The sequence below is a fragment of the Raphanus sativus genome, chromosome 9 (assembly GCF_000801105.2).
Source record: "Raphanus sativus cultivar WK10039 chromosome 9, ASM80110v3, whole genome shotgun sequence".
In the NCBI taxonomy this organism is placed as follows: domain Eukaryota; kingdom Viridiplantae; phylum Streptophyta; class Magnoliopsida; order Brassicales; family Brassicaceae; genus Raphanus; species Raphanus sativus.
Genome location: NC_079519.1, coordinates 30,687,092 through 30,745,634, shown reverse-complemented (window position 1 = coordinate 30,745,634; position 58,543 = coordinate 30,687,092). Strand labels below are relative to the sequence as shown.

Below are 58,543 nucleotides of genomic sequence, written 5' to 3'. Positions count from 1 at the left end.
GTGTAACTAAACATAGTTTTTAACGAACAACCCAAAACAGGTCACAGAGTATAATAGTTCTTAACAGATCCCAAAGCAAATTTGGGTATGCATCCGCGCGGTTCTAAAGCCAGTTCCCCTTTGTTTTCTTTCTTAAAAGGGAAACCTGTTTTATAATGCTGTGTGAATTTTGGTTGACAGAAGTGACTAGAGAGTTGAGAAACTGAGCGACCATCAAGTAAGATCGTAACAATAGGAAATTTCTCTGTGGTTATGGAGAGATCTGAACCGTACGAATCCTCAGTTTTTGAAGCTTCTGGTTACAAAATGGTTAGTTTCTTCTCACTAATCTTTACTTCATAAATATGGTTATTCTTGATGAAAATGCATGTTGTGACAAAACCAGGCGTTGATGCATGTTGTTAAAAAAGAAGAAGAATATAAAACATTGTTCTCTGTATGAACCATACACAGGAGGTTGATTTTGTACGTGACTGGTAACAAAGAAGATGGAGGAAACAATCATGTATCACTTTACGTGAGGATTGAAGACACAGAATCTCTTCCCACTGGCTGGGAGGTCGATGTTGATCTCAAACTCTTTGTGTTTAATGCTAGACAGCGCAAGTACTTGACTATCACTGGTATTTATTCTCATTATGTGTATTTTTTTATATTAACTATAGTTTGTACATAGATCACATAGTTTCAAATTGTTCAAAAATTTTGTTTTGTTAAGATTAATCTAAAACTGTTATGCCCCTGATCTCAGATCTGGCCGAATTTTTTCTATATTGGTCAAAGAATAGAATCGATTACCACTTGAATACATTTTATTAATGTTATTATGCATGCATGATTACTCTGTGTGCGCGGCCAATGTTGGTTTTATGTTTACATTTTGGGTTGCAGATCAAGCGGCGAAACGATACAACCAAGAAAACAGAGAGTGGGGATTTGGACAGTTGATTCCTCTTTCAACATTCCGCAACCCGAATCAAGGTTTCATCGTGCAAAACACTGTTTCTTTTGGTGCTGAGATCTTCGTCATCAAACCCGTCGAACAACAAGAGAGAGTCAGATTTTATCAAACCCTCCGGACAACGTTTTCAGTTGGAGAATACTCCATTTCTCCTCCTTGGAAGATAGGATCTATTACTCTTCCGAATTTCTTGTTGGAGACCGATTCTGGTTAGTCATTCATTTGATGTTACATATGTAGCACCTCGAAAGTCCTGATTAAAAATGATGATTATTTTTGGCTCTTATTTTGGTAACTAACTAACTATGTATATCCTAGACTGGTGTTTAGTTTGAATTCAGAGTCCACAAAGTGTAGATGGTCAATTATGAGCGGAAGTAATTTGTTTTTGTTAATGTATATTTAATCAGGCGATTAGGGTTTAACCCGAAAGGAGAGGGAGAAGGAAGATCCCATGCAATCCCTATCTTCCTATACGCTCAAGGCTTTAAGCCAAACGCAGTCGAGACGAGCACCTGGGGAGCGGTTAATCTGCGACTGAGGCATCAGCTAGGCTCAAACCCCAAAAGAGCATCTTGTAAGAGGGAAAAAAACACACATTCATATTTTAGGACAATGTAAATGTAACATTATGTCTCGACCTTAGTCACTATCTAAAACGCATGCAATTTGGTGTCGCAGCTGCAGCTTGGTACCCGATTCAACCAGGTCATCGCGAGGGAGTAAGCAATATAATCTTGCGTAAAGATCTACAAGATGGATACTTGGTGAGAGATTCCATTGTCTTTGAAGCCGAGATGGTTAGAGTTTCAGTTACCAACATCGTCCCCGTCTGAGAATCTCTATTTGTTTAGTATCTAAACTTGTTACTTTGTTGATGCTCGTTATCTCATAGTTCTTCCGCGTGATCAATAAAATGTCTCTCCGACACCACCTCCATGACTGTGGCATATAATAAAGTAGTTGCTTTATATATAAGTAGATGATTCAACAACAATATAAACGGCCTCATCAACGACCTCTATCTCTTTTCGTTGGATCCCTCGGGATAAAAACAAAATTGCTGATTGTTTGGCAAAACAAGCTCTGGCTTCAGAAGCTTTTGTAATGAACCCTTTCCCTGTCGAGAGTTTGATTTAAATGCAAAAAAAAAACAATATGAAACTGATAGAGAATCTACGAGTTAAATAACTTATATCAAAGAACCAAGACGAGCAATCGCCACACATGGCGTTAGGTCACGTGATAGAATCACTATTCCTGAATTTTCCCGCGGTATTTTCCCGACAAGAACGCGACGATGACGAGTATATTGTTTATATCACCGTTTCCTATCAAATTCCATTACTAATCCAAATTAAAGTAAATGATAACATCTTTGTTCTAAAAATGTATTATTATAGTTACGACTGTTCTATACAGGTTTGTTCTGTTTTACAACAAAATGCATCTTGTACTAAAATATTATTTATTGATAATGCTTAAGATTTCATTAGTACTAAAATTCAACCTGCAGAAGTACTGTGGTTACCATATTTTCGGTGTGAAGAGAGATAATCGATGGATCAGGTCCAGTATGTCCAAATTTGTCTGGTTTTGCTTCTATCCTTTGCTCTTCGTATCTGAAACTCCATCAAAAACGCAAGATTCTAGTAACACCAAAAAAATATCGAAAGACACTTGAAAACCAAGTCAGATGCGTTAAAAACGCAATACATCAAAAAAATGGACCATAGGTTATACAGCTCACACCTAGCTTTGCTCACTCTTCACTCCTGCAAACTGATTATTCTGATTGATCAATGTCATTAAACAACTCTCTAATCCTCTGGACCATTTTTTTTTGGTTAAAACATTTACCACTATTTAATTGAATTGCATGTGACTACAGCTTCAATCTGGCGATCTTTGTGGGCTTTTCTCATGATATCAACTGCACTTGCAGTAGCCTCTTAAATATAAAACAAAACAAAATAAATAATTTTAAAACATTGCATTCTATTATTACATTGCATAGAAAGCTAAAGACAAAACAGAGAGAAACATACTAAACAGAGAGAAAAGATAAGAGGACACAATGAGACGTCAACCACGTCAACGTCACTCGCCACCGCAGTCTCACTCATCTCCGTCGTCGTCGTCATCTTCATCGGAGTTTGAATTCAACATCTCAATCTCGCCGCGAAAAGCTTTTTCTTCGCTTTGTCCAGCAGATGAGCTCTTCTACAAAGGTCAGCTTCTTCCTCTCCAGCTTTCACCTCGTCTCTCTCTCGTCCGTACACTCTGTTCTTCTTCTACTTCCTCTTCTTCTTCCTCTTCCTCCACCGCACGTGACTCCACCGAATCTTCCTCCTCCACTGACTCCTCCACCTCCTCTTTTCCTCTCCTCCACGCTCCGCCGCTAGATTGCTGTGACTCTTCGCGCACTAGCTCTTTCACCGATGAAGAAGACATCTTCTCTAAAGAGACAAAGAAGAGTGGTTTCTCGCTCTCTAGACTTTCCTCTGTTTTCAAGAAAGATCCCAAAACGGTCTCCTCCGCCTCTCCTCCTCCTCCGTCTTCGTCAGTTAAGAGAATGAGCTCAACGGCTAAAGAGGTGATTCGAAAATACATGAAAAAGGTCAAACCTTTATACGACAAGTTATCTCAGAAACAGAGCACCACCGCCACAGCTTTGAAAACAGAGTCCTCCCACAAAGACTTGAAAACAGAGTCGTCTTTCTCAGGGAACCTAATGAAATACACGAAACGAGGAAGATGCGCGGCGAGCTGTCCGTCGTCGATGAGGTCATCTCCGAGTCACTCCGGCGTGCTGACACGTGGTGGGTTTCCTAGTTGTGGTAGCAGCAGCAGCAGCAACAGTGTGTCTTCTTCAATGGAAGAGCTGCAGAGTGCTATTCAAGGAGCTATTGCTCATTGCAAGAACTCAATGTTGCAGAAGAGTTTGGTTAGTAGTCATGAGATCTAGCATTATATCTTGGAATCAAAATCCATTATATGTTCATGTCTTTCTAGTCATTTTGAAATTTGAGGCTACTCTCTTATCTTATAATTGCCATGTGTGATCCAAACATCCGATATAATTAACGATGTTATGGTTATTTTTATTTGATACTGGTGTTATATAAGTAGAACTATCAATTATGTTTTGATTAACTTAAACTCAGAATAAGACATTGTAGTTGGTGGGTCATTTCAAGATCCATCTTGATTTCAATTCCTTTTCAAATTATAGTGTTATTAGTTTAGTGGATCAAAAACAAACCTATATATATATATATATGATAAGTTTATATATATAAATATATACTCATTATGTATCATTTTAATAGGTGTTTAAAGTTTTTGTACAAATATTAAAAAAATTAAAAATTTATACAGTTTCTCTCGATAAATAAAAATATCATTATATAAAACAAACTCAACTAACAAAAAAATATAATATTTTGTAAATGATCACAAATTTCGGATAACATTAAATTTTATCTTGATTAATGAAAATACCACTTATTATGAAATAAAATAAAAATCCATAAACACTACTTAAAATAATATGAATGGAGTATTTGTTAATATGAGTTATCATGGCCGAGGTCTAACTATTCCTCAGGGAAACACTACCAACGATTAGTCCGGCCTCGAGTTTTCTGAAATATAAAGTACTCGATTAGTCCGGCCTCGGATAACATTAAATTTTATCTTGATTAATGAAAAATACCACTTATTATGAAGTAAAATAAAAATCCATAAACACTATTTAAAATGATATGAATGGAGTATTTGTTAATATGAGTTATCATGACCGAGGTCTAACTATTCCTCAGGGAAATACTACCAACGATTAGTCCGGCCTCCAGTTTTTCTGAAATAGAAAGTACTACTATGTACCCCCCCCCCCCCCCCCCCGGGGGTGCTTGCACGGATCAACCTACTGTTCTAGATGCTTTGGTTTTAATATAATTTTCAATCAAAAAGTTATTACTGTAAAATAATATATGAAGTAGCACATAGTGGTAGAGATGTTTACAACGAGACAAAGCGGTTAAAAGTAGGGATACAGCAATGATCGACATTACTATAAAATAGATACATTGTTTATAGTATATATTTCAAAAAATAAAAAACAACGTATGCACCAAGTTTATTATCCATTAACTTTAGTCAATGATTTCGTACAGAATAATAAATATTTAATTTGACATAATATAAATTTGGATATAATGAATCTAATAAGTTTAATGTTTTATTTTAGTTATAGTTTTAGATAACAATTTTTGACATTTCTTGGTTAATTACCTAACCTTTTTTTTTAAAAAAACACACTTAAAAAAACCTACATTGGTTCTTTGGATAGTTTATTGAATTTATAAGACTAAAAATATCATTAGTTATAAAATATCATTTTAAAAATATTTTAGTGAGTTAACACGTCATTCACCACTTAAATGGTCAAAAATAATTTTCAGCTTCGAAGATCAATGTCCTAATTTATGCTGTAGATGCTAAATGGCTATGTTGTCAAAATATGTTAAATTAATGGCCCTATTTTTCTAAGAACTATAAATAAATAATTACTTAACTTTCTAACTGTTAAGATTTTGCATTACCTTTGTGGTTAATCGTCTTCAACCTTCGCCAAGTTTTTGTGGAGCAGATCTGTCCAAAATTTTCTTTGATCCCTCGTATATTCATCTTGAATTAGCTTTTATTTCTTTTACAAATCTACAGTAAACAAAAATAATTTCAAAACTAAATAATACAATTTTTATGCTATATTGTTACCTGCAAATTCTAGAAGCCCTGTAACAAAATCCTAAAGATTCTCAAAATCTCTCCATTTACCAGTATTAATCTCTTCCGATGTAATTTAAACTCGACCACCAATCCAACTGTTGTTTTGAAAAAGGTTGATAGACGAATGTATTCCACTGCTCAATTTAAAAATGTGTACATCATGTACTTTTAAGTAGTAATCCGGATGATGAATGATAAAAAATAGAAATAGTATAACAAAAGAAAGTATATATGAAAGAGACTGTCAAGATCAAAATTGAAAATTTAGGAGAGATGAAAGGATATGTTGTTTTGCATGTTTGATATCAGAGAAAATAGAAGAAACGGAAAAAAAAACAGAAAGTAAATTTGTAAATAAAAAATTATATAAAAGAAGAAATCAGTTATAAATCGTGGTGAGGGTTGATAAAAAGAAATCGTGGTCAGTTACGTTTACATGTGAATGTAATATTTTGAGAAAAAAAAATTAGAAAGAAATAGCTGAAAATTAGGAATCTAAATGTTTTTTTTAGTTGATTATTTTTTATTTTTTTAAAGCATTTTCCACTTGTCAAAATTTTATCCGATAAACAACTTGCGCTTTAGTATATAGAGGATGACTCCATCTTCATCTGACCAATTAGCAGTAATTTTGTTCACAATAAGAATCAAAACAAAAATCGATAGGTTTAGGCATTGTCTATCATTGTCTGAAATCAACCTTTACCACTAGATTACCAACATTTGGTTATGACAAAGTTATCTGCAGACTATACATAATGTTATTGTACAAACTTCTTGTTAGCTAAAAACTGCATCCACCAAACATAATTTTCCTTTTGTTTTTGAACTTGTGGTATCTTGGATATGATTAAAGTTTTTTTTGTAAGAAAATGGATATGATTAAGTTATATAGACGCTGTGAAATAATTGAAGGAAACAAGGAAACGACGGTGGAATTTATATTTTATAATAATTGAGGAATTTGAAGACTGAGTACTTATCAGTACTCTTCTTCTATATGGTTCAGTTCTTCGTACCTTATCGTCTCCCTCTCTCTCTCTGGTTATTGTCGGTGTTATCAGATAAATGATAAATTAATATGCCTTCCCTATTATAATATCTTATTTAATTCGATGTCTATATCCAAACATCATATCTACATATATCTAACTATTATTGTGAATTTGTGATGTTGGGTGGAGAACGACACTCTAAATATTATATTTATAACTATACAATGTTACGAGTTGAAACAAATGTCTGATGACATTAGTATGCCAAAAATATATTGTAGTCGTTTGTTCTAAGAATGGTTTAGATATGACATGAATCACATGATGTAACCCCCCCCCCCCCTAAAAGTTACTGAAAGTAATATACATTAACTTATTGGGTGACCAACAACGTACTTCTTCTTATGTTTTTTTGTATTATCAAAACCTCTTCTTATGTTTTATTTACGAAAGTAACCATTACCTTGATTGATTGATTGAAAATATATGAAGTTCTACAAAGCGATGGCTGATCGTAACATGTACTTATGAATCTTCCTGCGTACAAAAAAAAAAAAGGATAGAAAAAAAAAAAAAAAAAAAGAGGATGTGAAATTTTCATCTTTATTTTATAATAGGATCTTCTAATGTACAAACGAGCGCCAGGACCTTTTCTATCTTTAGTTTTTTTTTTGAGAAACCTTTTCTATCTTTAGTTTATCATGAGATTTTACAATTTTAAAATGAGGAAAAGAACTAAGCATAGAAACCGCTGTTACAAATGGTACGTGACACAAAATCAAGCTATATACAATGGTAAACTGATCTTAAAGTGGTCTAATTAGCCTCCCCATAAATAAATGTTTAAATGATTAAGAATCTGGGTATTGATTAAGAATCTACTAGAATGGGAAAAAATCATGTAAAATTATCTAATAGTTATGTAATGAACTTGCTAATTTGAGCGACATGATCAGAAGAATACACATGTTTCAATAGATTTTGTTAGGGTGTTTTAGAAATATATTATGATGGTAGTACAATTAATCGTATACGTGGAGTAGAAGCTCAAAAACATTAATCACATAAGCATGTGTTTGGCTCTAAGTGGACGACGAATCCATGTGCTTCTTTGCATTGTGAATCGCTGGTACGTAATAAAGATTCTAATGTGGTCCAAGTCAAATCTATTAAACAATGCAAGCTAGTAAAATATTTACTTCAACTCGTTTTAATCATAGCCAATAATATCTTCATTTAATATGATGGGGGCTCTTCATGTTTTTCTTGACCATTTTGATGCTTACATAAAAATACAAGCACAGTGAAATTCAATTATTATGGGGACCTATTCACCATTGTTATCATTTTTTCTTTGTATATATGTGTAAATTATAATTTTTAGATCTAATTGTTCGTGTTAAATAATCTGATGTAGTTTGAATTAATATAAAGATAGTGTGATTGATGACTAGTCGGAACGATCGGTAAATAACACTAGTAAAAGGTGGGTTGGAAATTTGTCTTTGCGTTGCATGAACAGGGACATGCGTTTATTAAGATCTTTGGTAGCATCGCTATCGTCTCCCTCACCCCTATCAATGACAATATTAATACTTGCAGCGTCGCAGAAATTAAAGAGGAGAGAGCTAATTAGGTGAACGATCAGACTAGATATTTTTCTGTCACAAAATATCCGTCATTTTTTTCACAAAAATATCCGTCATTTTTTTCACAAAAATATCCGTCATTTTTCTAAATGACAAGATTTTTTAAAAATAAAAGTTATAAAACACGATATTTTACTCTAAGTAACACCGCTATGCAAAAGCATTGTATTTCAATCAAAGGTTGCATGATCTAGTTAAATAGTTAGGGTCAATATTTAACTATAGAAACATGAAAATCAAAAAGATTTGAAAAGATTAAGAATAATTCAGAAAGATCGAGAAAATCTATCAATTAGGAACACCAATTGAAAGAATTTTGATGTTCGGTCGTGATTGGTCTTTTAATGAAACTAATTTGTCATCTTTAATACGCATTCAAACTCGAAACCCAAATGTTTTTCTATGACCGCTGTTAGACCTCTTTCATGGACTTTTGTCATATCTTAAGCAAGTGGGTTTGATCAAAAAAAAAGAAAAAAAAAAGCAAGTGGGTATTATTTCTCTGCAGAAAATATAGTTATTTTCTTAATGTTTGTGAAGCCAGACAACCTGAACTTTTCCTCCAGCCCACAATTTTTTGTGATGTTTTTTTAATCAATATTCTTATTGTGGCTATAGAGACCATTTTTCCACAGGTTTGGAAACTACTCTTCACTCTCCCTACATACGAGTGTATTACATAAAACGACCAAGAACATTTTATAAAGCATTTTTGTTATTTTTGTTCACTTTAAAGTAGACCTAGAAGACAACTATTATTTCTCTGTTTATGTTCCATTTCTAGCAAATATTACCTAGAACTTTTGGATATTATCGGATGCTTGTCCAACAACTAAACTAATGTGATTACGGATTTTGCAAAACAACTTTACAGCATTTACAAATGGCAAGCCATCCGGTACAAATCTGAGATTATAGCATCATAGGCGATGAAAGTAAAAGGCTTGTTAGGCCATTCAATATGCTGACATGATTTGCTGGCTAGGTCTAAAATATAGAGATATTAGGTCGGATTTCTCTACGAGCGTTCTATTACTGAATCACCTCTTAATTAGGACTAGAAATAAACCTTTAAATCAGAGATAGATTCAATATATGTAAAGTTCAACTTGCATATAGAAGATGCAACCTACCTAAAACATCTACTTATTGTAGCTAACGCTGGTTAAAGTTAAGCATATAGGAGTTTAGCTTAACCCTAACGAATCACTTCTTTATGATCATCTCTCGTAACCCAACCAATATTGCAGCGATCTCTTTTGATTTGGCTAAGGAGTGTCTAACACTACATGATGATAGGATATCCAAACATCCGAAGACTACAGCTATTCAATCAAGAAGTCAATAACTACATATTAATTTATACAAGTTTTTAGACCTAATCAAATACCAAGTAAATAAGTAAACCAAGTATACACAAATCGTTACACACTTTACCAAACAGAGAAGGAGATAGATTCATCCAATATCTATAAATTTATTTTTTGTCAGATTCATCCAATATTTAAGACCACAAAATTTGATTTTTGCTAAAAAGGAAAGAACAGAGTTACAGAAAGGTGGGCTTGGGCTAGTTAGGGCAGGCCATGCTGGACCAATGCCAATTGCGTCTGTAATTGTTAAGAATAACATAAAGGTGTCTAGATTCAATGTATCGAATGAGAAACAAAGAGTTAGGAATCGGCTTTAAATGCGGAGATGTACGGTACAAGAAATAAACCCTAAAAGCCGTCTATATTCATTCATAATCCCAAACACTCGGGGATTCTCTTCCCACAACCGAAACTCTTGTCTCTCTCTCAGCTCTTCTGTATTAATATCCGATTCTCTCTTCCTTTTAAAAAATATCACAATTCCTTTTTTTCTAAACTCCTCCTAGGCTAGCTTCTTCTTCTTCCTCCTAAAAGGCTAAAAGAGACCGAATACATCAAAGATGGTTTTGTGGGTGTTCGGATATGGATCTTTGATATGGAACCCAGGTTTCGATTTTGATGAGAAAGTCATTGGCTATATCAAAGACTACAAACGTGTCTTCGATCTCGGTATGTTTCCAGTATAACATTTATCCACACTTCTTGATTTTTTTCACCTCTTGAATTTTCACAAAGTTACATTCAATCTTACTTAGAAAGTTTCCTTTTATACAGCGTGCATTGATCATAGAGGCACGCCTGAACATCCTGCAAGAACTTGCACGTTGGAGCAATCCACGGGAGCAAAATGCGTAAGAAAAACATACTTTATATCTTTCTTATAGAAAAAAAGCAAAAGATTCGTAACTCTGTTGTTGATATCGTTTATATTTGGACAGTGGGGTGCAGCTTATTGTGTTCGTGGAGGACCAGAGAAGGAGAAGCTAGCGATGGAGGTACACGGATTACTCCTTTATTGATTTTACATGGAGTTTTTTTTTTTCTTTTGTTGGATCTGATTATTGTTTTTTTTTTTTGCAGTATTTGGAAGGAAGAGAATGCGAATACGACTCAAAAACCCTTGTTGAGTTTTACTCGGTAAGAGCACTCTCACTGTTAATAATTCAAAAATTTATATAAAAGTGTTTAGCAATTTCAAAAATTAAAGATAGGTGCTCATAGTTTTCTCAGATTTCAAGATGCCTAATTATTTTTATACTACTATTCTTATTTAAATAATTTGAGAACTAAGGTTTAGATATCATATTATACATTGAGATGCTCTAAATATTTGCCAAATTTATACAGTTTTTTTAATTAGTTTCTATCCATTGGATGCAGGAAACTGACACCACCAAACCAATCTTGACCGGAGTTATAGTGTATGTTCGGATTTTATATCTCTCTTTTGTCTCTTAATGTTTCTAAATTGGAAGATTCAATGTTAAAGCCTGTTTGTTGTCATCTCTTTTGTGTAGATTCACGTCAACCCCAGACAAAGTATCAAACAAATACTACCTGGGCCCTGCTCCATTGGAGGAGATGGCGGTGCAAATCGCTACAGCTTCTGGACCTTGTGGAAACAACCGGGAGTATCTTTTCAAGCTGGAGAAAGCAATGCACGACATAGGTGAGAAAGAGCCCTTCTCAATGAGTCAATGACTTTTATAATGGAATGATATTGATGTTTGATGAATATTTGTGAAACAGAGCACGAGGATGAGTATGTGATTGAACTGGCAAATGAGGTTAGGAAACATCTCGACTTAACAAAGGAAGTTAAGGCATTGTTGAACCCTGTTGTTTCTCCTGTTTCCATCAAACCTCAGTCTCAAGCTCATGTTTCCACTCTCCAACGGGTCTTTGCATCATGAGAGATAAGCAAAGTCATTGAGCCAACTAACACGTTGATGAATAATTTTTACTGATGCGACTCTTATGGTTGCACTTCTATTTTTCTTTTGTTCCCCATTTTAACTTCAAAAGTTTGAATTCAGAATACAGACCTTTAGATATTTTACTCTGTCGCCAGTGGGCATTTATAGCACCATGATATTTAATTGTTGAGAATAACTCGAATCTTTTGCCTCTTCATCACAAAGCCCAAATACATGCCAATCTTTTTTTGAACGCGGTAAAAATACCAAGTAGAACCAAATAGTTGAAACTTGAAACCAATGCCAAAAACCACTAAGCGCTAGTTAGACGCGCTCTATATGAGATTATTGATTAGATAGGTGCCTAAGCCAATTTTTCGAATGCTTAGATCAAAATTTAAAAAAATCGTTCCAAAGAAGATCATTTCGTTAAGAAGTTTGATTTGCCAACTAGGCGAGTGCGTAAGATTTTTAGAATTCTGGTCGAAACATGTAGGAAAAAAATTACTTGAGTCGATGAGATCAGTGATAGGAAGATGGTTGGTTGCTTTGTGAAAGCCAATCATAATCATAGTTGAAGCTGAAGCATAGCTGACGATAGCTGGAACATTACCATGCTATTATGCTAATATTGTCACTTCTCCTTTGCCCTGAAGGCCACAATTGTTTGGAGTCCATGCTAATACATTTTTGAATTATAATTTAGTATTTTACCTTTTTAAATGAATCATGCAAAAACTGAAAGAACTTGTATATATCATAGCTATATCCAAAAAGTATGATCGCATTTAGATTTATGAATCAGTTTGTTGTCAAAAAAAAAAATCATAGCTATATATAAGAGACTTGTGTTGTTCTTTGTTTTTTTTTGTTTGTTAACAATCATAACTTGGCGCGGACAAACCCAAATTTGTGTTAACTAACTCCTATTAAAAAAAAAAGAAATTAAGAAGAACATATCCAAAAATGAAGAAACTAAAAAAAACAATCGAACTTATTGTTCTGATACGAAAACTAAATTGGCCCCAAAAAACAGAGAATTCAATCCAATAAAACATCTCTCAAAACAAACATGACCATAAGTTGCAGGAGTCATCGCCGGCGGTCAGGTAATAAAATAGTACTCCCTCGGTTCCTAAATAATTGATGTTATGGATGATGGCACAAAAGTTAAAGAATGTATTTTTATCTTAAAAAGTAGCATTGAAAAGAAAAATTAAAACTAATCCAACCAATCATCAAAAAGATTATAAAACTCTATTGGTCACACAGCTTTCAATAAAGCTATAACTAATATAAAAATATTAAAACATCATCTATTTTGAAACATCCAAAACTCTCAAAAACATCATTTAATTTAGAACGGAGGAAGTAGTAAACAACTCACCGGGACAAAAACTCGACACGTGTCAAAATCAAAGACGTTTATGGGATAACGCTTATCGTGCTCACTTCCCCACCTGATTGCCCCTCTCTCTCATCAGCGGACTCCTCATTTTATTAAATCCGCTTAATATTATTGTTGTGTCTGTCTGCCCTTTTTTCACAATTTCACAACATTCAGGGCCAAAGTCAAATACTTTCCTCTCTCTCTCTCTCTTCTTCTTCTTCTTCTTCTTCTGTTGTCTATGTGAAGAAGAAGAGAGCTGTTCTGTAAGAAAGATTATGGACGGAGGTGGCGCGTACAACCCACGCACGGTGGAGGAGGTTTTCAGAGATTTCAAGGGTCGTAGGAGTGGCATGATTAAAGCTTTAACCACTGGTAAGAGTAATTGGTTTCAATCTAACACTTCTTCTTCTTCTTCTTCCATTTGTCATAAAAAAAAAAACTCAACTTTAAGGTTTTATCCTTTTCGCAGATGTTCAGGAGTTTTACCGACTTTGTGATCCCGGTGAGTGATGAGTTTGACGAAAGTCACTCTCTTTATTGTGTTTTTTCAATTGTCTTCTTTGGTGTCTCTGTTTTCGAGCTGAGTGTTGAGGTGATACATTAATAGTTTCCTTCTCTGTTTTTGTGAATCTGTTTTGAGTAAAGTTTAGATTTTTATTTGACTTTTTTTGAATAAAAAAATGTTCATTTTAGTGTTAATCTTTCTGCGAATTCACGATTGGCTATAGCAGCATTGTGCTTTTGATATTAGTTTTGAAACGTTCTTTGATTCACATTTGAGTTTGTTTCTGTGTGTTCTAAGGTGTTGGTTGGTGCTCTTTCTATTAAAAAGTGTTCTTTTTCTTTTTTTTTCTTTATTAAAAAGTTGGTTATATCTACCGACTTTTTAATGTTATTTTGCTAAATTTGCGCTCATTTTTCTCGTCTTGTGATTGTTAGAAAAGGAGAACCTGTGCCTCTATGGGCAACCAAATGAGCGCTGGGAAGTGAATCTACCAGCTGAAGAGGTTCCCCCGGAGCTCCCAGAGCCTGTCTTGGGCATCAACTTTGCCCGGGACGGGATGCAGGAAAAGGACTGGCTGTCCCTTGTTGCTGTCCACAGCGATGCATGGCTTCTTGCTGTTGCTTTCTTTTTCGGAGCCAGGTTTGGATTTGACAAAGCTGATAGGTATGTATATATGTATCTCCTTAAGCCACAACTATAAAAAAATCTTTTTTTTTTTTTAGTCTTATCTACTTTTGCATATATGATTTGATGTTATTCCACCTTTTGTTGGCTGCAGGAAAAGGCTTTTCAATATGATGAATGACCTCCCTTCAATATTTGAGGTTGTGGCTGGCACTGCTAAGAAACAATCAAAGGAGAAGTCTTCTGTTTCCAACAATAGCAGCAACAGATCCAAATCAAACTCCAAGGTAACTGAGTCGGCAAATCTGTTTATAATGAGTAAGCTGTGTCTCATTTGTTTTCTTTTTCAAATTACAGCGAGGATCAGAACAGAGGCCCAAGCTCACAAAGCCTGAGGAGCCTGAAGATGAAGAGGAGGAAGAGGAAGGTGTGGAAGAAGAGGAGGATGAGGATGAGGATGATGAGCAAGGGGAAACACAGTGTGGGGCATGTGGTGAGAGCTATGCAGCTGATGAGTTCTGGATCTGCTGTGATCTCTGTGAGAACTGGTTCCATGGGAAGTGTGTGAAGATAACACCAGCCAGAGCCGAGCACATCAAGCAGTATAAGTGCCCATCTTGCAGCAACAAGAGAGCTCGGTCCTAAAAATTCAATTCTGTGTATTTGCTTTGCATATGATGATGTAACATGCCTTACTCTTTGGTTAGATCAGATTTGTTGGTTTAAGTCAAGACATTCATGTGAGACTTGGTTATCTTAGGCACAAGTTATTAGCCTCTTCTTTTCTCCTTTCTTAGGAAAGACAATTAATTAGTTATCACTTTGTTACAAAATGTTTGTTGGGGGAAGCATCTATGTGTTTAGTGTTTGATCCTTGTTCTTGTCTTATGTTGTTTATTAGAGAATAAAACATTTAAAACTCAATCAAAGTGTTCGGTTCTGCTTCCTAATTAGCATCTAGCGATTTTTTCAATATTGTTCGGTTTTCTTGAATATAAACTTCTTGAATATTGTTCGGTTCTGTTTCTTAATTAGCGTCTAGCGATTTTTCGAATATTGTTCGGTTCTGTTGAATATAGACTTTTTGAATATTGTTCGGTTCTGTTTCCTAATTAGTGTCTAGCGATTTTTTTAATATTGTTCGGTTTTTTTGAATATAGATTTCTTGAATATTGTTTGGTTATGTTTCCTAATTAGCGTCTAGTGATTTCTTGAATATTTGATTTTTTAACACAAGAACTAAAAACTGAGTCTATGAATGGTTCATAACATTACAGCATTACTGCTTCTTTACAGCCAGGCGCTTCAAAAACTCATAGGTTGTGATCATTGTTGTTGCAGACATAGACATTGAGACCCACCTTGGTCCTAAACCTCTGTAACAAGCCCCAAAGCCTCCTTCCCTCAACAAGCTCTTCACCGTCTGCATCACTGTCATTGCTCGTCTCCTCCCATTCTCTTCAGCGTCCAAGACCTGTAACCTTGTCTTGATTGTGTCTACAGGCATAGTTATCAAAGCCGAGCAACCACTTGCTGTCGCTGCACTCAGCGCTTGAACCACCACTGAGCCACCACCGTCTTGACGCTTGAGTTTAGACCAAATCGATCTTTGAGCTAAAGAGTAAGACGCCCACCAGACAGCATTTGAAGGTGCATAAGTCAAGATAGAGAGACCAAACCCTCTGTATAACCCTCTCGGTCCATCAGTGCAAAGAATCTTCCTAAAAGCATCAAACCCATTAGCGTATCTGCAAGAAGAGCTCAACGACACGTCACCTTGAACCATAAGCCGTTGGCTCACGACATCAACCGGCGTCCAGACAACCTGAGCAGCCACGGCAGAGGTCAAACCGGCTGCACCGTTGGCAACAGCCATAGATGTCGTGTCAGACAAACCTAACCTAACGGCGGCGTGACTGACACTACTCTTGGTGATCTCTAGAGCCGTCATGTAGAGTGCACGAGCCGGGATGGTTCCGAGCAGAGACGTTCCAAAGCCCCTGTAGAAACCTCTTAGACCCTCGAGTCTAGCAATGGCGAGAGAGATGCTGGCGCAGGAGACACGGGTCGGAGAGACTTGCTGCCTTGTTTTGAGGACGAGGATAGGGTGAAGAGCTGTGGATACACCGGAGAAGAGAGCAGCGCCGAGGAAGAAGAATCTTTGTTTATCGAGCATTTGCCAGTCTATATCTTTTGGCATATGTACCTGAGAAGAAGAAGAAGAGGATGTTGCTTCTCTTTTCTCCTCTTTTATCAACGCACCTAAACTCATTGTTGAGCTAAATCTTTCCTTAAATAGATCAAAAACGCTCAAAAGCGACCTAAAGAGGTTTACCTAGTCAACTATATATAGTAAGTGAAGATCACTGTAAAAGTTAAGGACGAGAAAGAGAGATGAGTTATCTAAAACATGGATATATAAATCAGTAGAAGAAGAGAATCTCTGTGGATTCATTAGATTATAAAACTATGAACTCGATAGAGAATATATTATTTATAAAAATGGAGGGAGCCAAAACAATGGGTTGTGTTTTGGATAAACACACGACTCGATTAGTGACGGACTCAAAAAGGCTGCGAGACAGAGAGAGAGAGAGGGTCATGGGTTTGGAAATGATTAGGAGACGTGGCTAATGTTTATTGGTTAGTGTTAGAGAAACTTGCCGCTTTTTTTTAAGGTTGCCTGAGAGGAGTTGGCTTCTGTCGGAACCGCCCACATGTTTTCATCATCCTATGGGTTAACATTTTTCTTTACTCTCTTTTTTTTTCTCCTGATACGACAGAGTCACATTTATTTTCTTGGTTGCCAGTTTTTTTTCTGCCAACTAAGATTATTTTATTAAAAGTCTAAAGATCGATACAAACATACAAAAAACATTACTAAAGTCCAAAGGCCCAACCGAAAAGACCTCAACAAAGAAATCCGGGTCCAAACAAAGCCACCCGACAAACACGGATCAAGTTGTGAAACGAGCAAAACACGTTTCATTCCTCAACAACGAGGAGATCACACGCGTCGTCCAATCGATCACCTCCACCGCTTCTTAAGATTCGCCGGAAACTGACCGGCGTTTTCCAAAGTCAAGTGAAACTTCCATATCTCCACCACCGGAGATTCATCCACGGAGAGCCTCCATAAACGGAGCCGAGAACTCCTCTGAAACTTCAAATCATCCCGTCGGGATTGAAATCCCCCAATTACACCTTTCGTCTTCCTCGCCGTAGCATCACCAAATGGAAAGCTTCATCGCCTGTCGAGATCTCATCCAAAACTAACCACGCCGTCAAACTGAAGATAAAGGCGTTCCCCAGTCACACCTTCCTATCCACACCAGAGCCGAAACGAGAAAGTAGTCAAAAGCCGGCAACGGGGAGCTAAGAAAGCCTCCACCCCCCCGGAGTCATAAGCCGGAGACGACGGTGCTGCGGAAACCATCTCTTCCCGGAGTCAACAAACTTCTAGTGAACCGAGAGCAAATCGATATCTCTCCCTCACTAAAAGGACATGCACGAACAGCAACAAAATAAAACAAAAGAAAAAAAAAACAAAGTCGGACCGGCGGTGGCTGTGGAAGCCCAGCCGCCGGCCGAGATCACAAACGCACGGTTCTTGGTTGCCAGTTCAAGTTGTGTTTCTCAATTTAATTTCCGAGAAATAATATTTTTACAATATACATGATTTTAAAACCAAAATGGTAAAAGGGTGATCATCAAAGTGATGAAAGAAAAAAGTTACTAGGTATTTTTTTCTTTTTACTTTTCCAATGTCAATCATTCCTTTGTTGCAAAAATTCAATATGACAACATGAAGATCAAAACAAAAGTTTGATAAAACTATTAAACGTGAGAGATAAGAAACCTAATCTTCTGAGTTGGTTACTTGATAAGTGGAGTTTCACCTCATCCGCCCATTCCAAGCTCTAAAGAACACTTTAGGCCAAAGAAACGGATGACCCTGTCTGCGTCTTCTTCTACACTCTCTTTCAGGATCCTCAGACAAGTTCGAGTTCGAGTCCTCGAGTTTGCTTGTTGTTTTGGTGAACAAAGCGATGAAGAACCCTTCTTTGTCCTCCTCTGGATCCATCCTGAGTAAATGCTCAGCTGCAACAAGACAAAAAAAGCCCAAACATGATCATCAAACTTGTTTTTAGAAACCAAAAAACGGTAAAGGGTGGTGATGAATGATACTTACATCCTGCTAATACAGGGAGACCACGACGTTGCCACTGAGGGAAAGGAGTAGCGAGTTCGAAGCCCAAGGATGAAGCTAAAGGCAAAACAGATGAGACAACATCTTCGTTTTCTATCTGGTGGATGGAGCATGTGCTGTATACTACTCTCTCAACCTGTGGAACTATACAAAGTGCATAGGCATATGAGGATGAGTACTCTACTAATTCAAAACATACATGAGATGAGAAGTATGTAAAAAAACTTACAGGAGAGTGCATGAGCAAGAGCTTTCTTCTGGAAAACAGCGAGCTTGTGGAGTCTCATGGAGTCATAATTCTTGTTATCTACATAGAAAAAGTGTTGAGAAGGGAGAACCACACATATACGCAGGCACAAGAATGAGTTTAAAACCTGCTGAATGAGAAGGGAGAAGATGGTCCAAACGATCTGTAATGGTTCCAGAGCCAGAGCAAGAAGGATCCAATAATATAGCCCGAACCTGAGTTAATCAGCCACATGCAAGTATTAAGTGATCCTAAAAATAGATAGCCAAGCCACAGACTAAGTAAATGCCTTTACCTTTGCAAAAGAAGGATCTTCCGGATTTAGTCCCAGAAAATCACCATGAAAGACTTCAATATCTACACAGCTTGGGGTTAAGAAAAGCAAATCATGTATACACACACTTGAGTCCATGTATATTCAAGTTACTTGGAACACAATTATCAAACCAAAAGCTGAAAGGGTTTTATGTAAAAGAAGGTAAGAGAAGGATACTGGTAGCACCAGACAGCTTAATAGTCTGTTCCAAACGCTTTACACGTTCTTCATTTAGCTCACACGCTATGATCTTTCCTTGTCCTTTCATAAGAGCAGCAAGATTAATAGTTTTGTTTCCTGGAGCTGAACATGCATCAATAACCTCCCAACTTGGTTCTGGCTGCAGTGCGGCTGCTACCATTGCACTTCCCTTTCCCTATCATATCATTCCAAGTAGTAAATGTCAGTAAATTAAACATAAAAAAAAATAAACAGAATTTACAAAGATCATTCATCGTTTTACCTGCAAAAATATACGTCCGTTCTTAACCAAATGATGAGCATGCAAATGGCTGCCAGGTGGCATCACCAACAGGTCAGGAACTGTCTCATCTTTCTCCACCTATTTTCACATTGAACAAACAGAAAAAAAGTGAGAAAAATGGAATCATAGAAAGGACTGTTCAACACTTATACAAGATCCCAACTTCACTATAACTAGTTAGTGTAATACCTTATACAGTTTCACCAGCTCCTGCACTGCTGAATCTACATCCATCTTGAGTGTATTTACACGAACATACCTTGGTTTCAAAGGACCTGCACCCAATTCATGAAAAATCAAGAGACAGAACAGCCAACAAGTTTATGCTTTAGGGTATATCTATTATTACCATTAACTTGAGAAAGACCTAACAGCTCATCAACAGTCTCAACTTTCTTCCTCACTAAAAGCGTGGCTAGACTTGAAACTAGAGCATCTTTTCGTTTCATGAGAAACTTCTCAGCATCGCCAATCAATGGAGGCTCCTGGATTCATTAGAAAGCTCACTTGAGCAAAAGAAAAAAAAAACATAGCTAGAGACAGTAGAGAGAAGCTCACAAAAGCTATTACCTTTCCGAAAAGGATGTCATAGCAAATAATATAGACCAATGGCTCTTGTCTCTACAAAACCAAAAAAAAAAAAAAAAAACCAAACTTTAGCATTGTGGGTAAGTGAAAGGAGTAAACTTTTATATCAATTACGATGAACCCAAAAAAGAATCAAACTTTAGCAATGAAAGTAGGTTAAAGCATCGAACTTTATAGAAATTACGATGAAACCCATTACCTTCCATTTGCTATTCAACACGTCAGCGATCTCAAGAACTTCTTTTATTACAGTAAGATCTGCAGACAAGACAAGACATGTCAGTTAGTTACTGTCTGAATATCAGAAAGAGAGGAAGAAGGAGTTGAGATTTACGTTTGAGCGTCTCGCAGACGAGAGCGAAGGTGCCGCGTTTGTTGCGGACGGAAGGTTTGAAGACGAGCGATTTTATGGAAGCGACGGCTCGACGCTCGGCGTCTCCTCTGAGGACGGTGCCGAGGACCTTGGCTGCTTCCCTTGACGCGTACAGAGATGATCTCTCGGCGCTGGAGAACTTCTGCTTAGCTGCAGCAGGAGGTTGGCGCGTGGCTTTTTTCGGCGCCGCGTTTGGTTTGCGACGCGCCATGGGAAACCTCTCTCTCAGTAGCGGAAGTAAAACCCTTTTGGTATGAAACCTTTCTCCAGCTCAATTAGCTCTTAAAAGTTAAAACCCACACCGCCACTTCCCGGTTTAAGAAAACCGGACTAAATGTTATGTACACCGCGAAGGTTTTTAATAACTTTCTCCTCAGCTTGTTGTAATACCCTAATGATAGGTGGCGATGGAGATGGCGATTCACGAAACAAAAGTGATTCACCCACGACAAACAAGGAGGAAGAGGCCCGCGGAGAGGTTCAGAGAACGGAAGTTGATGGGCCGAGGCAAACAAATGGCGTGGAATCGGTGGAGACACTAGCAGTTGTGGAATCGTACTCCTCCGTTCTTGTGGAGGGATCTGCAAGCCCGAACCTGAACCCTCAGTTCGTGGTTAAGGATGGTGTAGCGGAATTGGAAGTCCCGGTAGAGCTGTTGGAGAACACAGAGCCTCTGTGGAAAAGCTGTGTAGTGGGTTACTTCATGAATGACGCTCAGCACATTGATTCGGTTTTTAATAACTTTCTCCTCAGGTTGTATAAATTGCAGTATATATTATTTTTAAAAAATAAAAAATAAATAGTATTTTAATAAGAATACTTTTAAAAATATGAAATACTATTTAGCAAAATAATTGATTGGTAACATTTTTGACGTATAAATTGTAGTATGTATTAAATACACAATTAATAAAAATATTCAGATGAAAATAAAATATATTAATTTAAAAATTAAATTAAGATATTCAAATATATATATATGTATGTTCTACATATATAAAAATAATTTGTATACATAAGTTTTTAGTACCAAACAAAATTAATAATGGAAAATATAATTTTTCTGCAAATTTTTGGTTTACACATAGACAACTATGTTAAAAGTAAATATATTATATTAATTAATAAAACTAAACGTACTAAACTGTATGGACAAGTTTTGTCGATTGTTGAATTTGTCCCAAAAAAAGAAAAAGATGTGGGCAGTTTTTAGAAAAACCAAATATTTTACAAACTCAAGTCTTAATACATGAGATTTTTGTTGATGTTGATTTTACATTTGATTTGTCATTTTTACAAAAGATATAACTCAAAATGATAACTCAACAATAATTAAGCACAACTCGAACTCAACTCTAAAAATACAAAACTAATTCATGATTGGTAACATTTTTGATTTATATGTCTAACTCAAACTAAATCAATTGTAATGCATGTCACCAATCAAAGCCATAAAACCGATCATTATAGTTTATATGGGCCTCAATTAAACCGCGAAAACACGGCTTTTAAAATAACTGCCACCTCAGAAACCCTAGAGATTATAAGATCAGCACTCATTCGATCTCTACCTTAGCCTCCTTCTTCCCTCTAATTCGTTCGCTACTCCGTCTCTGTCATGGTATCTCCCTCTTTAAGCAGATCTATGTTTCTTCTCTCTCTAGTCTTAACAATTATTTCGTATTTCTTATCACAGGCGACGAAGAAGGACAATGTTCCGCCACAACCATCGTCAGAGCCGGCGAAATCCGGAGGTGGAAAGCAGAAGAAGAAGGTTCGTTTCCTATCAATTTCTTCTCATGATATATATATATATATATATATATATATATATATATGTATATATATATATATATATTCTCACCTCTTATCTCACGAGAGATTGATCTATAACTTTCGGACATAGCTGAGGTTTTTAATAGAATGTAGGTTTGGGCGTTCTGTTACCCATTCAGATATTAGGATAAATATCAATATAAATTTTTAAATAAAATGAGAAATGTAAGAGTTAATATACATATGTTTTGGTTATCTTCGTATTTGGATATCCAATCTCTTCTAACTTAATATCCGTTCGGATATTTTACTACTTCGGTTTGGTTTTTTTGGGTCGGGTGCGTCTTTGGGTATCCCATCCCTAATAGAATGTGATAGAGATTTTATGTTAGAACTATAAAATTTTATTATTTTATAAAGATTTTTAGTCAATATTAATTTAAAGAGGTTATACATTAGATCCGTGTGAAATGTGATACCTGAGTTTAGCTCTTAAGACACGTTTTTTCGATTACTATCCTTGTTGTTGATTGGATTATTCATTTTAGTTCATATTGCTGAGTTTACTCGTTAGACATTTGGAACATTAAAACTGCAAAATCACTTTTATATTTATAAGTAAAAGAAGTGAAACATCGGGTTAGAAAGAGAGCATCCACCCATACCTCTGTCTGCATCCTTTGAATTTGAGCAATAATAACATTATTTTGTTTCTTTTAGAATGTCACAGGAGTGGCATATGTTCTTCATGCTTGTGCTAAATTAAATTCAGAGGGACAAAAATGTGATGAGGGCACAGAGGCGGCAGTACTTGCATTCCCTGATGATCCCACAAGACAAGATTATGCAACGTTTGGAGATTTTGTTACTAGCGAAACAGATGAAGTTATTAATGCTCAAACTCAAAGGATTCAAACGCAAGTATGTGTGGATGCTCTCTTTCTAACCTGATGTTTAGCTTGTTTTACTTTTTAAGTATAAAACTGATTTTGCAGGGTTTTAATGTTTGATACAGGAAGAAGTAGAATGCCATTGGAACATGGAGACTCTTGATATTGTGCAAGAGGAAGGCATCACCAGTGCTTATGGTAATCTTTTCAGCACTGATTATTTTTGGCATTCATCTATTTGATTCTCTTTAATATACATTCTAGTAGTAATTGGGGTGTAATGTTGTACGTGTGTAGAGCAACATAGTGGAAAGTTTCAGCCAAAGCCTAGAAGATTGCTTGACCCTGTGATTGAAGAAGAAGTAGCTGGGTCTCATTACTCTGTTGATGATGCAACTGGTGCTAATCAGTTTGAATGTATGCTCAATGAATGCACCAATGCTGCATTTTATGGAGAGTATCAAGAAGAAGAAGAAGATAATATTCCACAAGAATCGGTAAGAATATATTTGCTCTCTCTCTCTTACTGTGTTAAGTTTGGATATATATATATATATATATATATATATATATATATATATATGTTTTTTTTTAATATTTGGTTCTGATTTTTATATTTGATCAGGCTCCTGACGTACTGGAACAAGAGCATCGTGTTGTCTCACCTAGTAATAACGATACTGTTATGGGACAAGGAGAAACGCAGTCCAATGAAGCGGAAACACGTACTGACAAAAAGGGAGAAAAGAAGAGAGGTCGAAAGAAGAAAGCCACTACGAATGAAGAAGAAGAAGAAGAAGCAAATAAGTCCCCTGAGAAGAAGTTCAAGCATTCGAGTGGTCGGCAGAAAAACAGATCATGTAACTTAAAGCTGAACATAATGATTCTTTTCAACTGGAATTATCAGCTAGCATCTGACCAGCTATATTCATGTTCTTTTTTTTTTTTTGCGTGGTGGTTTAGTGGAGAAGGAATTGCTTGAAACCCCGGATGGTGATATCAAACGTCTGCCTATGAGAGATATGATTCGCCTTGTTCGATATAGAGAATCGCTGGAGGTAAGAAACCCCTACTCTTTTATTTATTTATTTATTTATTTTATAGTTTCGTTTGAGCTGTGTGGCGTATCCTCTGGATCCTAAGCTTTTTCCTAACATACAGAAAAAAGAAGCAAAGAGAGCTCCTGTTGTGCCGCCGACCCAAGAAAGGTAGGTACTACAGTATATTCATTGTCAAAAGAGTTTTTTATTTATTTTAGTTTGTTTTTCTTTATCTAACAGGACTTTGTGTTAATGGGTGCAGTAATACAAACGCATCTTTTTTGGATAACCACTATTATTCACAAGGTTTTGACGCAGAAGAAGGCGTGTTTGGTATGGAGGAAGATGAAAATTACGTACAAGTTCAACCGGACTCACCGGTTAACTATCACACGAACATGAAAAAGACTCCCAGAACTCGTTGGTCAAAACAGGACACACAGCTCTTCTACAAGGGAATTCAAGCGTTTGGGATCGATCTACCGATGGTACATCTTCTGTTTCCTGAAGGAATAACGCTACAACAGATCAGACTGAAATACAAGTTGGAAGACCGCAAGAATCCATGGAAGATTAATGATGCAATATCAACTCGCCGCAAAGGTGAGAGATCCTCCTTTCTGTCTCTCTCTCTCTCTCTCTCTTTCTTTCTTTATTTAGTTTCTTCGTTGTGCCATGGAAGAACTTAGCAAGTTTTGTTTTTTTCTTGTAGATCTTACTTCTTATCATACTGTGATTAAGAAGCTAGAGCAAAAAGCTGCGGCTGCAAAGGAAGGAGAAGAGGCAGAGACAACTACTGATGTTCCTGAGAATGTAAGCATTTCGGCTATATTCCGTTGGACTCTTCTTTTAGTTGCCGCCAAAATCTGTTGATTATTTTTTCTTCACAAGTAACTAAACCTCAAACGCTGTCGTTTCGAATGTGTGTATAGGAGGAGGAGACTGATGAGCGAGCTGGTGATGGAGTAGCTGGAGTCAATGAATCGGACGGTGGAGATCAATTCGACGAAAATGAGGGAGATGATGATGTTGATGATTTTTTTATTAATTCTTATAAAAGTGAGATGTAACAAAAAAAAAGTGAGATTAGTTTCTTGCCGTGAACGAACACAATAATTGTAAAATCTATTTGATTGAGATAAAAATTCAAAGACATGTTTTCGTTATATTTTTCGAGTAAATTCGTTTCGTACAAAACAATTGTTAATAAAGGAATATTTTTGGGGAAATCAATTAAAAATCCGACAACAAAATGCCAATGACAGTTGACTCATCGTGTACTACTCGTTTTGTCGTCGTAATTCTCATTGATTTTTTTTTTTGCAATACTAACTTTTTAAACGGTGCGCTTCTCTGATTACGACGTTACAGCCTACTGAAGGTAGGTCCGTTAAAATTTTCACGTAACGCCATCTTCGTCGGCTAACAGCAAATCTCATCTTCTACTGTTTTTTCCACGCCTATTGTTTATTTAATTTATATAATCAAGCCCAGTGTCATGCCAAACTTTTACTTTCACGGCATAAATTAAATTTTCCTACAGAATTAACCTTGATTTCTACATTTAATGCCCAACCCACGTTTCCTTTCAGCCAAATATGTGGATGACTTGTTGTTTGTGATTCATAACTTGAGTTTGCTCAGTCCCAGGTCAGCTTTATTTTTCTTTATCTTTGAATGTTATTCAAATTCTGTTATAGCATCTCATGATCAATATTGAGTTTTATTTTTGGTTCCAGAACAAGAAGCACATGTTTTGTTTTTAATAGAAGAAGCGTCTATCTATCTTGCCTTGTCTTTCTCTCTTCCTTTGTAGATCTTAGTCTATAACGAAGAGGAGCAAAACTAGTGTTCATTAAAAACAAAACAGACGTTTTCATCTCATTTTATGTTTGGAATTAATTTAAAGAGGAGAGTTCTTTCTCTCTTTTTATGATGATGATGATGATGACAAGTTTGTCTTTATAAGTTTTCTCTTAACAAAACGAGCTTTATAAATTAAAGCAAAAGAGAGACAATTACAGCTTGGATTTTGATTCACACATTATTAAAAGACCGAATCAAATATGCTATAGCTAAATCAGGAAAGAGACACCGACCGTTGTGAAGCTGTTAAGAGATAGGCCTCCATCTTTAGGGTCTAGGAGCATGAACTGCGCCTTAAGAAACACAAGCTCCTCATCAGGTATAGCTTTGGAGAGAGCCTATTCAAAGATTAACAAGTAAGTGAGTTTGCCAAGAGAAAAGATCAATGCACTTAGTACAAACATGAGGGTATACCTTAAAGTGCTGATCTTCTGAATGGCGAGGCGCGGATATAAGACCTAACCAGCTTGTAAACCGAGAAATCAGAGCTGCAAACACAGATACATATAAGCAAAGGGAGGCCTACTCAGTGGCGGACCCACTTGTTGACTTATGGTGTCAGCTGACACCACAAATAATAACAAAACTTTAATTTGTAAGCTATTTTCAGTTGTCATTTGTGGTGTATTGGTTAGGCAATGTAGTTATGAACCCACAAAAGAGAGGTTCGAATCTCCTCAACTACACTTTTAAACTTTTTTGACCCCACAAACTTTTTTTTTGGGACCGCCACTGGGCCTACTTATTATGCAATAACTAGAGTTTTGACCCGTTCGGATGCGCGGATATTATTTTCGTTTTCTAACGGATAATACTATAATGTATTGTGTTTGTTTTGACTTGGCAAACTCACTCACAATTTCTCCTTCTTTCATTTATATGCAAACTAGGATCGGCCCGCCCTACGGGCGGGATATACTTTACTTGTGTGTAGATATTGTAAACCTTTATCAATGTTGTTATTATCATATTATGAAAATAGTTTTGTATCCCTTATATGTAGTGTGTCTTAATGTCCCTCGCTAAATATTTTAAAATTAATGTTGTATCCGTAGAACGATGTTTAAACAAAACCGTAAAAAGATTCATGTTGAAATTCTTGTACATTTGTTGGTTTGGCACTGCCTTATTGATCTTCTTTTTCTTTATTATGTTTTCTTTTTATAAAAATTTATCGACAACAATTTTTTTTTGTTCTTTAATTTCTTATGCCGGATCTCTCTTTAACTATCTCTTTGTTTTTTTGTATTTCTGATTCACCGGATGATCCATTAAGCTTGCGAGATCCTCTATTTATACAAAATTTTAGAAGTTTCATACCTTGTATGAACGTTTTATTTTTCTATTTCACATACAAAATTAACCGACTTGTCTTTGTGCAAGTATCTCAAAGTTTGGTTTTAGAGTGAACTACTGCATAACAAAATTAAAAATGAAGCCCATTATTAATCTCCACCTGGCCCAACTTCAACCAAAAACCAAACAAAAATCCCATTTTATCTTCTTCTCCACACCAAAGAACTCCATCTTGGTTAACATCCAAGTTTCTCCGTTCACTGAATCCCTTTGCAGCTGTTTTGTCTGAACAGAACCCAAGAGCTTCTCGATTCCAATAAACTCTTGTCTATTTCTGTTGCGATGACAATCTAATCGACTCCATCGAGATTCTGTTGTCGTGTCTTTAGATCCTTAATTTACTGGATTGTCAAAAATAACTCGAACCCATGCGCCTCTACTTTGATTTACTGGATTGTCAAAAATAACTGGATTAGTAAATCATATTTGATATTGTAGTTTTCGTTAAACTGTTGAAAATATATTTTTTATTTTCATATCTAAACATTTTTAATAATAAGTAATATTAACTTTCACTACTTTTTACAATAGCTTTGATTATTTATTTTGTTTTTTATAAATCATATACTTTTTTACTATTAATATAATTCAAAATGTGATTATCTTATTTTGTTTTTACTTTCCCAACTTTCACTTAAATAAGAAATTCAACAAAATTTTAAAATTATAGTCGATTAGATTTAACACGAAAGACATGAATCATTCATCTTTTACATTTTTTTATTTCTTGAACCCAGCAATATTTTATTTTGTATTGCTTATAAAATGATAATTTATAGGTGAAATTTTAATTTTTAAAAAAATATATATATTTTTAGTTAGCCATGAAACATGAAAACCTAATACTAAGTTTTATTAATTAAAAGTACATGTTTGTTTAAAGTTTTGTATATGTTGTTATATTTAAAATCCAAGAATATCATGTTGTTTGAAGTATTGATAATATGTATGTGTATATAATATATAAATTTGATACAAACATTTAAGAAAATGTATAATTACAATCATGAAAATCATTTATGCTAAACAAACCTCTGATCTCTAATAAAACTGATAAAAATAGAAAAATAATTTTAGTTAAGCACATGTGAGAATGAGATGAGATTGTGTTTTCAGTAAAGAGGATAATAACCAAAATAGAATAATGTCATAATGCAATAAAAGATAGTATTTGACAACGAATAAAAAAACTAAAAAAGTTAGAATTATAAACAAACATTAAAAAATTAGACATAATAAATATAATATTAGGGGAAGCGCGGACCAACCGCAAGGAAGACCTCTCATGTTTCTTCTACTTCCTTCTTGGTTTTGATCTCTCCATGTACAACTTTAAACTCAGTGCATAAGAAGCTTGAAAACGGTGTCTTCACTTACCAAGACGTACTCATATCCAAGAACTTGAGCTCGGTTTCTTAACTCACCATTTCTTGCTCCGGCACTTGGATCTCAACCAGCACGTCCGCGCCTGCCCCACCCTGTTTTGAAAGAAGGAACAATTATGCGGAAAACTTGAGACTCAAAGTTACAACAAAGCTTTCTTATGGTGCGATGGTGAACTCAGATACAAACCTCACGGTAATGGAAAAGGCTAGGAAGTTCAGGAAGTGGACGTGGACCGAAAGAGTCCAGGAAGTTCATCAGAGCACCAGGTCTCTCAGGGAAGGTGAACTGGCAGAGAATATCTTCTTCAACACTCGATCTTCCACCCATCTGCATATATACAAAGTGTGGTTCACATCTCACTTGCATCAATCAATGGGAATTGTTGCCTAAAGAGACATAAAGAGGCGTACCAATTAATGCAGGTAATCTTTTACTAAGTCACTGGTTGTGAGGTTCCTAGTTCTGAGCTGGGAAGATTCCATTCTCTTCTCTAGGTGTGTGCACTCCAGCACTAAACATCAATACACAACATTGTTCGGATTAGAGGACGAATAACAACAACCTGGGAAAAAAATAATCATCTCAGGAACAGACTTACCTGTACATTACAACAAATTCTTTTTCATTTTGGTTATGTTCACGGTGGCTGAAACACATTTACAAAGAAAATCTAATCAATAAACGGTATTGCTCATAACACTATATTTTCTCAGATTTAAGAACCATTTTTTTTTAAAAAGGAAGCGACTGTAATGTAAAACCACATACATGCCATCACACTGTCGTGACCAATGATATGATGTTTCCAGAAGGAAGGAAACTATTCTGTTCCCATTAACCATGAACTGGGATGATGAAAGGAAACTAACCAATGGTTTTGTCTACATAGAGAATATGACAAGAACATAAGAAAAGAAGAAAACGTAGAAGTATAGTCAAAAACATATAACTTATTCAATACCTCTCATGGTTTTGTCTACATAGAGAATATGATAAGTCTTCAGACACAGCTTTTCCAACATCCTACAAAAAAAGAAAAAATCAAATCAAGTGAGAACAACTATATATCCTCTATATATTGGTAGTTTGCTTCCCAGAATCTGGGCACGGAAGAACACCGGCAGACATTCAAGTCAGCAAGTAGAAGAGACTGCTTGACCATTATATGAGAATGAAATCTATTGGAACTGTGCAGAAAAAGCAATGAATTTGTATACTATAAGAGAGATGAGTAGAAGAGAGATGAAGAGATCACGATTTTAAGAAGAGAAATTCTGACTTATTTATACTCGATAACACAGATCTCGCTGACGCAAACGACACAATGAATAATTCGTAGTGGGCCTCTGAATTAATGGAATTAAACACATAAAGGAATCTGTTATTGAAACCGTGAGGAATCTCGATCGTCACCGTCGCCGTCGAAAGTAGAGCAACGAAAAACACATGTTTTCACGTATACAGATTAGAGTTAAGGTTGACTGGGCCGAAAAAACAGTTTGATCTTAAGCCCAATAGTAATTTCAAAAGCCCCTACGATATACAAAAACAAAAAGACGATACACAATTAAAGAAGCGTTGCATTTGGAGAGTAAGTGACAGACACGTGTCGTCTTCAGGGCTTCCGAATTACTGACGTGGCATCTGATGTGGAGAGCCCTGGAGAGAGGGAACTCTACTTTATATAAATAGATTTTTAGAGGACAATAAAAATAAAAATTTATGTAAAAGGTTGTGAAACCACTTGTTTCAGCACAAACCACTATCAATCAGCACAAACCACTGTCAAAAGTTTTTGTTTTATTCCTGATAGTTCTCGTATGAGAATCAAACCTATTGCTACCAAACCAAAATCTACATTATCTGCTTCGATTCGGCTATGACTTGCCTTCTTTGCTGATTGTTGAAGCACCAAGAACACCATCATCTGAAACCTGGTGACGATCCTCATGAGACTCTCCAGCTCTGATCAATATTCCAACACTTTCCACTTTCTTGTTGGAACCAACCAAGAAAATGACCAATCTGACCAGTGACACCATCTCCACAATCACCAAACATGAAAAGACGCTTGATGGATATTGTGCCTGAATATTGGTATGTACTCCAATAGACTGTATCGTCTTCTCTGTTTGTGAAGCAAGTTCCCTTGATGGAGACAATACCAGAATCTGAATCACTGAGACCAAAATAAAGAAATTACACAATAAAAATTCAGATATCTCATGCAACACAAATTAAACCTTTCTCATCCTAACCATGTAATACAAAGTGGATAAGAAAAGCATTAAAAAATAGACATTGCAGTTCCTAATCTGCAGAAGAGAATAAATGACATATCTTTGCATACGAAAGCACTGATGTGGTTCCAACTTTTGAGATCCCACTTTCATCATCTTCATAATATTAACCCATCTCACCTTCATTACTCTCTCCACCCATTCGTATGATTCAACCATCATAGTAAATTACTAAATTCCAATTCAGTTATTATTATTCATAAGATTTTCAGAATTTGAGATTGGAGAAACATACAAAAGTTTACCTTAGCTTTTTGACTCGAGATCCAGACGACATCGGCTACAATGAGCTTTCCGAAGAAAACACATATTGGATATAGGTTTAACCCAATGATTATGTAAAATCATGCGTAAAAGAATAACATTAATGAAATCATTGGTTAATTTAAGTATGTTTATGATAGACTCAAGATATCTCTTCCTCCTTTATTGATCTTCAATGTCAGATTACAACTAGCAAGACACTCACAATGAATAGAAATACGATCTCATAGCGACCGTAGAGATGATCTCATGGCGATCATCCCCTCCAAGCTCATAGCGCTTGAATCACATCAACATCATAAGCATAATCCTTCTCTGCATCTAAAGCTTCCTCTTTATACTCATCACGAAGCTGCCTCAGTCTCACTAACGGCAAAGCTTCTAAACCAGTTAGAAGGTCTCCTTCATTCCAATTCTTTATCCAAGTCAGCTTTGCACATGCTAAGTCCGTGCAGAGATAATTGATATCTATCAGTTTAGTCACGACATATTTCAATAGCGCCAAAATTAAAACATGCCACGGTAGGAGATGTAGATGTTCTTGTTTCCATTTCAAGAAGTAACCTAGAGCCTGAGTAGCTGTCATTCGTTTCCTATGATCCTTGTTCAGAAGCCTTTTCACAAAGTCTTTACCGGTAGGAGATATGTAGAAGGCCAAGGCAAATCCTCAAAATTAGGGTTTGCTCTAAGCACACAACAAGGATTGCAGATTCAGTTCTTCCATAGAAAGGTCTGCTTCCACCGAGTAGTATGTAACTTATCACACCAATGCTCCACATATCTGCTTCAGTGCTGTAAGATCGAAGCGTGCCGGGGGGTTTGCGACGGTTTGTTGATTCGGAACGTCGGGGATCTCGTCGTCTTTGACGGCGGAGATATCCCGGCTGAAACAGTGACCCATGGCCGTTGGATTGATTGATCGGTCAGAGTCAGAGATCGGACTGTGAGAGTCGGAGATGAACAGTAAGGTCGATTTCAAAAGAAAAATTGTTGTTTTAATGATAAACTAGATTCCGGAGGGCGGGTTAATTTTTTTTTGTTTTACATTTTATTTTAAAATTTTAATTTTCATATTCGTATTTTTAAATTATTTTTTTTCTTTGTAATCATATTTGTGTTAAATAATACTCCCTCTGTTTTTAAAAGATGCATATTCTGGAAAAAATATTTGTTTCAAAAAGATGTATTTTTTATGTTTTCTATATAAAAATTGCAATTTTCAATAAAATTAATTGAATTTATTGAAAGACTATTGGTTAAAATGCATTGAAATTTGATAATTTTTAAAAACAATGCATGATTAATGTGTTTTCTTAATATGTGTGAAAACTCTAAAAAATACATCTTTAGAAAACAGAGGGAGTATGAGAGGATGAGTATATTTTTACACAATATGATTACAAAGAAAAAAAACAAAATAATTTAAAAATATGAATATGAAAATTTATATAAAGATTTATTTGCATTAAAAGTTCACCTAAACCCAGGCAAACCTTATTTTAACATCATGTACTTTAACTGATAAACTTAATGTATGTGCAAAATATTCAAAATTTGGAAAACAACTCATAGATGAATGGATGGATGATGATCTTGTCGCTGCGGTCTCCGGGATGAATCATTCTTATGGTTATCAGACCAGTGATGATTCTGCTTTCTTCTCTGGTTCCTCTAGTTCAGTCAATCTGAATATCTAAGTAACATGGCTTCTGTTGCCGCTGCTACAACCACTGCTTCTGCCGGTGAGTCTCTCTTTCATTTTGTAGAAAGGATTATCATGAATGAAAACGGAATCACTGATTCATATGAGCCTTTGGCTGTGATCCAAAGATCCGTTCAAACATATATGATATATGTCTTGAGGATTTCATCAACCTTATGCATCAGACCATGAGAGCCAAGACATAAAACCCCTTGATTATCTAATACAATAAAGTTAGAAAATCTGTCTCCTCATACTATCCACGACATATTTGTGAGGGGGGCAAATGGTGACACCTGTCGCAACAGCAGTGGTTTGTGTGTATCACGCGTTTTGTTCACTCTCCGCGCCTGCATCCGTTGTGTTAACTACACGCGATTTGTGTTGCTGAAGCCCGCCAAGAGCCCACATGATTTCATATCAAAAAATTTGTTTACATTATTTAAATAAATTATGTAACTCAAATATCTCATCTCTATTTCAATATTATAATAATCTAAATAAAGTTTTTTTTTTTTGGACAACTGTTTTTTTATCTTTTAAATATTAAAATTTAACAATCTCCAAAAAGAGAGGATCGGAAGTTACATCTCGACGTCGGAGAAACGACGGTACCCAACCGCAATGACTAACACAAAACAAGCAAACAAAGCACAGCTCAAATCGAGATCGAGATCTTAATCTAAGAGAAAATACTAAAGCGAGTGTGATAAGACACAAGGAACACAAAACCCCCAACTCCGACGAACACGATTGGAATAGCAGATCCCAATGTCGTCGGAAGTTTGCTCCAGCCAGCGTGTTCGAAACCGGCCGTAGATCCCTCCACGACTAACCGACAACCCACCAGAGCCAACCTCGGAGGCATCCCGTGGCCGAACGCCGAGATCTACAAGAAACTCTGACTCTAAAGCCTCTCTCCGCCAAGCTCCGTCACATCGCCTCGGGCACCGTGCACAAACCCTAACTTCCACCGGCTAAGAGAAGCTTCTGCATCTAAACCCAAAATCTTTGTATATCTCTCGGAAAGCGCAGCCATCTACATGCAGGAGAGGATGAGACAAAACCTGAAGCTCAAGGAAAAACGTTGCAGTGGTGGTGGATTGATGGAAGAGATGCATAGTAAATTTACTTTCAAGCTAAAGAAAATTATTGAAGAGCTTATGTTTAATGGGGATGAATAATTGACGGTAAGAGTGGAGGTTTACAATAAAATCACAAATAGGATTCATAAGTTATAGAGACGAGAGAGAGAGAAGTGAAAGATGAAGGAAATGTGATTAATTATCCTAATATTACACGTGGACACTCAAACTCTGTATCTTTTTTCTTCCAACAATCTATTTACTCTCCTGGAAATTATTTTTATATTTTGTATAAATTATAATTTTACCAACAAGAATATTCTCAACAACCAAGTTAAGCTCACAAAAAAAAATTATCAATTATATTCTAACAACTCCCTTTAAAAATTATCAATTATATTCTAACAACTCATATCTTCTGTCTTAAATTTCCTCAGATAAAATTCATGCAACGCTTAGCGATAACTCTATTGGTTTTAATACAACAATCCCTATAGAAACTTACTAAAAATAATAGAAATGTCTTGATTAGCTAAACCAAAGACTACTTCACAATTTAAACCTTTGATTTATTTACTCACAATATATTAGTGTCTACAATAAATATTTAAAATCTAAAAACAATACAAATCTGGAACGTTACAAATTTTATATAAATTTTCAAAGAATTGTAAGACATATAAAATCAAAATTTCGCAGAAAACTAAAATATTTCAAACACCAATTGTTGCTCTCTCTACCAAGATGTATTAGGCTAAGGTTCATAATATTTCAATGCTTCATTCAGTTACACATATTACATTCTGATCAGAAATGAGCACAAATTATAATAAATCTAAAGCTAAACGCAACGTAACCACTATTACTATAAACATGTTATGAAAAGATCATCCTAAAAACTAAACTGTAACACCTTTAAAAAGTCAATTCAACACAGACAACTAATTGTTGCTCTCTCTACCAAGATGTATTAGGCTAAGGTTCATAATATTTCAATGCTTCATTCAGTTACACATATTACATTCTGATCAGAAATGAGCACAAATTATAATAAATCTAAAGCTAAACGCAACGTAACCACTATTACTATAAACATGTTATGAAAAAATCATCCTAAAAACTAAACTGTAACACCTTTAAAAAGTCAATTCAACACAGACAACTAACTCTGTTGAATAAATGATCTTTAAAACCAACAATATCTTAGCTAATGATCTACAAATTACTCTAACTATCAAAGACTTTAACCAAAACGCATCATCAACACTTGACGTCGATCTAATCATCACCGACCTAGAGAGTACTAATAGGCCTCTAACTACGGAAGAGAAAGATGATATATGCATCGTATGCTTCGGAGATTACAATGATGGAAACAACCTTTGCTTTCTTAGTCGCGGCCATAATTACCATTTCGATTGCATTGATCAGTAGCTTCGTACAAAATTAAATTGTCCGGTTTGTAGAGACAGTTATCTATGATACTTGCTTCAACTAAAAATAATAATATAAGAGTTTATTTGGTTCTAATTTCCAATATCACTTCTGTCATATTTTTTACTTTCGATTTATTTCCAAAATATTCTAACTGATTTCTCCTCATTTATATATTTATTTCTAACACTTTATCATTTTAACAATGGCAATAACCAAAAAAATACATGCGTGCAAATAAAAAATATATACTTTGTAAAACAACCTTCAACAAGTATTTTTACAACCCACCATGCCCTCTCAATAACATTTTAACAGCCAGCTTAACACAAATCATCAGCTAAGAGTTCTGAATTTTTCAAAATACCATACCCTTCCGGTATACATCAGCTTAGCACGAATTACAAATTTGAACAACCATAACATTTACGGCTTATTAAACAACTTTTACGTCTGAACCCGGCGCGTAGCGCCGGACAACCACTAGTAGTGTATATTTTTACAAGTTAATCTATGCTAAGATAGTTGTGACCACCGCATCGCAATTAATAATAACAAAAATCTTTCTATATACATATGAATTTATATGCTTTTGTTATTATTAGTGGCACCAATGTTACCATTTGGACCTTAAATCTTATATGTTTTCTTCTTTTTACTTATGCAAAAAAAAACCAAGTTAAGAAAGAGAAGAAGAAAGTTAATGAGAGAGTTGCATTCAAGACAGAGTCTGAAGTTGAAGTGCTTGACGACGGATTCAAGTGGAGAAAGTATGGGAAGAAGATGGTCAAGAACAGCCCCAATCCCAGGTAAGGCAACAACATCTTCTAAAATTCAACCTTAATGACCTGGAATCTGAAATGCACCACACCACTGGCTAGTTGTAGTGATGTATATGTTCATTTGCAGAAACTACTACAAATGTTCAGCTGATGGCTGTCCCGTGAAGAAAAGGGTTGAAAGAGATAGAGTTGATCCGAGCTTTGTGATAACAACTTATGAGGGTTCTCACAATCATGCAAGCAGGAACTAAGGTTCTTAAAGAGTTCCAATGCTATTCAGAGTATTCGCCTTAAGCATATGTTCTTGAGACTGATTTTATACTTAACACTGCTTCTAGTTCCTTATATATAGTGTAAACTGAGTCACAGGTTCACAATTTTTGAGAGATTTATGATATATTCCGAATCCATAGTGTACTTCTATAGCATCTTATTTTGTTCCAAATGAGAATCAGTGACATGTAGTTCTGTAACCTCATATCACTTCACAAACTATCAATCTTAGTATATCAGATTATCAATGCAAATTATAAGCAAAAAATTATATTTACCAGCCGTGAATATGAAAAAATCCATGCACCAGGAACATATAGCATCATATTTGAATCCAAACCGTAACTATTCCAAAATTCCATATTCTCTGAGCTGGCTATGGTTGAAACAGAGAGAGCAAATCACATGTGAAGAGTAAAACTAATGGGGATTTTGAAAGTTGGCATAGTATGATACTAAGGGAGACAAAAATGGTTAAAAAAAAGACAGTGAAACAAAGTCCTGTACTGATCTATAAAAAGCTTATGCATTGCACAGTTGTAAGGAATATAAACTTTGGTACATTGTTGAGTATTTCAACATCATCACCATCCTTAAACATGTTATTAGTTTGGCTATTTCTTTTAAGATTAATATGAAGACAGAAGAGAGTGTTTTGTTTTCTGCAAAAGATGCAAAATAAGAGACAGAGATGAAGGAAGGGCCCGGCCCCCTCATAGCCAAAGTTGCTTTCAAAACAGACAGTTACTAAATGCTTTCCATGTGAGTTGAGTAAGCTGTCTCTATCCAAACCTTATAATCTTGTCACAGCTTATCTCCAAAAGACATGACAGATCATTCTGATTTCCAAAAGAAGAAGAAAAAAGACATTATGTATGATCCCAAAATCTGAAATTAATAATGGCTTTCACCATACACCAAAAGCTTTTCTACTGTTCAAATTGAAAAAACACATGCTGTTTCAAATGCTAAACAGAATGTTAAGAATCTCCAGCTAGTTGCTTTACTTCCCAGCTCTGGTGAGAAGCAATGTGCTTGTGCGAAGGAGTATATAGCTGCCAAAGAAAAAAAAAAAACTGAAACAACAAACCACTAATGAACACAATGATCTAAAGTGTTGTTGTTGTTGTAGGTATGTACCTCCATCTTCTCCAGGAGTTCTTTGGCAGATGGCGCAGAAACAAGGATGTTACGAGCACCTGGCTTAATAAAACCCTCTTCAACTCCAGTGTCAAACAAAGCAAGCAGATTGTTGTAGTAACCATCAACATTCAAAAGACCAACCTGCAAGAAACAATACGAATATTCCCACATTCATTTTTATAATGTGTTTAAAACAAAAGGGGGAGATGGGTTTTTCAAGTACCGTCTTCTTATGGATACCAAGCTGTGCCCATGTTATAATCTCCAGCAGTTCCTCCATTGTTCCATAACCTCCTGATGAAAACAAGAAAGTCAACTTCTTTTTTAACAAAAACAACAACACTTATATAGAGGTTTAGAAAAACTCGCCAGGGAGGGCAATGAAAGCCTCAGCTTCTTGTGCCATTGCTGCTTTGCGCTCGTGCATGTCTGCAACAACTCTTACTTCTCCAACAGTCTCACCAGATATCTGTTAGACCCACAAGTAAGTAACACAATCCAAAACTCAGCAGAGACTTTTTGAAATAGGTGCAGAGTGATGAACCATACCTCAATAGGCATCAGAGCTTGTGGGATGATCCTGCATTTTACAGAACATGCATTAAAAAAGAAAAACACTCCTTTTAGATGGAGATTTTGAAATTGCATCTAATGGGAATGAAGAGGAGTCTTGGAAACTAACCCGAGTACATGACAACCACCTTCTGAGACTCTCCGAGATATCAGACCCATTAGTCCAACACTTCCTCCTCCATAAACCAAATCTATCTTTCTTTTCACCTACACAATTCACACCAAAATCTTCAGAAGCACACAACACTCTAAAGAAGAACACATTATTGCAAGTCAAATTTTTGACTCTTGTTCCAAACACAAAAATCTAAACATTCAGACCAAACTATAAACGACTTCAGCACTTCGTAAGTTCTGTAATTACAGAGCATAAAAGGACAACAAAAACTCAAACCCATGTCCGAAAACATACACAGGAACAAAAAAAAGTTATGACTTTTCCATTCTTTGGCCATTAAAGTCCATATCTTTATCACCAGAACAACGATATTTGATTAAATTAAAATGGAGAGAAGAGATAACAAACGAGTTCATTGCCAAGTTCGATAGCAGCAAGGCTGAAAACATCTCTATGGCCAGAGTTACTTCCGCAAAAAACACAAACTTTTCTGAATCTCTGGTTCTTCTCCATTATTATTATTAGTGTGTGAGCTCTGCAAGAGGATACAGCTTTTGCAGCAGCCGTTTATAAAGGCAAATCGGGCAAAAAGGATGCAGAAACGAGAGTGAGCAAAGCGACAAAATTAAACCTCTCTTTGGGTGCTGTACTATTATTTTATTTTGGACGTAATATCCAAATTATTATTTTTTTAAATGAAAATTACCTTTAGTGGTTCTTTTATAAAAAAAAAATATATTGCGAAAACATTATAAGGTTCAATTTGAAAATAAGAAGAAATTGTTATCTTATTAACTGTTTTTCTATCACTGCAAATATCTTAAATTATAAATTAAATAGTTATAAGGATTAGTCCAGAGTTTAACTTTGATAATAATGTACTTGGATTATCATAAATAACTTTATTGGGTCGTTCAGAAACAACAAGAAAGCCCATTGTTGATTTGGCTCTGATTTATGTATAAGAGAATAGATGAAATAAAAATGAACAAAATAAAATAAATATGATATAGATTAAAATAAATTTATATCATTGACTCTTCATCCAAATGTATTATAATTTTTTTTTTGTAGAATTGATAAAATGATCAATCCATTTCATTCGAGATAAATGATAAATTTTGTTGTGCAATTGACTGAATAAATTAATCTAACATTATCTCATTCCATAACTGTTGATTTTACTAGCAAAATCTGCTGCTCTCAGTTGTTTTTTTTCTTTTCATTTCAAGTAGACTATAATCCCCTATATATTAATCCTGGAACATTGCAACATTGTTTGGTAGTCACGTGTCATCATGAGAATTATTTTGAGGATTGTTAGAGAAATAAGTCGGTCTATCTACACATATATTATAGTTTTTATTAAATAACTATTAAATCAATTATTAATATACAAAAGAATATTCTCTATTGTTTCCTTAAATAAAAGCTACGGAACTTCCTAATATGATTGACATATATATCACCATTAATGATTATGAATAATAAAGATTTGATAATAATTTTTTATCCTCTATACTTTTCGTTTAATTTTATTTGTTAAAATAAATTAAACAATCACATTAAGCATATAATTAAAAAAATATATTTTTTCTTATATGTTGTATTTCGAATTTTTTAAAACAATTATAAATTAGTAAAAATGGTACAAGCCTCACATTGAAAATTTTGTGATCAATGGTAACTTTTTTTCAGTTCAGCCTATCGTTTTAATGGGTCTTGAACATTTTTAATGATTAACTAAATAAATCACGTACATAAAAGAAAGTGTTTTGGTTTAAAAATTGTTGCATACCCAAAATCAGTATGAACCATCGTTACTTTCATTTAAAATTTGGTTACAAAAAAAAATATATGGTTGGGAAAAAAATCCGAATCCAAATAACCGAACCAAATCCAATCTACAAAATAGTATAGAACTTTAATCAATTTGGTTAGATATCTGAACATGTTTAAATTTTGGTATCTAAAAACCAGAACCGAACCCGATTCGGACCAAAATATTTTGGGTATCCGAGTATATTCGAATCAAATTTATATACTTAAATATATTATTTTAAAAAATTAATATCTCAAAGAAATAAACAAAATACTTAAGATGTTTTTAAATTGTCCAAAATATTTAGAAATATATAAAAATAGTAAAAATTATATATTTAAAATAACTAAACATTACTCAAAATACCAAAATACTGAAAATATATATTCATTTTCTATCCAAATATTTAAGTTAAACCAATTTTTATGTTAAATTTAAGTATTTTGGTATAGATTATTCAAATTTATATGTAACATATTATTTTTATTTCTATGTTTTGAAAAATTTAAAGTATATATGAACTTTAAGTTTTAAAAAAATTAAATGGGTTATCTGAATCTAAAACCAAACCGAACATATAAAGATTCGAACCAAATTTGCAAAGATCCAAACCGAATCTAACCAAACCAAATGATACCTACCCACATGTCATCCCTAATCAAATGTAAAAAAAATTATTGATAATAAAAAAAATGTATTATTTATTTAGATACAACATATTTAAAAAAAAATTCACCCCGCGCAAGGTGCGGATTATCATCTAGTTAGAAAGTATTTCAGAAACTTGATTGAGAAACTAAAATCCCCTTGATTCTATTAATCTTATGACAATATATAAATCATATATAGAAGAAACTCGAGTCCTACCCTTCTTCAACGACCTCCAATGTTTTGGTTGGTAAGGAGATATCAAGCAACTATCTCCACTGATAAAAACATTAATCTTTAATAGCAGCAACCACACATACAAAGAAACGTATTAACGAGTAAAAACAGTTTTAATTATGAATCACGCATTGATCAAACAAACAAAAAACAGCTCTTATACAAAACAGTTACGAGTCAGTTCTTACACATATAAAGAAAGTAGAATTGTTTCAAGATTGGTCTAGTAAAAAATAAACAAAATAAACAAGATATATAAACTGAAGTTTCGAGATAAATAACTCAAAAGATGGTGAAGATGAATCCCAACACCATAGTTAAAAACCTCCTCCTCTTTCTCCTGCTACAAATCTCCAGCTTCTCCATCGTTATCTTCTCTATGGAGCAATTGTATAGGAAACCTTATAAATCGGAGTATAGCATAAGACCAAACACTGTCACACGTATCGTCGTGTCCAACGAACTATGGGGTCTTAGGAAAGGAAACGCTGGCTTTATATGCGCTCATGGTCCCAAGGTTTGGCGTAAAAGCAATCCGGGAGACCGGTACGTTGTAATCGAATTCCAACACACTGGTCTTACAAGGTATAAATTCGTACATTGCCATCTCCGGTCGAGTCGTGGCTATGTCAATATTCCTGTCAATATTCACCCCGACACTGCCGCTATGTGCTACCCTAGTTATATCTGCCGTTACTCTATTAGAAAAGATGGAGTTTATTACAAGCCTGAGAAGAAGCTCTTACCATGGCTGCCGTTTCCACGCTCTAAATATACCATGTTCAACAAAATAAATGTTTGGAAAAAAATTGTTTCACACTAACATTTTTGTGTTTTCTATAATTTGTTTTAATGATAATGATAATTTTACATTTCAAAAGAATTAATTGACTTTTTTAAATTATTATTAATCTATTTTATTGAAAATTGAAAATTATAGAATTAACGCATTTACAATATAAATTTAATGTTTTATATGTATGTATAAATAAATAAAATATTTACACAACTGGAGGAATATGAAATTGGTAATTGATTTAGATATTATATAGAAACCACTATATAACCATAAGGTACCAAAATATTTTTCAAATATTGACAAATCTCTACTAAAAATATTTTAAAATATTGAGAAATCTTTAGTAACTATATATATATATATATATGGATACTTATCTAACAGAAAACCCTATATATGACGTATTTATTTAACTTTCTTATAGGTGCAGTTTATGGCTTTCTTTATTGTCATATCGATGGTGTGCACATAAAAATAACAACAAATAACTATATAGGCTTTGCAACAAATTTCAGTTTTAAAAACGTTTTATAGAATTTAAGGTACAAAATATCCCAAACCCCCCCAAACAGGAGACAAATTAATTATCACGACAAGGCAAAAAATGACGTTTTACATTGATAGATTTATAAGAACCCTAGCGTGGTTTCTTGCAACGCAGGTAACCATGGTCTCCTACGCAGGGAGGTCAGATTTCGTCTCAACGGAGCTGAACATACGCAATGAAATGCAAGGCTTGAAACGACCAGAGATAGTTTACCACTGTCAAGCTATAAATAGTGGCCTTGAATACGGATGGCGACGAGCCAAAAAGCCACCGTTGGGCCATACCTTCCATGTACTCTTGGAAGGAGGCCAAACACTGGAGGAGGAGATTCACCGCTGCCATTTCCGGTCGGTGCTCGGTAAAGCAGACGTCGATATCCGTATGACCGCGATTGATGCTGAGATGTGTAATTATAAAAGGGCGTGTGCCGCTCATGTGGTTACACCGGAAGGGATAATGTTTCACGGTAAAGAATGGGATTTTAAAGAGAGGTATCCAAGGCTGATACCACGGACATATCTTGAAGCTAAGTGGAAACCTTGGCCACGACGCAGCGGCCGCGACCGTGGGGACACGAGAAGCCAACGTCGCTCCGGAAGTTCACAGTGATTTAATGCCTATAAGACTTTAACTATTAAACGAATATTAATCATTGGGTTTCATGTGTAAGAGCTAAATTAATGAATGCTTAAGGAATTTTTGTTTCTTTTATTTACTGTGCTCTGTTTTCGAATTACACTATTAGTTCATGCTACTAATAATTACAAATTGTTTTTACAAATGTAAGTATGTTTTACCAATTTTGATCTCTATATTTGCTTTTCTTTTCCCTTAAATATTATTTCTTCGATTAAAGTGGCTAATTGATCCTTCTACGTACTTACACTGAAATAGTTGAAAACGAAATTTGAACTATAGCCAAACACATCTTAAACATGTCTATTAGCTAGTGATATACCTGATTGTGTTCCTCATGAAAACATTGCATGAAACTGAATACTTCCACAAACATTTCTGTAAAATACAAACAGAAACGAAATACAAAAAAGGAAGAAGATTGTTTATTTTATATTTTGGTGTCACTTGAAATAAAATACATGATTCAACATTGTAAGCACAACCACCCTTGAGACATGCTAGATTGGGTTATTATCCACACTATACTTTCAGATCTTAACATGCAATATTTGGATAAAGAAGTATAAAAGGTTCGTTTAATGATGTCAATCAAAATGATCCCTCATACTATTTTGCTAAACATAAATACACGTACTTAAATAAATTGATATTAAGATTATTTTTATTATTTATTTGATATTAAGATAATTTTGTCATTTTTATATAATGATTCATCACTTTCAGTGTTAAAATTTCTTGATTTTCTTTTTTTGTAACCAAGGCTAAAATTTATAGATTTTCCCCTAGTAGCTATATCGTCTAACGTTTGCTGCTGGTAAAGCTATAGCGCAAGCTGCGCAACTAACAGACGCGTGTATGAAAATGCACGCATCATGGGAAATATTGTTAAAAGTTATAACAATATTCTGTTTTCTTTTTATAGTGGGGTGTATAACAAATCAATTGGTATCACTAATTACATTTTTGAAGATATCTTCGGTATTATTATCCTAAATATACACTGCTTTTTGGAATTGGTTATATATCTCGTTAGTAGGCACAAAACTAACTTCCTTCCATAACTTTTCGTTTCCTTCTGTAAATATATAAAACCAAAAGAAAATGCAAGTGTCATCAAGAAAGAAAACCAATAGGAGTTTCGGAATTGGAAAAAAAAATTATAAAAAAAAAGAAGAAGAAAAAAGTAGAGAAATGTTAGAAGTAAATAGTGTTGCCAAGAAAGCTATAGTTTGGTGCCTTGTGTTGCAAGCCTTTATAATTCAAGGAGACTCAATTGAAAGTGGAGATGTGCGTTTCTCTATAATGTTAAAAAACGAAATGTACGGCTTAAAACGTCCAACGGTTGTCTACCGGTGCAAGTCGTCTGAAAAATCTCTCCGGTGGCACCAATCATATAAGAAAACGGAGTTTACATGGGATTTCGAAGTCCCGCCATTTGGAAACGGCGTGGTCATTCACCAGTGCCACTTCATGTCGAGCCAAGGGACAGCGGATGTCATTATCAAGACGTTGTCGATGACATCGATCTTGTGCGGAGGGCATGTGTGTAAATATGTTATTGGGCCGAACGGTATATATTTCGTTGGTTTTGAGACCTATTATCCGCACAATGTTTTGTTAAGATTTGTGGAGTTGGTAAGGCCTGTTGTCAAGCTTGTTGAACCATGGAAGGCGTGGTCACCCCGGCAGCTGAAGGAGTTACGAGCGCAACGCAACCGCACCAGGTCAGAGGAAGACAAAGAATATGATGACGAGAAGGAGAAACACGATTAGGTATAGAACATATCATTTCTGCAATGAAACTTACCAAATAGCAAAAACTACAGTAAAAAAAAGTGAAGAAATGTTGAAGAAAATAGTAGTTAATTTTCTTTATATGATATGTACTAGTTAATATGCAGTGTCTTTTTTGTAAAGCTCAAAAACCAAAAATTCATTATTCTTTAACATAGTTTGGAAACGCGTAGTCGCGTTTTATGAATTTGAATTTGTAGCTGTTACACTTCTAAACATACTAATTTCTCTAGAAAAGCTATCAATATTCCTAAAAATCAACCTTACACAAGCGTGGGTCGAGTGGTACAAGAGACATCAAAGAGGTTAAGCCCTCCAAATTCCAAACCTACCATCACAAATATGTTTGTTTGTATCGCCAGACGATATAAATATCTAATTTTTATTGTGAGCAATCGGGTCTATCTTGTGCTGGTAGACCATTTCTAAAGGATTAGTCGATTGGATCTCGGCCGGCCGGACACCTCCAAATTATAAAAAGTTCCAAAAATTTAAACAAAAGAATGGTGTGAACAATAAAGATAGAACAAAAAAAAAATCCCAAAACCCTCAACATGCACTTCTTGTAATTATCACCACCATAATGATGGTGAGTCACGCCCATGGATTTCAACTTGAGATCAGATTACTCTTGGGTCAGTACAGGAGGCCTGTGTACAAATGCTGTTCCCGCGACAACGCACTTGGGTGGCGTAAAAACTGGACAGATCAACACAAGGCTGGTCCTTCACCATGTCGCTTTTCAACACCTTCCACTGCAACTTTCATACAGCATATGGTGTTGAGGAGAAGCAGCTAGTTTCATCGTGGGAGATAAAAGAGCAGTGTGGTGACCGGGAAAAATGCACTTGGGTGGTCAAGAAAGACGGAATATACTCGAGACATTGGAAGACCACATATTTTTTTAGTAACAAGTAGTACACTAGTTAACAATTTGTCGATGTTGATCAACATGCGTATGTTCCAACATGATGTTCTCCAGAAAGCCTTGGAGCTAATTAACAATTTGTCGATGTTGATCAGTAAGATGATTGTAACATTGTCGTGATTTAAGAAGAAAAAAACATTGTCGTGATTTTCGTCTCTGGATGTTGTTATTCCTGCTAAAAAAAACCAAATACGTAACTTAATGCATGGTTAAAATGAGAAAGGAATTATAGTTTCTGCATGATAATTTATGAACAATACTTAGGTTCATCCCTCGGGTGAACTTATAAATTTACTTCTTTCTTTATTGCAATCATATTATCATAAATATTAATGTCATATAAATAAATAAATCATAAATTACAAAAGAAGTAAACTTTAAATCATAAATTCTAAATTCGAACTCTAAACTCAAATTTTAGATCTTAAATTTTAAACCAAACCCTAAACTTATACCCTAAACCCAAACTATATACCATAAATCATAAACCCTAAACTCAAATCATAAATCCTAAACCCTAAACCCAAACTCTAAACCCTAAATCATAAACCTTAAACCCAAACTGTAAATCATAAACCCATGATTTTCAAATACCTTTAGGTTAATGATCATCAAATATATTTTCAAATACATTTTAGAGTATAGAGTTTGTGTTTATGGTTTACAGTTTGGGTTTAAGGTTTAGGATTTAGGGTTTAGAGTTTGGGTTTAGGTTTAGAGTTTGGGTTTAGGGTTTAGGATTTAGGGTATATAGTTTGGGTTTAGGGTTTAGGTTTGGGTTTAGGATTTAAGGTTTAGATTAAAATTTAAGATCTAAGATTTGGATTTAGGGTTTGAATTTAAAGTTTACTTTTTTGTAATTTATAATTTATTTATTTATGTGACATTAATATTTATGGCAATTTGATTGAAATAAGGAAATAGGTGAATTCATAAGTTCACTTCAGGGGTGAATCTAAGTATTGTTCATAATTTATGGAAGAACCTCAAGAGTTTAAGACAAGCCATTGCGTGTGTCTGGTGTCGAATCTCTACAATATTATTTGAGAAGTCAGTTTCCTATGTGTCGCGCTCACGTTAACTCTCACGATGATTGATTACGTTGATACCCTTAATAAATTATAAATATTACATTTAAATACAGTTATTGTTTTTATTGTTTTTTATTTAGTTTCCATTTAAAATTTTCCATATAACATATATATTAAAAAGGAAAGATTTATAAATTTTAAAAATTGAATTTAAAAACGAAAATATATGTATATATAATATGATTTCATTAAAAAGGAAATTCCACAAGATGGTAATATTCTATTTTAAAAATATTTTAAATAACATAAAATATACTTTTGAAGTAATAAAATATTTTCTTTATATCTATTGTTTCTTAGATGAAAAATATATATTTGTATATCATGTGATTTCATAAGAAACAAATTCAGAAAGATAATCTTGATTATTAGAAAAATAAATATTATTTATTTCAAAACATAATTTTAAACAATAAAAATATATATTTTCAAAGTAATAGAAATATTTTGATATATCTATCTAATTTCTTAGATGATTACATAAAATAATTAAGTAACATAAACTGATATATGTTTAGTTGACTAAAAATAGTTTATAATTAGTATTATTGAAATTTTTTATTTATTTTTCATATATTCAGTTGACTAAAATATATTTCAATTACAGCAAAAATATCGATAAATTAGACTAATTAACATTATATCTAAAATAATAGATTATATTAAAATTAAGGAAGATAACAATCAACCTAAATGCAAATAAGAAAATTAACCAAAATTTTAATATATTTAGAATAAAATATTATATTTGAATTCAGTTAAATAATGCAATCCAATATATCTAAATGATAACTAAATCGACTGTAAAAAATCGACTAGATATAATATATCTAAAATCATATTTCTAACTAAAGTAGTGTAATATTATTAATATAAATTATGCATAAAATTATAAATTAATTTAAAACTAAAGTAATAGCAGTCAATGTTTATAAATATTTATTTTATAAATATTTATACCCGTGCATGAGCACGGGAAAATCACCTAGTTGATAATAATTATGATTTTATACTTAACCAATATAGTGAACACGTATTTTTAAAATGTTAGAGGTGAAAATTTGATTGGTGTAATAAATATATAGTTAAACTACAAAACTATGCTGTGAAATTATAATTATATATATCGTTAATATAACTTAACGTTCTAGACTCTTCAGCCTATGTGATAAAACATTCTAAAAGAGGATTATCACGATTGTGGTCAAAGTTCTGAAACAGCACATTTTACTTTTCAACTGGTGGGATTTGCTTTCTGTTTTATAACCAGAAATAGACGCAAATACCTTATAGTAGTTCTAAATATGGCAGGGGGAACAGTAACGGTCTAGCTAGTTGTCATATAATTGACATTTATATATAGGTTACACCTTCACGTGTTCCAATGTGTTCCATAAACCCCAATACTCGACGAAAACAATATTCAAGAAAACATAACAAACGTTGAATCCAAAATGGAGAGAAACCAAGGCCTGTGCTTCTTCATGGCGGCGGTTGTGGCCGTAGCATTGTTACCCGCGCCAACAATGGCTGGTCATCTAGAGCTAAGGAACGAGATCGAAGGTGTTGCTGTCCGGAAAGCGAAGCTGTCTCTGCGATGCTGGTCGAACGAGGACGACCTCGGGTGGGACGTGCTAAAGCCAATGGAGTCACGGGTGTTGAAGTTCACGACAATGAACATGTGGCCGTTCCAGAAGACCGAGTTTCGGTGCCAGTTTCGTAGCGGGTTTGGAACAACGAGCCAAGAAGTAATGACTGTGTTCTCAGTCCGAAGCGGGTTTCGGGAGGAGTGCGGATTCTTAGGAAATGAGTGCACTTGGGTAGCGAAGAGAGATGGTTTCTATCTAAGGAAGGCCATAAAGGACAAGGATGATATGAAGACCTTTGTTGATATCCTCAAAAGCAAATGGGTTTGGAAATGGTGATTTTTAAACTATTTTTGTACAATTTCTTTTTTCAACAACATTCATTAATCATTATACGGTTAAATCCATATGTAATACCGGTAAAATTTACGAGACTTAAAATAATTATGGATTACAAACTAAATGATTAATATTTTTTCGTCAAACTGCACATATGCTTAAACCAAGTTTTGGTCGGTAGAAAAACTATTCAAAAAAATTTATATTCGATTATATATGGTTTACATGGGAAAATACTATACTTCTGGTTCTAACCTTCTTTGCTAATCGAGAAAAAATTCTATCCGAATAGACATTTCAACTCTTCAAAAATAAGTTAAGCTCAAACTCTGATAAAACTTAGAGTTTGAGAAAAATGAAAAATAACTAATATTGATGGATACAGTGGCGGATCCAGACTAATTATTTGATGGGGGCACATAATTAATATATATATTAAATAATATTAAATTAATTCAAATAAATTAAATAAAATCATATTTAGAAATTATTTTAACTGTTAATCATTAATAATAAAATAAAAATGCAAAAAATAATAAATTTATTTTTGTTCAATTCAGAACAGATTTTATAAAATAATTATTTTACTACAAATGTAACTAATCATATAACACTCTGTGACAATTAAAATTAATTTGAATATATATATATAAGTAGTCTTCAAAGTTACACATATATAACAGCATATCAATATCTTATAGAACTTGTTTAATCAATTAATCATCGTACATAAGGAACTAAACTCTAAAATATAAATAAAATGAATGGATTAATTACTTTTTAGTTAGCAATTGCTAATGTCTATCATTAAAAGAATGGACTTAAAATGTGCTAAAATGAAGTATTATAATAGAAAGAACTATTAAAACAAAAATAAAAAGAAAAATATATGCTAACACAAAAAATATGAACAATATAAAACAAAAGATAGGAAAAATCCCAGTAAATAATTGCTGTGAAGAAAGATGTTGTACTAGCAGACGTGTCAAACAAAATATTAATTGTATAATGTACACCGATAGATAAAAGTCAAACCAGGGAAAAAAGCAAAACACGATGGTTTTGAACCCTGTAAGAGCTCAACGTGACAGTGAGCATATTTACCAATTGTTCCACAAAAATCAATAGCAGCCTAACTAACTGACCGAAATTTAAAAAGTAGTTGGGGGCACGTGCCCCCGTTTGTGGTACTGTAGATCCGCCCCTGGATGGATATGACCAGCTCCATCGGTGAGTTTTAAAGGAGTCATTATTTTTTAAGAAAAATGAAAAATAATTAATATTGATAAGAGAGAATAGAAAAAGTCTTTAGAGCATCATCAACTCAGCCACCTTCTTGGGTTGCTTTTTTTTCTTTAATTTTGTTTTGTCTGAATTAAAAAATAAAAAATAAAAAGGGAACCAATCGCGGGCCACCACATGTCGGTGGGGCCCGCAAATAGTTGAAACAACACCGCTTAAACAAGCGTTTTTCCTTCTTGTTTCTTCTTCCTCTCTTTCTCTTTTCTGCTTTTTTAATTAAAAAAATAATAAGCATCACCACTAACCACTGCGTTAATGGTGTTCTTACCGTGGATATTTAAGGGGCTGGTTCTTAAGATGAAAAGACAGATGTCATTTACACTACTGTCTCAATTGGTTTTACAAAATTAATGCAGAATCAAATCATTATAATAACATTATTTTTTTTGTTTTAGGAACTGCTATCGGTTACAACCGATGGAGCTGCTCTATCATTGAAACGAAATAAAGCTATTTCTGAGATGATTACTAGCCAGTCAACTAGATTTGTAGTCATATCAATATGCTCCACATGATTAAATATATATTAGTTAATACGAGTGCAATTTTAGAGAAGAAGATGGAAGGCGATAATGCGAAGAAGGTATGTAACTGCAATCTGCAAAGATCAGCACTTTTCCAATGGAGCAGATAGATAGGCTTGTTTCTTTTCAAGTCTTTTTAACTTTTATACGTTTCCCTTATTGCGCCTAGAACAAATAATATAGGCTCAAATATGGCATTAGAGATTTAGAGATCCAACTGTTTTTCAATATTTCAGCTAACATAGGCATAATCCTTACGTATGGCATTGGAGGCCCAACTTAAGCAACCATCCTTATGTTACGTTACTCACATGCAAAATTTGAAGCCTAAGGACTACTTTGGTCTCATTTCCTCTCTATTTCATCTGGTTCAAACTTACTTTTGATCTCGTATAGAGAAGTAGATTTAAAATATGGTTTAATATTACATAAGTGTTTCTGTTCTGTTCTGTTCAATCGGTTTATTTGGGTTTCCGGGCTTATTAATTTTACTACTAAAAACGATACAACAACTTGTTTTTCTACTATCTTTATAGATTATACTCACGATAACATAGTAATACCACCCAGATTACTTAAGCAAACATCATATTTACACAAATTCGTCTTCCATAAGCATAACGAAAAACATAGAGCATAATTTGAAAAAGCAAAATCTAAGTAACAATAAAAGAAATCTCAGTAAATCAAACCAAGCCCCATGGTTTACATAAATTAAATTTTAAACAAAACATCGAACTGGTGTATTGGTGAACCTCACTCTATTCCATGCCATGTTTTATAGCTGCGGAAACACAACAAAATTATACATTATGTATATAGTCTGAAAAAGGTTTAGTGAGAAAAGTAATCTTACGTGAGAGCATGGAGACGTGGGAGGTTTTTAAAACGTGCAATCTCTTCACAGTCGATATAAACATCCTACACCAATAGGGATGGCAATCAAGGACTTGGACCGCGGGCCTGGCCTGTAAAGGCTTGCTGCGGGGCGGGATTGGGCCTCCATTTGATAAACCCGCAAAATTGCGGGCCTCGCGGGACGGGTCTAAAGCGGGACGGGTTCAAAGTGGGATGGGCTCAAAGCGGGACGGGTCGAAAGCGGGATGGGTTAAACCGCGGGATTTTGAAGCTTTCACCTGAGAGAGAGAGAGAGAGAGAGAGAGAGAGAGAGAGAGAGAGAGAGAGAGAGAGAGAGAGAGAGAGAGAGAGAGAGAGAGAGAGAGAGAGAGAGAGAGAGAGAGAGAGAGAGAGAGAGAGAGAGAGAGAGAGAGAGAGAGAGAGAGAGAGAGAGGGGGATTAGACATTATGGAGCTCCGTTGATGGTGGTTTCAGGGGTCGATGATGCTTCCGGTCTCCCAAGCGTCTCTGGTCTGCACCGGTGGAGCTTCTTCAAGCCATTATAAATGATAATAAAAAACATTTGTTTTGTATAAGCTTAATGTATTGATCTTTTAAGAGTATGCTCGATCATGTGTAAGCTCAAACTCAATTATTGTCTATGTTTGTTTGTGCATGTAGAAATAAGCAATGTAATATTCGATGTCCCGCGGGATGGCCCGCGAAGGCCTACATATTTCGCGGTACGGGATTGGGTAGCCTAGTTTGAAGACCGCATCCCGCGCGGGACAGGCCCGCCCGTGTAACCGCCAGAAGCCGAACCCGCAGCGGTTCGGGACGGGACGGGACGGGAGAGCCCAATTGCCATCCCTAATACACCAATATGCTAAACTATGTAAATATATAGTCCAGCGAATTGATGAAAAAAAAAAACAAGGATATTCATATGAAAAGAAATGACTCAACTCTTTTTAGAAAACTCCATTGTTTTATAAAATGATTTTTGATGATAATATCGAGTTAATTTGCTTGATTAATCAACTTACTCCAAGGAACATCTCCGACCAGAACTATTCTCCTTCAGTGTCTTCGTAGACCAAAGTGTATTGTCTGTCTACATCAGCGAATCTTTCTTAGAGAAGAGTTGGTCAACGGCATATGAAAGCTGTTGGTAGTTGTTATAAGCGAAGAGGTTGACTTTTCTTCCAATGGGAACTCCTTCCATATTGATCTTAACGTACAACTCTCTCACGTCATCGTTCACTCCCTTCTTCATCTCCTCTTTTGGCTGCGCCGTTAGGTTTCGCCGGGATGGTCTCACCGGCGGCCATCCCACCACCGGAGCTGCCTCAACCCTGTTGTAACCAAATCGTATTTATAAATAAGTTTTTTATACACTAATATCCGAAAACTATGGAAAATAGATTTTCTTTCTATTTAGCATATCCAGAATGGGGGGAAATTGTTTGCTATTTAAGATACAAGGTGCCTCAAATCCATTGATAAACATGTTATTAATGACGAGATTATGAGAATGAATTAAGAGAACCTGTTATTGAAAACAAATGATGTGTCTTTCGTGAGGCTTCTTTGTTTAGATCCATTGACGTTGTTGTTGGATGTGAGTTGGTGGCAGGGAGGAGCCAGCCTAAGCTCTAGTCTCTTCTCATCTTCCATTTCTACGTCTGTGTTGTGTTTGGTGTTGGGGAGTATTATATGGATTGTTGGTTGGCAAGGAAACTACAACCTCAGTCTTTGCAAAAGTAGCTTTTATTTTCTGATAAAAGAAAAGACATTTTTGTTTTGCATAAATATAGAGATCTTACACGTAATTCAGAATGTCAATATGCATTGCATACGTGTATGAATATGACACGGTAGATAGATCAAGTTTACTGCATAGAGTAAATATCTACTCTAAGATCAAGTTTATTTTACATTCAGCTACAAATTTATCAATCAGATGATTTTTTTTTCTTTTACCATTTTAGCTATCTACTGACCATCTCCAATGTATTTTGCTATTTTCACCTCTAAAATAGAAGAACTCTATAATAGAGGTGAGATATGCTCCAATGTATTTCTCTATAATAGCAATCTCTATTTTATAGAGTAAAAAAATAGAGGAATGCTATTTTTTCCTCTATAAATAGAAGAAAAAAATAGAGATCTCTATTGTAGAGGAAGAAATAGAGGTGGGTTGGAATAATTTCACCTCTAAATGCTATTATAGAGGTGAAAATAGCAATGGGTTGGAGATGCTCTAAATAGCTTAGTTATACGAGAAAATTATATTTACTCTGTTTTTTTTTTTCTCTTTTCTCTTGTCTTACCGTCAATCTATTTTAGTTTTACCCCATTTCCACTTTTTTATTTACTTTATTTTTCTCTGACTTTTACCAATCACAACCATAATGTATAAATACATACGTTTGACACTTTGTATTTAAAGTTTACACCGATATATATGCATGTAACTATATTTATATATCATGTCATGAGACAAAAGACATGCCATGCATATGGTTGTTACAACATGTGATCATCAAGATCGCCATCATCGTCTCCATAACCCCCATTCTTTAAAGCATTTTGTGTCTGTATGAGAAAAGGAGTTTGGGGGCCGACAAAAAAGAAAGAGGAGAGAGATTCCTAAGCATGCTTAAATCAAATGAGTACCTACCAAATAAAAGAAAAGTAGTAGGTCTTTGTTTCTTCCTCGCTTCTTCTGTTTATCTTTTACTAGTTAATAAAAGATATTTTATTTTATACCTAATTCTATTTTTGAAATTTTTATGTTTACTTAGATATCCACTACTATTAACTCTATATTTTTCACAAGAAATCCACTACTAGATTTTTTTTCTTTGCTGCAATTTGGCCTCCATAATGTTTATCCTTTTTCAAATTACATAATTGATTGGTCTAGGAAAATATTATCAACAACAATAAAGCTAAAGATAACCTTGCCTTTTCTCTCCCGCTTGGGTTTCATAGTTTTGATGTTGTTCCGGTAGAACTTGGTAGTTTGATTCGCGAAGATGTTGATGGTTCTTTACGGCCACGACAAATTCGTTTGTAGTTTGATGTTTGCAGTTTAATAAAAATGGGAGTTTTCTCCCATCTTCCTACCAAAAAAAAAAAAAAAAAAAAGCTAAAGATAACGATAGAAATATATCTAGACTGTTCAAGGACGGTTCAAGGATCTTTCACCTTGCATAATCAAATAAGCTGTAAATAAATGGGTGAAAAAAATTCAAGTGTCATCTCTGATAGAGTAATATCGTAGCTTCATGGCGAAATAACCGCCAATAAGCTTGTGGCTCAACCGCTCAACCTAAGATTTCATGGCGAAGATTCAATTAGCCACAGACGATCATATATTATGACCATTACAAACTCATGGTTAACACTTATTTTGCGGCAGTTTTTGCACATTGGTCACCATTTACGAGTACTCATTTAGTTACAATAATTAGCTCGGTTGATTGATAAAATCATTATTTGACTAATGAAATCATTACTTCAAAGACTAATCACCACAGTAATGATCATAGTATTTTGTATTAATTCTATTGTTGTTAAATAACTCAAAATCAAACTTTGACATGTGTGTGTCCGTTGTAGACGACCCAATGAGTAGGCTATTGTATTGCCAATTAGATAAACCAGTTTTGCCTATCTCCAGTCCTGAATTATGTGATATTTCCTAAACATAATTAAGAAGTATATGTATGAAGCAATATATTTTGATAAGTTTATGCAGGAATCATGTATACTGGTGTATATATACCCGAATTTGTAATTAATTATTATTTTTCCATAAAGTTCACAAATCTTTGGGTTTTTCAGCAAGAAAAAAAAACAGCCAGAGTTTATAAACATCTTAAACTGAATCAATTTTCAACATTTTATCAATAGTGCACAAAAAAAATCTACTAATAAGTCCATATATCATCATTGAACACCAAGGAGAGAAAATAGAAGGAAAGACAGAAATAATGATGAACATCTTGATACCAAAGGTCGATACACATTTAGTCATGCCCATCATTTTTTAAGAACATTATCAGACAAAAAGGCTAAAGAACAATTATACACTTTAGATGTTCAATGAATGTATAGACCATTTGAACTAAAAGAAATCAAAGCCATCATCATTATCAGAATAACTAGGCTACTAATGGATTATGGAGGGCCACCACTTGCAAATTTTACTTTATGTATTTCCAATATTTGATTTATTTATCTTGACATTTTGAGTTTTGAGTATGATGGATGGGATCATTGACTTTGCAATGATTATAAATTCAGGCCCAAAATCACTTCAAATGTTCTCTCTTATAACACTCTTGTTCGCTTTGTTCTTTTTTCTCTTTGATATATTTTTGGAATAATTGCATTATGTGACAGTAAAAACTGTGCTGTTTACCAAGATATCAAAGATAGAACTGTCATACTAAAACTATACTAGATCTTGACCCGTGCGATCGCACGGGTATTAATTTTCAGTTTTTATTCATTTATACTAAATAGTATATTTGTAATATTTGATCGTTTTACATTGACTAAATTAGGGTGGATATTTGCATATCCACTCGAATTCGGTTAAAAATCTATTCGGGTTTGAGATTTTGAATTTAAAGATTCTAGCTCTATTCAGGTATTTATAAATTTGGTTCCGGTTTTATTAGGATCTTTGCGGATATGATAACCCGTTTAAATTATTTTTAATTTTTTTTTAAATTTATATATCTTTAAACTATTTGAGTAATGTAAGCCAAAGTACCTAAATTAAAATTTTAAAATAGGTTTAACTTGAATATTTGGATGAAGAATAAATATATATTTTAAGTATTTTGGTATTTTGATTATTGTTTATCTACTTTAGATGTTTACTTTCGACTATTTTTTATATTTCAAATATTTTAAACAACTTAAAATAACTTATATCTTGGATATTAACTCGAAAAATAGCTAACATATTGAAGTAAATAAATATGATTTAAATACATTCGAATATCTGAAATATTTTTGTTCAGATAAGGTTTGGTTATGGTTTTCTAGATACCAAAATGGTAAATCCGTTGGATAGTATCTAGTTTCGGTTCAAATTTGATAATATTCTGTTCGTTCAGATTTGTTAAACGAAGAGTTGATATTATAATTTCCATGAATTATTTGTCTAACAAAAATGTATTTTCTTTTAATTTGATATTGATTTAATTGAAAATTTAATGAAATATATTTAATTCAAATTTAATTTTAGAAAACACATTAATGTAAGTGGAAAATACAAAACATTAAAATAGGAAGTATTATTTAATAATGTATTTAATTCAAATTTAATTTTGGAAAACGCATTAATCAAAGTGGAAAAGACAACATTAAAATAGGAAGTATTATTTAATGTCAGTGGCATAAAAGTGTAAATAACACTGAAAACTAAGGGGCATTCTATATGTGTACTTCTCTTTTAATAATATAGATGAAAGAAAAATGTTTTAAATTAAGTCTATTAACGTTTTCCAAAAATGATATTATCAATCTAGAAAAGGTACTTACCATTTTTAGAATCCTTTGTAAGTATCTTAACAGTAATGTGGAAGCACCTTAGTCTAATGGTTAAGGTATAAAGGCTTCTACATCCAGGTCTGGGGTTCGACTCCCAGACTATGCAATTTATTGCAGATTTTCTCAAATCCAGGTTTCAAGTCCCTGAGAGAGCGCGATTTATTAGGCAACTATACAGATTATGGAAGGAATGATTACAGGAAACTATGTGATTATAGAAGGAATGATTACAAAAGATTTTCAACATGGTGCAAGTAAATCTGGTCAGGCGTGGATCTTCATAGGACGGCTCAGATGATGCAGTTAGGCGTAGATCTTAATAAGACAGGTAATATTATCGGTTGTCGAATCGTCTATGTAATGTTCCTAATAATTGTAATATCATAATAAATCAGCGTTAAAAAAAGTATCTTAACAGTAATTTTTTTTGACAAAGTAAATTATTTTTTTTGGAAGAATAAAACATCAAATGGTATTTTAGATAAAATTTCATTATAAAATTAATTTATATCAATAAATTAGATAAATATAATAATATGGAAAATAATATCCATTAACACATGACACCATTATCTATTATAGTTTACCATGTTAATTCCGTCCTTTTGTGTTTGCGTACTAATCGCCAAGCTCCACCTTAGCTATAGACGGTAGACGTGTCCAAGTGCAAGATTAATATCCAACAAAATACTTGAACATAACATAAATTGAGTTAAAGTTGAAATTAAAAGAAAAAGGTGAAAAGAGAAGACAAGTTGACATATATAGAAGCAGCAAATCCACAGAAACAAAAAGCAAAAGAGAAAAGCTGAGGACACACTGGTGCAGAAGAATGGTTAACAGAAGTTCTGTAGACAGCGACGTACATTCAGCTCTCTGCCATCTTGACCAGGTACTTAGGACGGCAGGTTCCATGACAGTCCTGCAACAACTAAAACAACATGAAAACAGATTTTCTGACATCAAATATATATATTGAGAACTATGAAACCTTAAATAGAAAACTATGAAAACCTAACCAATTCTTAAGTTTTGGCTCCCAAAGTGGCTACAATGTTAGGAGAGATCTTTCTGATGTTTCTGAAAGGCGGATAGAGCAGTCCCTTAGTGAAATTCTCATAAAACAAAGAAGATCCAGCAAATGATCTAAATAGTAAACCAAGTTGTCTTGACCTAGTGGTAAAGAGACTCCGGCTGGAGCTTCTGCCCTGGGTTCGATTCCGCTTGGTCATCGGAACTAGCATTAAATCGCAAAAATACGTGGGTTGTCGTCGACCTCAGAGGAATTAGTCTTGGGTCTAGAAAACCTTTGATCACCCCCTGGTTAATCAAAAAAAAAGTCTAAATAGTAAAGGTGAAATTTGATCTAAAATCAATTGTAACAGATCATCTTATAGATTCTTTTATGGTGGAATGACTGAAAAGTTAGGTATCTGACAATGCATCAGTTTCTTGAAACAGTT

At 34.4% G+C, this 58,543-nt stretch overlaps 10 protein-coding genes, 3 long non-coding RNA genes and 2 pseudogenes across 19 annotated transcripts; 8 read left to right on the top strand and 7 right to left on the bottom strand.

Moving 5' to 3' along the window:
- Positions 1 to 1,882, top strand: part of LOC130500223 (uncharacterized) — a 3,532-nt pseudogene extending 1,650 nt beyond the window's left edge.
- Positions 1,883 to 2,962: 1,080 nt separating this feature from the next.
- LOC108826075 (probable membrane-associated kinase regulator 1) lies at positions 2,963 to 4,193 on the top strand. The gene has a single exon (XM_018599453.2). The coding sequence runs from the start codon at positions 3,039 to 3,041 to the stop codon at positions 3,927 to 3,929; it is 891 nt and encodes a 296-aa protein (XP_018454955.1). The 5' UTR covers positions 2,963 to 3,038; the 3' UTR covers positions 3,930 to 4,193.
- Positions 4,194 to 10,118: 5,925 nt separating this feature from the next.
- Positions 10,119 to 11,806, top strand: LOC108825773 (gamma-glutamylcyclotransferase 2-1). Its single transcript, XM_018599122.2, has 7 exons — positions 10,119 to 10,441; positions 10,547 to 10,623; positions 10,711 to 10,767; positions 10,853 to 10,909; positions 11,153 to 11,193; positions 11,290 to 11,441; positions 11,522 to 11,806. Exons 1-7 carry the CDS (start codon positions 10,333 to 10,335, stop codon positions 11,683 to 11,685), a joined length of 657 nt encoding a protein of 218 aa, XP_018454624.1. The 5' UTR covers positions 10,119 to 10,332; the 3' UTR covers positions 11,686 to 11,806.
- Positions 11,807 to 13,224: 1,418 nt separating this feature from the next.
- On the top strand, positions 13,225 to 14,988 carry LOC108823728 (PHD finger protein ALFIN-LIKE 4). The gene is made up of 5 exons (XM_018597000.2): positions 13,225 to 13,450; positions 13,548 to 13,580; positions 14,018 to 14,246; positions 14,362 to 14,494; positions 14,565 to 14,988. The coding sequence occupies exons 1-5, from the start codon at positions 13,354 to 13,356 to the stop codon at positions 14,850 to 14,852; spliced, it is 780 nt and encodes a 259-aa protein (XP_018452502.1). The 5' UTR covers positions 13,225 to 13,353; the 3' UTR covers positions 14,853 to 14,988.
- Positions 14,989 to 15,409: 421 nt separating this feature from the next.
- On the bottom strand, positions 15,410 to 16,663 carry LOC130499498 (uncharacterized). The gene has a single exon (XM_056993615.1). The coding sequence runs from the start codon at positions 16,477 to 16,479 to the stop codon at positions 15,487 to 15,489; it is 993 nt and encodes a 330-aa protein (XP_056849595.1). The 5' UTR covers positions 16,480 to 16,663; the 3' UTR covers positions 15,410 to 15,486.
- A 1,260-nt stretch (positions 16,664 to 17,923) lies between these two features.
- On the bottom strand, positions 17,924 to 20,685 carry LOC108824114 (25S rRNA (cytosine-C(5))-methyltransferase NSUN5). The gene is made up of 12 exons (XM_018597476.2): positions 20,387 to 20,685; positions 20,252 to 20,310; positions 20,035 to 20,085; positions 19,814 to 19,949; positions 19,654 to 19,739; positions 19,444 to 19,542; positions 19,158 to 19,356; positions 18,960 to 19,021; positions 18,792 to 18,879; positions 18,647 to 18,724; positions 18,400 to 18,561; positions 17,924 to 18,308 (listed from the first exon to the last, which is right to left on the bottom strand). Exons 1-12 carry the CDS (start codon positions 20,634 to 20,636, stop codon positions 18,103 to 18,105), a joined length of 1,476 nt encoding a protein of 491 aa, XP_018452978.1. The 5' UTR covers positions 20,637 to 20,685; the 3' UTR covers positions 17,924 to 18,102.
- A 134-nt stretch (positions 20,686 to 20,819) lies between these two features.
- LOC108825215 (uncharacterized) lies at positions 20,820 to 25,273 on the top strand. The gene is made up of 11 exons (XM_018598538.2): positions 20,820 to 21,155; positions 22,122 to 22,199; positions 22,922 to 23,122; positions 23,217 to 23,289; positions 23,389 to 23,588; positions 23,717 to 23,951; positions 24,055 to 24,149; positions 24,253 to 24,299; positions 24,394 to 24,734; positions 24,844 to 24,944; positions 25,064 to 25,273. Exons 1-11 carry the CDS (start codon positions 20,820 to 20,822, stop codon positions 25,199 to 25,201), a joined length of 1,845 nt encoding a protein of 614 aa, XP_018454040.1. The 3' UTR covers positions 25,202 to 25,273.
- Positions 25,274 to 26,111: 838 nt separating this feature from the next.
- On the bottom strand, positions 26,112 to 27,251 carry LOC130500335 (uncharacterized). Its single transcript, XR_008938947.1, has 2 exons — positions 26,412 to 27,251; positions 26,112 to 26,335 (listed from the first exon to the last, which is right to left on the bottom strand). It is a non-coding gene; the product is annotated as an uncharacterized LOC130500335 (long non-coding RNA).
- A 72-nt stretch (positions 27,252 to 27,323) lies between these two features.
- On the bottom strand, positions 27,324 to 31,663 carry LOC108852847 (uncharacterized). Of its 7 annotated transcripts, none has more exons than XR_008938945.1 (8): positions 31,285 to 31,650; positions 29,701 to 31,210; positions 29,508 to 29,620; positions 29,338 to 29,385; positions 29,150 to 29,250; positions 28,926 to 29,066; positions 28,618 to 28,831; positions 27,324 to 27,742 (listed from the first exon to the last, which is right to left on the bottom strand). It is a non-coding gene; the product is annotated as an uncharacterized LOC108852847 (long non-coding RNA). The 7 variants fall into 7 exon arrangements; XR_008938944.1 differs by having other exon boundaries at positions 27,325 to 27,742; positions 28,622 to 28,831; XR_008938946.1 differs by lacking the exon at positions 27,324 to 27,742 and having other exon boundaries at positions 28,479 to 28,831; positions 29,701 to 29,762; positions 30,019 to 31,210; positions 31,285 to 31,663.
- Positions 31,664 to 32,667: 1,004 nt separating this feature from the next.
- Positions 32,668 to 36,768, top strand: LOC108825216 (probable WRKY transcription factor 50). The gene is made up of 3 exons (XM_056995273.1): positions 32,668 to 33,045; positions 36,204 to 36,333; positions 36,434 to 36,768. Exons 1-3 carry the CDS (start codon positions 33,006 to 33,008, stop codon positions 36,555 to 36,557), a joined length of 294 nt encoding a protein of 97 aa, XP_056851253.1. The 5' UTR covers positions 32,668 to 33,005; the 3' UTR covers positions 36,558 to 36,768.
- Positions 36,769 to 37,346: 578 nt separating this feature from the next.
- On the bottom strand, positions 37,347 to 39,014 carry LOC108825642 (cytokinin riboside 5'-monophosphate phosphoribohydrolase LOG8). The gene is made up of 7 exons (XM_018598970.2): positions 38,822 to 39,014; positions 38,405 to 38,502; positions 38,272 to 38,302; positions 38,092 to 38,191; positions 37,946 to 38,016; positions 37,720 to 37,863; positions 37,347 to 37,634 (listed from the first exon to the last, which is right to left on the bottom strand). Exons 1-7 carry the CDS (start codon positions 38,924 to 38,926, stop codon positions 37,560 to 37,562), a joined length of 624 nt encoding a protein of 207 aa, XP_018454472.1. The 5' UTR covers positions 38,927 to 39,014; the 3' UTR covers positions 37,347 to 37,559.
- Positions 39,015 to 41,309: 2,295 nt separating this feature from the next.
- LOC108826977 (uncharacterized) lies at positions 41,310 to 44,878 on the top strand. Its single transcript, XM_018600321.2, has 4 exons — positions 41,310 to 41,695; positions 42,561 to 42,813; positions 42,886 to 43,064; positions 44,373 to 44,878. The coding sequence occupies exons 1-4, from the start codon at positions 41,410 to 41,412 to the stop codon at positions 44,876 to 44,878; spliced, it is 1,224 nt and encodes a 407-aa protein (XP_018455823.2). The 5' UTR covers positions 41,310 to 41,409.
- A 3,463-nt stretch (positions 44,879 to 48,341) lies between these two features.
- Positions 48,342 to 48,917, top strand: LOC108827132 (S-protein homolog 13-like). The gene has a single exon (XM_018600486.2). It carries the CDS (start codon positions 48,373 to 48,375, stop codon positions 48,841 to 48,843), a length of 471 nt encoding a protein of 156 aa, XP_018455988.1. The 5' UTR covers positions 48,342 to 48,372; the 3' UTR covers positions 48,844 to 48,917.
- A 2,301-nt stretch (positions 48,918 to 51,218) lies between these two features.
- LOC130500438 (uncharacterized) lies at positions 51,219 to 52,257 on the bottom strand. The gene is made up of 2 exons (XR_008939063.1): positions 51,526 to 52,257; positions 51,219 to 51,453 (listed from the first exon to the last, which is right to left on the bottom strand). It is a non-coding gene; the product is annotated as an uncharacterized LOC130500438 (long non-coding RNA).
- Positions 52,258 to 52,526: 269 nt separating this feature from the next.
- LOC130500222 (auxin-responsive protein IAA28-like) lies at positions 52,527 to 53,200 on the bottom strand (annotated as a pseudogene).
- Positions 53,201 to 58,543: the final 5,343 nt, after the last annotated feature.

What these genes read in the sequence shown, in the direction of transcription:
- LOC108825215 (XM_018598538.2), top strand. Translation starts at nt 20,820, where the DNA reads ATGATAGGTGGCGATGGAGATGGCGATTCACGAAACAAAAGTGATTCA. An exon ending in GTGGAAAGCAGAAGAAGAAG is followed by an intron (nt 22,200 to 22,921) that starts GTTCGTTTCCTA and finishes TGTTTCTTTTAG; the next exon opens with AATGTCACAGGAGTGGCATA. An exon ending in GATATAGAGAATCGCTGGAG is followed by an intron (nt 24,150 to 24,252) that starts GTAAGAAACCCC and finishes CCTAACATACAG; the next exon opens with AAAAAAGAAGCAAAGAGAGC.
- LOC108826977 (XM_018600321.2), top strand. Translation starts at nt 41,410, where the DNA reads ATGGTGAAGATGAATCCCAACACCATAGTTAAAAACCTCCTCCTCTTT. An exon ending in ATTCACCGCTGCCATTTCCG is followed by an intron (nt 42,814 to 42,885) that starts GTCGGTGCTCGG and finishes TAATTATAAAAG; the next exon opens with GGCGTGTGCCGCTCATGTGG. An exon ending in AAGCCAACGTCGCTCCGGAA is followed by an intron (nt 43,065 to 44,372) that starts GTTCACAGTGAT and finishes TAATTCAAGGAG; the next exon opens with ACTCAATTGAAAGTGGAGAT.
- LOC108826075 (XM_018599453.2), top strand. Translation starts at nt 3,039, where the DNA reads ATGAGACGTCAACCACGTCAACGTCACTCGCCACCGCAGTCTCACTCA.
- LOC108827132 (XM_018600486.2), top strand. Translation starts at nt 48,373, where the DNA reads ATGGAGAGAAACCAAGGCCTGTGCTTCTTCATGGCGGCGGTTGTGGCC.
- LOC108824114 (XM_018597476.2), bottom strand. Translation starts at nt 20,636, where the DNA reads ATGGCGCGTCGCAAACCAAACGCGGCGCCGAAAAAAGCCACGCGCCAA. An exon ending in ACGGACGTATATTTTTGCAG is followed by an intron (nt 19,357 to 19,443) that starts GTAAAACGATGA and finishes ATGATATGATAG; the next exon opens with GGAAAGGGAAGTGCAATGGT. An exon ending in TCTCCCTGTATTAGCAGGAT is followed by an intron (nt 18,309 to 18,399) that starts GTAAGTATCATT and finishes GTCTTGTTGCAG; the next exon opens with CTGAGCATTTACTCAGGATG.
- LOC130499498 (XM_056993615.1), bottom strand. Translation starts at nt 16,479, where the DNA reads ATGAGTTTAGGTGCGTTGATAAAAGAGGAGAAAAGAGAAGCAACATCC.
- LOC108823728 (XM_018597000.2), top strand. Translation starts at nt 13,354, where the DNA reads ATGGACGGAGGTGGCGCGTACAACCCACGCACGGTGGAGGAGGTTTTC. An exon ending in GATTAAAGCTTTAACCACTG is followed by an intron (nt 13,451 to 13,547) that starts GTAAGAGTAATT and finishes TCCTTTTCGCAG; the next exon opens with ATGTTCAGGAGTTTTACCGA. An exon ending in GATCCAAATCAAACTCCAAG is followed by an intron (nt 14,495 to 14,564) that starts GTAACTGAGTCG and finishes TTCAAATTACAG; the next exon opens with CGAGGATCAGAACAGAGGCC.
- LOC108825642 (XM_018598970.2), bottom strand. Translation starts at nt 38,926, where the DNA reads ATGGAGAAGAACCAGAGATTCAGAAAAGTTTGTGTTTTTTGCGGAAGT. An exon ending in TCGAACTTGGCAATGAACTC is followed by an intron (nt 38,503 to 38,821) that starts GTTTGTTATCTC and finishes TGAATTGTGTAG; the next exon opens with GTGAAAAGAAAGATAGATTT. An exon ending in GGCTTTCATTGCCCTCCCTG is followed by an intron (nt 38,017 to 38,091) that starts GCGAGTTTTTCT and finishes TGTTTTCATCAG; the next exon opens with GAGGTTATGGAACAATGGAG.
- LOC108825216 (XM_056995273.1), top strand. Translation starts at nt 33,006, where the DNA reads ATGGCTTCTGTTGCCGCTGCTACAACCACTGCTTCTGCCG. An exon ending in TACAACCACTGCTTCTGCCG is followed by an intron (nt 33,046 to 36,203) that starts GTGAGTCTCTCT and finishes AAAAAAACCAAG; the next exon opens with TTAAGAAAGAGAAGAAGAAA. An exon ending in AAGAACAGCCCCAATCCCAG is followed by an intron (nt 36,334 to 36,433) that starts GTAAGGCAACAA and finishes GTTCATTTGCAG; the next exon opens with AAACTACTACAAATGTTCAG.
- LOC108825773 (XM_018599122.2), top strand. Translation starts at nt 10,333, where the DNA reads ATGGTTTTGTGGGTGTTCGGATATGGATCTTTGATATGGAACCCAGGT. An exon ending in AGGAGAAGCTAGCGATGGAG is followed by an intron (nt 10,768 to 10,852) that starts GTACACGGATTA and finishes TTTTTTTTGCAG; the next exon opens with TATTTGGAAGGAAGAGAATG. An exon ending in GAAAGCAATGCACGACATAG is followed by an intron (nt 11,442 to 11,521) that starts GTGAGAAAGAGC and finishes TTTGTGAAACAG; the next exon opens with AGCACGAGGATGAGTATGTG.